The 53,537-nt window shown below is 30.9% G+C and overlaps 4 protein-coding genes across 4 annotated transcripts; 1 reads left to right on the top strand and 3 right to left on the bottom strand.

Moving 5' to 3' along the window:
• Positions 1–19,674: 19,674 nt before the first annotated feature.
• On the bottom strand, positions 19,675–21,278 carry schlank (ceramide synthase schlank). Its single transcript, XM_040710233.2, has one exon. The coding sequence runs from the start codon at positions 20,944–20,946 to the stop codon at positions 19,888–19,890; it is 1,059 nt and encodes a 352-aa protein (XP_040566167.1). The 5' UTR covers positions 20,947–21,278; the 3' UTR covers positions 19,675–19,887.
• Positions 21,279–25,602: 4,324 nt separating this feature from the next.
• On the bottom strand, positions 25,603–27,169 carry LOC121116036 (zinc transporter ZIP1). Its single transcript, XM_040710235.2, has one exon. It carries the CDS (start codon positions 26,835–26,837, stop codon positions 25,962–25,964), a length of 876 nt encoding a protein of 291 aa, XP_040566169.1. The 5' UTR covers positions 26,838–27,169; the 3' UTR covers positions 25,603–25,961.
• A 4,049-nt stretch (positions 27,170–31,218) lies between these two features.
• LOC121116037 (uncharacterized) lies at positions 31,219–34,737 on the top strand. The gene is given in 7 exon segments (XM_071888061.1): positions 31,219–31,670; positions 33,190–33,444; positions 33,518–33,671; positions 33,756–34,124; positions 34,126–34,149; positions 34,221–34,350; positions 34,412–34,737. Coding segments are annotated over 7 exon segments (1,515 nt in total). The 5' UTR covers positions 31,219–31,380; the 3' UTR covers positions 34,705–34,737.
• A 282-nt stretch (positions 34,738–35,019) lies between these two features.
• On the bottom strand, positions 35,020–47,078 carry LOC121116617 (uncharacterized). The gene is made up of 9 exons (XM_040710880.2): positions 46,500–47,078; positions 46,007–46,405; positions 45,246–45,929; positions 42,190–42,238; positions 38,689–39,007; positions 37,487–37,734; positions 36,298–36,695; positions 35,803–36,201; positions 35,020–35,725 (listed from the first exon to the last, which is right to left on the bottom strand). Exons 1-9 carry the CDS (start codon positions 46,565–46,567, stop codon positions 35,041–35,043), a joined length of 3,249 nt encoding a protein of 1,082 aa, XP_040566814.1. The 5' UTR covers positions 46,568–47,078; the 3' UTR covers positions 35,020–35,040.
• Positions 47,079–53,537: the final 6,459 nt, after the last annotated feature.

The raw sequence follows: 53,537 nt of genomic DNA on the forward strand, positions 1-53,537 counted from the left end.
GGAAATTACATTAAAAATGGTCAAATTAATCGAGAGAATTAAAAAATTATTCAGAAAACACTTCTATATAGTCATAATTATAATATGAATGTTTCCTTGTTGTCTAAAAAGATCCTGATAACTCTAATTCTTTTGGATTCTTCACCTTATATCAAACCGGTTAAGTAAGGGAATCTACAAAGTCTCATTATCGCAACTCCGCCAAAAATAAAAAAGATACTCTTATTGTCTTTTGTAACCTTAGTATGGTTCTAGGATACATTAACGAAAAGCTTATTGCCGAAAGCCACTTTGCCGGACGGACACTTTCCGAATTTTATAATAGATTTTCTTGATGATGATTCATGCTCCAATACTAAAGAATTATGATTCCCATTCATGTTACTCCAAAATTAAAAGATATTATGTTTGTCACAAATTGCAATAATTAATTATTCATTAATTAATAATTTATTGATTCATTTAATTATGAGGATTACTCAAAAGTTAATATTGATTATTGATCATTATATATAAACACAGCACAGTAACATGGAGTTCGATTCTTTTACCGTTGTATTACTTTAAATAAATTGAATAATAAACAAACACGACAGTTATTCGTTCATATTTAGAGCCTTACTGGTTCATATAGACTTGATATCTCTTTGTAGGTATGTTAACAACGTACAAGGGGCAACCAAAAAATCGTTCACATGAAGGTTAAGTAGTTCTACCATATCATGGATTTTAAAACTAGTTATTCGCCGATTTTTTTTATTATTATTAATCAGTTGTTATAATACATTGGGATTGATTCAAAATATTATTGATTGAATACTTTATTATTCATATAATTTTCTCCAAAATTCGATACATGTAAAGTGTACTTAAAGATTCAATCAACATCCCTGTCGAATAATTTAATCAATTTCGTGAGTTGTAACTTATATTATTTTGTCATTTATATTATACCTTAAAATTCTGATGCCGGATAGGTCTGATATTTTTCGAATACAGAGTCTCTCTGGTTGTTTGGATACCATTTTAATATATGTGGATAGATATTATACATTTTAATTTATTGATTAATTAAATTTTTATCTTGATTGAATTGACCTTGATTGCAAGGGCCAATAGCAAGTCTAAGGTGAATTACAAGTGGGGGATGTTACTGTATTATGTAGTAACTTTATATTGATTGTCATAATTCTTTAAGTTAATTTTATTTGATTTCACTTATTACAGAAGTATTCATATAATCGAGACATGTCTCAATCTAGGAAGAAGTGTAAATGAAAAGAAGATCCTAGGTCTGGAGTCGCTAGGAATTTTATTTGCAAGCATCCAGAATCAAGTGATGATCTCAGAAATGGAGGCTATAACGAACGGAAATCTTCAAGAGATTTAAAAGAAATATGCGTACCAAGAATATCGGAAGATTATTCTTTTTACAGTGATATTAAATGGATTCTCTATAGTACATTTAAAAGATTCAGGAAACTTACAGATACAAATATTTTTTTTTTTAAATATAAAGACAAATGTAATAAACTGTTCCTTTGGCCGTCTAACGCTTTTGTTATGAAAAATCCTTCTCCTTGTACCTCCAAGATTTTGTTTTCCTAAGTTTTCTCAAAATTCATCCAAGGTAAGTTAACCTTAAGCTTCTAATTCCCAAATTGCCCTCAAAACTACTCAAAGATCCTCCAAGTTCAATTAACCTCAACGTTCTCCTTCCGAATGTGCCTCCCAAACTTCCCAAATGTATTCGAAATATATCTTTCTTCACTAAATAAGAAGAACTCAGACTTAGAAATTTTAATACCAAAGTATAAATCTAAGTCAGAAACAATAAAACTTGATTTAACTTCAAAATACCAAGCAATTGACTACTGCATAGGAGAAATGAAACAATTGAAGGACCCAGTTAAAGCATTGACGCCCCAAACGAAGGAACAGACGAAAAAAAAATTATTTTAGTGAATAAAAATAAAAATTTACGAAGAAATTAATTGAAATCAAAAATCAAAAAAGAACTTGAAAATACCAAATCCAAGATGAAAAAAATAAGAAATAAACATTATAAATTAATGTCCTATAATTGCATTAAGCACAGGAAAAAGTTATTTTACACAGTACCTAGAGCTTTTTTCAAGCAAACAAATCTAATACCTGACAAAAAACAATCTATGATTGATAGACTAAAATCAGAAAATGTATACTTACAGGACAAATTCAACTATGAAGAAGGAGTAATTGATTTGTTGAACAAAAAGCCTAATAACTACCTCCACATTAAAACGTACCCGACTGAAATTAGAATGTTGGTGTATCAGTGTATCGTAAATAAAGCTCTAACCATGAACATTCCAAATTTGTTTAAATATTTTTTGCCTCATGCAGATAATATCAATATACCTAAGCGGAGTATTACAGAATTAATGTTTAGAGAACTTGGCATATTATCTAGTCCACAAACTGCAGAATTCATTTTAAATAATCCCAATGTCATGCTAGGATTTGATACAACCACACAAGAGGACGTTCACAACAAGGTTAATAGCTTATACTTTTTTACGCTTTTAATAGTGACGCCATAGTGTATAAGTAGTCGCGTGTTTTGTTTAGATTTTCCATCGTATTCTTAATTCTACAATTTGACAAGGTCTTCATTTTATTAAAAGACATTCAAAGCCATCGAGGATCTTCCATGTCGTAGTGAAGCATTTGAAGCTAAGTCTCAGTTTCTACAGGGGATCACTTTTCCATAGTGGACTACAGTGAGGAACTAAGAAGATTGTCAAATTTCACTCAAATCCATTAGGAAAATTAAATTGAAGGTTTATTAGTTATCTTTGTGCAGCCTTATCATCATCAATTCTATCATTCAATCCAAGAACAATATATTCAATCCATATATACTGTAATTACTTATAAGTTATTTTGGTTGACATCATTTGTTAGGATGACTATAAATTATCATAAGCATTCCTCATTAAACAGAAGGTACTAGATGAATACTCCTTGGAGAATGTGTGGAGTTCAATCTAACAAAAAATCATTTTACTTAGTCATTCCCGGCATTAAAGAATAGTCCATTGTGATAAAATGCAACATAATTACATATACTAGGGATCATGAGTTTAAAAAAAAATCCTAATATACATTGTTATGTTATGATTTAATTAAACTGAAGTATCTTAAAACGAATACTTTATTGAAATAGAACTGATTAATCCACAGTTAAACAGTTCCCATATTGATTCTTTGAGAGTTTAACACAAGAAGAAAACTTCGCTCCCAATTGCATTACAGTTTGCTAAAGAAGAACACTTTTACTTCGGGAAAAAAAATTTGCCCATCCAATTTCCAAGAAATTGCTCGAAAAGGTTTAAAGACTTAGCTAGAACACAGGCACTCACATTTCGAAAGTTTATTGTTTAAAATTAAATAATGAGCTTCAAAAAAAAAATATAATTTATATTAACCTTGGTTCACATAAACTCAATTATTTAACCACAAAAGAAAAGTGTGTTTCTGCAGTAGTAGACGAATTACCGGGAAGCAGGGCTGAAGATTATTTTAAGTATGTATGTTCAACAGTAAATGAATTCTGCGAAATTTACTGTCTCTTCATTGAAACTTCTTTTTTTGAAGACATTAAAATAACAATAATTAATAATATTAAAAATACTTTGACCGATCGATGTCCTTCAAATACTCCAGTTAGAGAAAATATAATATCAAATAGTATAAAATTTGATTAATTTATTCTTACAATATTCATGTCTTTAAAATTTTCAAAAAGTTTATATATATTTAATAAATAGTAATTATTATACAATATATTGATGTATGTATACTTATTCTTAAATAAAGCTTATTATTCATTCAATTATTATTATTACTTATTAAATATTTTTACAAATCTTTCAAATATTAGAAATAAATTGATTTAATTAAATAAATAAAATATTTATATATTAGGTTTTATAAAAAATATTTTATTATTCGTTATGTGCCATTATTATGGGAGTTATTCTAAATATTCAACTATAGAATAGTCATAAAAATAACCAAATTTGTAAGATTTATTTGGTTCTTTATTAGTTTATTTAGTACTAATAGTAGACATCAACTAAGCCTATTGTTTTAATGTCATATATTATTAAAAGCCTAGCTATACAATGCGTTGTTATGTTCGTTACGACGATGTTTTCAAATTCGACGCGGCATCTATTGTTCTAATAGACTAAACCAACAAATACTCATGAAAAGTGTGACGAGCCAAGCATAATTGCAAATACTCCGTCTATATCCAACCAGTTAAGGTAATTTTTGCATCATTGCATTTTTAAGCTATAATTAAATAATAGTTATTATATAAAAAATACATCATTATAATTTCTTGATTGTTTTTTTATCATACTTACTTAGTAGTAGTATTATGAATATATAAAAAAAGAATGTGTTATAAATTTGAATTAATAAAGCAACATATATGCATCTACAAAAATGGCTACATGAGAAGTACATTTTTTTCTTACTTCAAAAAATTTCAAAATTCGCGGAGAAAATTGCAAAAAACTTTTTAGCACTATTCTTGCACAAAAATAGTTTATAGTATTTATTGGAATTGTATAAGAAACACAAACCTACTAATATTTTTTTCGTACATGCAAAAAACAAAAAAGTTATGAAGAATAATGTTGTCGAAAAATAACGCTCGATAACAAGTTCATTTTTGCAAATATTGCAAAACTTATGTAATAAAAGGTTCTGGAAATTGAAAATACTCAGTTATCATTCTAATGTGTCGGCATTTTTTTGTGCAAAAAGCATCGTCTTGTGTCATCTTTTCTTATTAAACTGAATATTGACGTTTGATGAAAAAAGGGAAAAGAAGAGAGAAAAAAATCAAAAAATTATTCAGAAAATGACAGATATTTTAGTTAAACATAGATTTTTATTCGGCAAATTTATATGCAAACGATTCTATAGACAAATTTCTATAATCTTTATTTGATTTACTAATCCTATATTCCATTGTAAGTTCATTTTTTTGCACCTGAAATAAACGAAATTGCAATTTTCACTGATTCCTTTTTTACCCCATAACTTTTATGATTTTGAGTAAATTTAGAAAACGTAGTATATAATTCGTATAGTTACTTTTCAAACACCAATCACTTATTGATAAATAACTCAAACCCCTATCTAGTCTCCTTGAGCTGCAAAAACGGTCTTAGCCTATCCCAGCTCAAAAAAAAAAAGACCGATGCAAAATTTCGGCCTAATAGGCTCAATGATGTGGGAACGTATAATGGACATCTACATACAAATACAAACAATCTTTCTTATATATATATATTTTTTTTTTTTTTTGGGGTGGGGGGGGGGGATTGATTTTAAAAAAATTTGAAAAATTATTTTTTTATAAAATTCAAAAAGGATTAGCTATTCTCAAAAATCCAAATTTGTTATAAAAAAAGTGGAAAAAATTTCAAAATCCAAATTTCTTCAAAAAAAAGTAAACTTTTTGGAAAAAAATTTCAAAAATCATAGCTATTCAACGAAAATAAATTATTTTGGAGAAAATTTAAAAAAACCAATAGCCATTCACAGAAAATCAAAATAAATGAAAAAAAAAATTCAAAAATTTAATATGTTGGAAAAAACAAAATTAAATATTAAACTTCTTGAAAAAAAAAATTACATTAAATTTTCTAATAGTAACCAACAATTCCTTATTTAGGGGGGCTACAAACCCCTCTGGCCCACCCCCTGCATACACCCCCGAGATGTATAATAAAAAATTGATAAATTTGTGATAAACTGCCCCATTTTGACATTCAATATTTCACTATTTTCCTTAACATTAAAGAAAAATAATGTCTATTGTTCTTAAACTTAGTTGTTTAGAGACTTAATAATACTACGATCATGTAACAACGCTCTATAGATTCAAATAACTTCTTTTTATGCAACAACGGGCCTTGTTCCTAAACAGTAGGGATAAGTCAATCCCAAAATTTTGACATTCTATCCTTAATTTTGACCGATTGCATATTGTAAACACAAGCACAAAATACAAAGGATTATATTTTAGAGGGCGCTAAGTTTTTGGAATTATCTTGAAAAAAATCAACAAATTGATGAATTTAATTTTTTGAGAAAAACAAACATTGAAAAATTACTTTTGAAATATTTATTTTCAAAGAAAAAATTTAAAAAATTCACAGCTATGTACAAAAAATTAATTTATTGTAAAAAAAATTCAAAAATCCACAGCTATTCAACAAAAAATTTCAAAAATTAAGTTACAAATATTATTATTTTTTTAATTTAAAAAAACCAAAGGTTCTCAAGAAATTAATTTTTTTGGAAATTTTTTTCAAAAACTAAGATATAAATATTAAATTTTTCGGAATTTTTTATTCAAAATTCCAAAGCTATTCTCAAAAAATTAATTTTTAGAAAAAAATTCAAAAACTTACAGCTGTTCAGGATTTTAAAAAATCCAAAAACTAATGTTTCAAATATTAAATTTTTTTGCAAAAATTCGAAAAATCTAAAGCTTTTCAAGAAAAATATTTTTTTTTTAATCTCAAAAACTATATTTTGATTTTATACTTTTTGAAGAAAAATTTCAAAAATCCAAAGCTATTCTCGAAAAAATTAAATTTTTTGAACAAAAATTCAAATATTACATTTTTAGGAGAAAATTTTCAAAAATATATAGCTTTTTACAGAAAATTTAATTTCTCAGAAAAAGATTGAAAATTGATTTAAAATTCAAACAATATTAAATTTTCTATTAAAAAGCCAAAAGTTCTTAATTTCGGGAGAGCTCCAGTCTAGCAGCCCTCCCCTTTAGAGACATTCCACTATCAAAAATATCAACATATAACATATTATTTCAAAAGATACTAAGAGCTGATAAGACCTGTAATTGAAACTTACATATATGTGTCATAATATTTTTAAACATGACCAAATATTATGGGTATATAAATGTGCCTATAAGTATGCGAAACGGATGTGTTTTTGTGTATTTTTTTACAGAAAAATAACCACGCATTTTTAAAGGAATACTCATACTTGAAAAGCCTGATTAATATTTGGGAATATTAATCAGTTGTATAATATTAAATAGTTAGGTCAATGTGAATCATTTTGGAAGTTGCTTTGTATAAATGTTTGGTTTACGGGGTCAAAAGGTGTAGTGACCTGAAAACGTATGATAGAATATTGGTAAGTAATATCTATTTAGTGTCCAAAGTAAATATATTCGTCTCAAAATGACCATCGTTCACAAAAATGAGTTACTCAGGGGTGTCAGAAGGATTTTATTTTGGGGAAGACTTGATTTTTTGAATAATTTTTCAAAAAAAAAATCCAAAAATCCATACCTAACACCCTAGATAGTAAAACAACATTTTTTTGCCAAAGTTTATTTTTATTCATCAATATAATCTCCTTTTAGAACGATACAATCATTCCAACGTTTCTCTAGCCTTTCGATACCGGGTGTAGAATAATTTAACGCTACCTTCAAAATATACTTCCGTTTCGAAAATCACTTCCTCATCTGAGGCAAATCTCTTTGTACGGAGCATATTTTTGAGTTCTGTGAAGAGCCAGTAATCGTTGGGGGGGGCAAATCTGAAACACAATTCATACCAATTTTGCGGCTGTTTTTATTGACTTGTGACACGGTGCATTGTCTTGGTGAAAGAGCACCTTTTTCTTCTTCAAATGAGGTCTTTTCTGGTTAATTTCAGCCTTCAAACGATCCAAGAAACCAATATAATTGTGGCTGTTGATTGTCTTTCCATGTTCCAAGTAGTCAATGAATAAAATTTCATCCGAATGCCAAAATACAGAGGTCCTTCCCAGATGATGTTTGAGTATTCGGAAGGGTTTCTCTGTCTACACACCAATCAGTAGACTTTCGTTTTGATTATGGAGTGAAGTGGTGAATCCATGTTTCATCCATTGTGATGTACCGATGCAAATACTCTTTCTTATTTCTCGTGAACATCTCCAAACAGCTCTTTGAAATCATCTTCTCGTTGTTGCTTTTGCTCTGGTGTGAACAAACGCGGTACCCATTTGTAAAACTGTTTTTTCATACCCAAATGTTCGTTTAGGATAGTGTAAACACTACCTTTTGATAACTTCAGAGAGTCAACTGTCTCTTGCATCTTCACTTTGCTATTATCCATGATGATTATCAGGGTTTTTTCCGGAATAACCCTCTCATTTGGCCGATCAGAGCGTTCAGCATCATCGGTGTCCGTACGACAAAGTTAGAAATCGGCAAACCATCGTTAGATGATTTTCTTCGTATAATTTTGATATTTGAAATTTTTTACAGAAAGTTTCAGCAAAAAATTAATTTTAGAATTTTTTTGCCAAGTAATTTTAATTTTTTGATTTAATTTTTTTTTGGGCTACACATGATAATTGTCATGATGATAGGGCAATGTACAAACTATGTATGTAGTTAGGAGGTAGAGGGTTGAATTTGCTTAAAGATAGGATGGATCCACATTTCCTTGGATCTACGTCAATTCAGATCTTTAGAGTTTAGACGTAGATATTGGATTAAATTTTGGGCATCCAAACTTTGGGATCCAGATCCGAAACTAAAATTAGACGAATGCTTATCATTTATGTAATAAGCATTTTATCAGAAGTTTGAGCCTAAATAAAATAAGGTTACATGGTTACTGATTACTAATTCCGAAAGAATGAATAACCCAATGTTATTACTATTAGAAAAAAAGGAATCAGTCATTATTATTGTTATAATAGCATTGAACATGTCATTAATCATTACCTATGCAGTATCTCGCAACCTCTCATATAAAAAGAAATAGGAAAAAAACCAAACGAGTGGTCCAATTCTTCCAACTATAAAATTGCTATTGAATAATAGTTGATAATTGTTCATAGCTTAATAAGAACTAATTAAAATCCAATTTATTAATATTAAGAACACTCATAAGAAGAAAAGAAGAAGAAGCATCGACAGTTGACAACCAACAAATTTTTGTGTTAGTTAAGAATAACCAAGGGTTACCTTGCAAATACAAAATATACATTTTGTTTTGTTGCCAGCAGTTGATTTCTATGCTTCTTTTCTCTTATCAATGTTCTGAACGTTGATTTGTTGAATTAAACTTAGGTATTTACAAGCTGTTAACAATTCACAACAACTAATGGATAATAATTCCATGGTTGCGAAGAATTGGCTACCTACCAACTAATTTTGGGTCTGCTTTTTTAAATTTATTTTGGGAGAGAGTTTCGTGATACAATAAAGTAACATCTATTAATCTATAGTAAGCAACTATTTAAGTAGATGTCACTCCAAGTACTAATCAAGATCCATGGAGATGCTATGTTCCATAAAGATAATTTTTTATAACTAGGATTTAGTATTAAACAATACTATCAGCCTTTTCAGATCCTTTTGATCTTTTTTATGATATGTAAATTTTCGAGTGCAATACCTGTCCTATCTCTAATTATGTGTACCAAATGCAAACATGGAGCAGGAAGGATGCAAAAAACTTGCTTACATGCTTTGTAGATTGCCCATATAGTGTTATTTTTATTAAACATTTAATTGAAATATGCTTCTCAGAGTATTTATTGAAATCTTCAAAAATTGCTAATGACTCATGGCCTATGTTTCATTTCTTTCTGCGTGACACTGAAGTAAGGAATAGGAATATTACTTAATGAAGTTATATACTCATATAAATATATTTTTAATAATTATGTTGAAAAATGTCGTATAACCTTGCCCAAAATATTTATTTGCGCATAGTTTGCAGTGAGTGAGTCATGGCTTCATTGTGTGACTATGTAGGTCATTAATTATGATGTCTCTATTGATTTAATAATACAGGATCCATCATTTGATAAAGATAGTTTGATTTAGTCTTTATAAAAACATACCTTAGAACATACCACGATACGTATTTATGTACATAAAGACAGAAAGAGAGAGGTTGTGTTGAGAACTATTAAATTACTTGAAAATAAAAAGTTCCGAAATATTTATTTACTCAAACTCGTCATAAATATCTTTGAAAAACTAGACATAGCTTGAAATTGAAACATTTATATGAGTTTCAGTATTCAAGTATTTTGTAATTTATTTTTGAAATCAAGGAATATTTAATTTTTACTACAAAATAAAAATTTATAGATAACTATAGAAAATAAAGGATACTAATGATGCCAAATTAACAAATATTTTTTATGTAATTATTCATAACAAGGTATAGAAATGGTACCATAACCTACAAATTATAACAAATATACAAGTTATTTCTAGTTCTAAGAACCGTGACACTCTACAAGTTTAAAACTGATAGTTTTTGAATGCCCAGGCTAATGGCCACGGAATATTTTATGTTAAAAACGATTTATTTAGTAAGCAATATTTAAAATTCCCCTGTATTGATTGATCAAATGACCCACTAAAGTGATGGAACACTGAAGGAAAATTAGCACTTCCTAACCTATTTAAGTTAGCCATTAGATATTTATCAATAACCCTAACTTCAGTTTATAGTGAGAAAGTATTTTCATCGGTTAGGGAAATAGTTTCTAAAAAGAAAACGATATGCTCATTACTAGCTATGAAAATCTAGTGTAGAATGCGAATGTTAAAAAAAAAAAAAAAAAAAAAAATCAATATGGTAACCCTGACAATTTTATAATATGTTTTCGAAGAGATAATGCTCTGACTTTTATTAGTATACAAGAATGTTCAATGAGGTTTTGAATATAGTTGAATCTATTTAGGAAAGCATGTTCCCTACTCAGGAATAATGGCAACTGCTATGGAAAAGAAAATTCATTTTTCCGACTACCAATTCCAAAAAAATGGGGCAGCTAGAAAAACACCAGATTTTCATCGCTGCGCATTACCTTTCATGGTAACCTCGATTATTATAGTATTAATACTTATCAGAAGGGATGCATCAACTTTTTGCAATAACTTCCTTTGTATTTGACTAAACGTGATCCTGTGGAATTAAATTAAATATACCAGAGGTCCCAGTATAACGCGGTTTCAAACGCTTGGGGCTTGAACTACTCTGACTCCTCGTATATAGTGTAAAAAAACTATATGCAGGCTTGATCTTATCTAGTGGTAAACATTATTTTTTACAAGAGTAAAATTGACACGAGAGGGTGTGTGGCGACATTTTTTTTTTTTTTTTTGAAATTATCTGAAAATATGGCTAGGCACAACTTTCATTCATTATGTGAGCCCTCAGCTCTAATAATTACTTCAATACGAGTGCTAAATCCCTTGCAGACCCTTACTATGTAGTCAGACTCGAGCTTGGTACACTTCTTCTTGATGGAAGTCTCTAGAAACTAGACATACACGTGATGAGTAGCACATACCCTCTTCCCAAGATGGGCCCAATAGAGTAGTCCAAGGGGTTCGTGTCTATAGAGGAGGGTGGCCACATGTAGAGGTCCCAAATGTCCGAAAAGTTGTCTCTCAGGAAGGCCTAGGTCGATGACACAGATCACTGTCTTGAAGGGAAAAAAAAGTTGTCACCGAACTTTTCTCTAGCCCAAGGTAGGACTTTCTTATCCAGAAGTTCGAAATAGGCATCAGAATTGAGCCGCTCCTTCCTCTCCACAAAAATAGGAAGACAGACTCCACAACGCCCAAGACCATGTTTCCGGATGGATTTTTTGTTCTGAAGAAATATCTAAGTGAAGCTGATACATTTTCTGGATGTTCGGTTGTGATGTAACAGCTGTTCTGCTTATTCACAGTGGCAACAATGGTGAACATTTTTGATCAGAATGGAGCAAAACTTTTTCCAATTTTTTGTTGGTCTTGACACACTTTAGAATCTTACTTGCTCTTTCCTACTGTCTCAGATTGCTGTGTACAGAGATAAGATGTCTTGTTGTACTCCTCTGTGATTTGTTACCAATGTCATTTGGATTGAAAATAATAAAATGTGTACACTTGGTAATTTGAAATATATAAAAATCTTTCCACAATAACAACATTTACTTTCTTTGGGGGATGACTCTTGGGTCTTTTTAGGCTTCCTATGTTTCGCTTTTATTGTTTTTTTAGGCTTCTGAGTACCTTTAGGTCCCATATACTCTGAAACGAATGCAGAGTCGTCCTTTATCATATCTTTAGAGTGGTTCTCTGCGGATTCAACTGCTCTCCCCACCTGAATCACATCGTCTATTTTAATCATTCTCTTCTCGAATACCAGTTGGCGTAGTTTAGTTGACCATCTATTTTTAAGGATAGAGGCCACAATAATTTCGTCTTCATACGAACGACGACACCCCTAACAATTAAATTTGCTAAACCTTGCTTGTAACTTAAGACACGTCACGAAATCATCCGTGGGCTCTCTGCGATTTGAATGAGTTTTCATTTCACTGAAAAAATACCGTAAAAGTGCAATATATGGGTCTGCTTCTCCCTCTAGAACGATATATATATAGTCTTCCTCCACTGTTGTACTCCAGGTCCTGCACAATGAACCAATAGTGCAGCCATGTAATCGGGGTCCATGGTGCCAAATAAAGATAAATAAATTATGGACTCGTCACTCCAGTCCGCCCAACGATGGCCCCTACGAGGTCCAGACAAATGAAATGGCGAAGTTTATTCACTAATAGATGACCAACACCGAAAATGCGCCCAGAACATTGGTGTGTCCTCTATAAAAGTCATTTCTTGCCATCAAAATCAAATGTGCTCGGGTCACAACCACATGAGATAACGTGGTCCTTTAAAATAGAACATATCTTTATTCATCCCCTGGAGTTCTTTGTCCCGGACAAGCTCCATTTTTGAGCACTCTCCTTGAAGCTCCTTGAGGTTCAGCCGTGGGAGTAATTTCACCATCCAAGTCAGCCATATGTTGTGTTCTTGCTTAAAGATACAATCAATATATTAATTTCCATTCTTGTCGTCAGATGTTGTGTTCTTAACTAAAGATACAATCAATATATTAATATCCAATCTCGTCGCCAACCCAACGGCAAAAGGAATATAAAAGAGGTGATTCTGGACGAGGTATAGATTAAAAAGAGTATATTATACGGATGCACTTAAATACACGACTAAAATATATTAAAGCTAAAATGTAAGGAAGTGACCCAACCCATGGGTAAAAATTGAGTAACAATATAAAAATGTATAAACTTGAATACATAAAATATTAAAAGGTACACAATGATAACTAATAAATAAAAAGGATTGACAAGACACTACTTGAACGCGTTGTTACCTTTATTGTACTAAGCTAACTTTCCTCCAAACATAAACGTGTGGAAATGCAAAAATTTAACAAACAATCAATCATAAGGGAATGGGGAAAAGAAACCAAATAATTGATATCTGACAACAAAATACTCTGTAAATTTTAACTTTTGAATTTATTTATTTTTAAATTCCGAATTCTTATAAAATGTGAGTTCTAAAGGTTAGAATACTTACGATGTAAAAAAACTTGTTGCTTTGCCAAGTCGACAGACTCAATTACTATTTTTAGAGATTTTAAATGTGAGCCTTGTTTTATCAAGGATTGTATTAAATTATCTCTGAAAAAACGAGTTTTTCAGAACCAAACCATGAAGGAATGATAGTTCTTTGTGTTGATGAAATGGAAGCTATTTTTTTTTCTTTTTTTTAAACTTCTGATAAAGTTAATCGAATATTTGGACCTTTAAGGAAGAAAGTAGTAGAGAAGGTCTGAGGACTTTCTCGTGTATGGAAAAATCAAATATTTGCACAATTTGATATTCCTATGACAAAGGAACTGCTGTTTACCATCATTGAAATATTTGAACTAGCTAATATCATGAGTCTTTTGAACTCTTTTGCACTCCTACAGCCCTGATGCCAACTCCTTTAAATACACCTTTTTGGTGAATGTCGGCGGGAAGGCCTGCAGTATCTTTTATCCAAACACCGAGGCCCTCAAATCCACTGTCAGCCAGTACTGGGACCCCATTAAATAGTACTTCATCGGCAGCAGATCCCAGGCCTTCTGCCACCTGGAAGCCATCATTGTTGCTAAGTGTGGCTACATTAATGATTAAGAGAGCTCAGATACACATCTATTTATTGTATTAATTTTGGTGAAATATTATTGTTAATTAATAAATCATAAATTTCAAAGTGTTCAGATTTTGAAGGACCACTCGGTATTCTGTTGTATAATATCGGGCCGTGCAAAAGTTTTGAGACTAAAATGAACGAACTAAACAATGATGTATTTCTAATTGTCTATCCATTTAATATTCCACACAGAATTCTAGTAATATATTTTACAATAATTATATTAATAATTAAATTATATTCTTGAATATAACCACAGCTATAAAGACTTCCACAAAATGGGGGAGAACTCGCTACAGGTGCTTTTCATGTAGGCCATAGTAGCCCTCTTCATTGACTGGGTTCTTTCAGGCTTCAACCCGATAGTAAGACTTTCAAACTCTACCTAAGTTTAGTTATCTTTTTCGTAGTTTTATCTATCTATAAGGGTATAAATAACTTAGATAATAATTAACACTGAAGAGGGAATTTTCTTTTCCTAAGCTGTTGTCAATATTATTTAATTTCTTAAGAGTGAACTTCCTTTTCTAGTACATACAGTTATATTCAAAACCAAATTTATTTTTTTTTTGTGGTTTTAAAGGCAAAGAGTAATACTGAAGATTTAAAACACATATGTTAAAGTAAATAATAACCAGGGGTAGGTATTTCAGAGAGCACGAGGAGAAGGCGGAAGCGATACATATGTTACTACGGAATTAAGAACATGTTAACATTAGCTGCATGTTCTATGAATTTGGGGGGAGGGGGGGAGAAAATCTATCATTCCTATAGAGAGGAGAAACTTCAACATTTATGGTAACATTAGTGAAGGATTATATTGTTAAGTTATATTTCAATAAAATAGTTTGAGGAAAAAATAATTTCGCTTCATTTCAATATTTTATAAGAAGTATTACAATCATCCAATTTAAGCCAAGAATGCCCCATTCTGTTCGATAACTTGCTGCCAACGACAATCCAACTTCTTAATGCCCTTTTCGTAGATGCCCTTGTCCCTATTGGCCAAAAACTCGGACAAACCAATTTGCACAGGCATTTATTGAAGGCAAATTTGTACCCTCAAACATGTTGGCCATAGACAAAACGGTATGGTAGATAGAAACAACTTCCCATCTAATCTCGCGGAGCTTCTGGCTCGTCATAAAACCTGGTGTTGTCTTGATATCTTGTTGTCTCCTACTCACCGATGCTGATCGCTTCTGTTCGATCGCCAGCTTCAAACGCTCGAGTTGTTCACAGTAGAGGGCAGAATTGAGTGGAAAAAAATTGCTGAAACCACTGTTGTTGTGCAACACGAACCAACAGAGTATAAGCCCCGTATACATTGCAAAAAAATATCGTAGCTTTTGGCGTTTTTTCCTTTTCAAGTATTAAAAACGGAAAATAGGGCGAATATCTTCTAATGATACCTCCAAACTCGACACTAGGTAATTCATGACTGAACCGTGTAAGTGCTATACTGTTACGAAAGATTTGTAATATACACCCACACCTTTACAACGCCTTATCGTATGATCTTAGGTGACCAATATACTTAGTTTGAAAAAAAGGAGGCGGGAAATACGAAATAACTTTTTCCCTATATTACCTATAATATAAAGTAATAGTTATATCATGCATTTTTTTTCAATTACACCAAAAGTAGGTGGGAATTCATCATTCAGAGTGAGATGTTAATACGGTTGTTAGGAAAAAATGGTAAGGGAAAAAAATGAAAACTGAGTAAAAGAAATGGCACAATTCTTGCAGATGATATACTACCTAGCAGTAGTACCCGGCATTCGCTGGAGATTTTAGGTGTCGAACAACGGACATACATTGCATTAATAATATAAGTGATAACTCCCTAACAAATCCTCATTGTAAATTTCCATTTTTAATGAGTACAGTAACACGTAGTTACGCATTACTCATATGTTCTCTCCTCAAAAATAAAAGAAAAATAATAACAGCTTGATAATTTTTTTTACTTATGATTTGATGTGCTAGAGAGTACTTCAGTTCGTTCCTAAGCCTGATCTAAAGTATCATTCATTTTTTTTAATATTTTTAATATGAGTTGGCCAAAAAGCCTGTGAGATTTCATTCGTTTTTACCAGTGGTGTTCGCTGGGGGTGGGCTGAAGGGGCTTTAGTCCCCACACAATTAAATATTTTTTTTTTACTAAAAAATGTAATATTAGAAATTCAATTTAGTTTTTCAACTTTTTTTTCATAAAATTTTATTTTCTGTCAATAGCTATTGGTTTTTTTAATTTTTCTCCAAAAAATTGAAATATTTAAAATTTAATTTTCTAATTTTATTCCTAAAATTTTATTTTTCTGTGAACAACTGTCTTTTTAGAATTTTTTTTCAAAAAGTTAAATCTTTTGAGAATTTTTTTTCCAAAAAACTTAATATTTGAAGTTTAATTTTTGAAATTTTTTTGGAAAAAAAATTAATAATTGAAGTTTAAGTTTTGAAATTTTTTTACTAAAAATTTAATTTTTTAGTACAGCTGTGCATTTTATAATATTTTTTCAAAAAATTATAAAAACCAAGCCCCCTTCACCCCCCTCCCCACAAAAAAAAAATATATATATATATAATCCTGCAGACGCTCTATTACATACCATTTTTATACAGTTCTATAAAAAAAATTCTTTTTCTCTAATTATTTTAGCATGGTACACAAGCTCAATTTTATTGTAATTTCTTAGATTCAGTATCTACACTCAACTTAACAACACTATACTTTTAGCATAGATCAATAAATACGTACTTTGCGTTACTAATATGAGTAATATGATAAAAGAAAATTAACAAACACAACAGGGATTCGAATATAAGAAGCTATAATCACTTCTTCGTTATCAATTGTCAATTTTAAATCATAAATTCGGCAATATATCCCTGTACTTAATTAAACATACTATATGCTTACTGTCTATAAAAATGGTATTCCTTTATTGTCCATTCCGACCCTTGAATGTAATAAAAATATGTAATGAACAATGATGTAAATCCGGTGTGTTTTTTAGCAGGCCCGTTAATTTGTAATTGGCTGTATATATTAAGGAATTTTCTTTTCCTAAGCAGTTGTCATTATTACTTAATTCCTGAGTAGTGAACATCCTTTCCTAAATATATTCAAAACCTGTTTGAACGTTCGTGTGTGCTCATAAAAGACAGAGAGTAACCTCGAGGATTTGTTGCAGAGTTATAATTGTAAGTCCTTGTTGAACTCAGAGTAGAGTTGGGTATCGACATAGGAGTAATTCTAGCAAATGTCCGTTTTTATATCCTTTTCTCCTTCCTCCCTTGTCACAGCTAATTGAAGCCGATCTAATGAAATGTCGTGAACATTATTTTTTCTCTCTTCCAAAACATTATTCAGATTGTCAGAGTTAACATGTTGATATCCGGTTTCCTTTTTAACATACCCATTTTACAATGATTTTCATCATTGGTTATAGATGAAAACTAAATATTAAAATGGAAAGATCACTATATTTTTATCTAAATGTCCTACTTTTCTTAACTCTAATCTATTTTTAAAAAATGCTACAAATCTAGACAATTAAAGGAATTTTCAGTACATATTACTTTGATTATATTTAAACTATTTATCATAGGCATCAAGTTGTACTGAATGTATGTAGTTTTTTATTTTTATTATTCGTAATTCCATTTGACGGAGTTTTGTCAAAGTTAATAGGAAATGGCTCTATTTTCTGTAGTAAAGATATCGAATTTGATCCCCCAAGATTGCCTCTCCTTCAATTTTGATGAACTTTAAGATGTTAGTGAAAATTTTCAATATGAAGGAAACCGGTAATATTGCGCATAAAACCATTTTAATAATGACCTTAAATTAAAGGATCATTATTCATCAATTCACCAAATAAAATAACCTTAGAAGGTTTGAATCAAAATAAATTAGGTAATAACAAATTCAATTTTCAACTGTATAGAAAGAAAACAAACAAATATAAGATGCAGAAGAGTTATAAAAGGATAAAAGTTACATCTATGAATTTGTGACAAAATAAATGGATAAAATCTTGATTTGATCATCATTCATAAACTACAATTCTACTTGAATAAAATAAGATACTGAATGTCGCATATGTAAACATAATAAAGTAAAATATGTTTACTTAGGATTATCAGAACATGAATATGATAAATAAACTTATTATCTTAGACTTATCAAACATAAAACACAAACACATTAGGGAGACAAATTTTAAATTTGGATGTAATTTTCATATGTTTAATTGATTTTCATTAATTAGAGAGGGAAATACTTCCATGGTATCTAAGAATTAAGCCAAAAAAGGGATTTGCGATACTATACACAAGGTTAATCATTTGTCACTACGTGTTAGGGAGTAGCTCATGAATTGAATATTTTCATTCTCTTGAAAGTTAATGATCCAAAACGATGTGAGCTCTTCCATATCATTATAAGTTAGTCCCTTATCACTAAAGAGACAGATTCCGAGAATGAAACGTCTTTGCCATTACCATCTTAATGAGGATGAGAGCCAGTTGAAACTCAAACGAACGTTTTTCATGAATATATGAGATAGATTCTCAAATAAAAATTATTTGGACGAATAACTAATTACATCACACACCATAATCTGATCAAATCAAAGAATCTTCTTAGGTGCATAGAAATACTATTAAAAAAGACTGCTTATGTTAACCCATGTATTTCCTAAAAATGTGTTAGTGATTTTAATGAAATATTAAACACTATAATTATAATTCATTTCGATTTATTTGAATTAAGATTGAAAAGCAAAAATTCATAAATCGAATGCAATGAAACAACATAACTCTTCACTCAATTTATATCAGTTTCATCATTTTGTGCTATTTTTTATATCAATTTACGGAAGAACCTTCCATTACATAACAGGAAAAGTTTGAAACCGAAAGAAATATTTGGAACTAAGATAAAACACAGCAGGAGGCTATGGCTCGAATGAATATTGGGATAAGAAATAACATCTAATTTGTCGAACGATTAATTATTTTTTTTCATTTTACTAGGTGACTCGAGATGTATTCGAAAAACCCAAACCTATACTAAATGTGACCATAACAAAAGAAGAAGAAACGAGGAGTAATTCACACTAAAAAAATATTTCTAAATGGGAGTCAGGCTCTGCATTTCCGTTTCAATTTTGTCAGCTATAACTGGACGAAATGTATTCGTCAATGACTGTTTTTTGTGCATAACGATAAGAAATCATATATAATATACATACATATTTTAATTTTTCGTCTTACCAAAACAAATCCTTTCTTTTATTTACATACGAGATAAAGATAAGACTAAATGTAACGCTGACGGAACAAAATTATTACTGCTCCATTTTACCAAGCCATAGTCTTACAAACATATCACCCTCCTGATGTTGATTGGATTTTTGATATCCCACACATCCTGACTTGAACCTTAGGCTTCTTTTGAAAAAGTATATATTATTTAAAAGAACTCTCTGAAATGAGGTTCCCATTTATAGTATTAGACATGAACATAATCAAAATTTTTTTTTTTACAGATACTTTTAATTATAAAAATAATTATTATCATGTAACTATAAAATTTACATTGTAAGGGAAAAAATATTAGACATTAAAAAAACTAACAAATATATAATTTTGAAAGTAGAGACATTTTAAAAATATACAGATTTAAAATTATAGCTTATTATAATTAACTGATGATTTTGTGCACGTATATTATTAATATAATAGCTTTATGAGGATAAGGATTCGTTGCTATCACTTGATTCACTCCTACTATCCTTCTCAAATTTTTTTTTAAAAACAGATTGATGAATGATCTTCAATATGAAGTATGTCCAAGTAACGTTGAGAACTAATAGTACTGAAAGTAATATATTAAATATATAATAAGCAGGAAACATTTCTAAAATCTGAGGAGCCTCGATTGTTGTACTATATAAAATCCAACAGGGATAGATTCCAATTCTTGTGACTATCCATACAATTGCAAAACAAACAAACAAGATATCACAAACAACATGATACTTTGCATATTTACAAAGTTTAGCTAAACCAAGAAAAATATCAGCAATATCATGTATAATCAAAACCAACGTTCCAACACGAGTTAAATTGCAAGTCCAAGAAAAGCCCATTAGAGCAATGGTAGTCAAATGATGAATGAACATTTCCCAAAAATCCTTTCGCTTGACATCATAGAATTGAGAGAATAAAAGGGACCAATAAAAAGATAATTCCACCATGTAATACCACCAAATATCCGTATCTATAAGGTGGTGAGGATAGTGATACCAACAATTTCGAATATCCCAAATCCAACTCTTCTTCAACATTATACTTAGTCCAAAAATGTACACACAAGTATAATATAAACACACCCATCCCGTCTCTGAGAATTTATCCAACAATTTGGATTTGTCTGCACCTCTTCTCATTCTGAACCATCGTTGGATCTTTCTTTCAGACATATTTAAGTTAACCGCCAAATTCAACGCCTCACGCTTGAAAAACGTTAAAGGCTTATCTTTATGCTTCAAATAATAGTCCTCCAGCTCAAGATTCGAAAGCATTGGAAGGTTCTTCTTGGTGGATCCGAGGCCAAGAAATAATCCTAAAGGACGAAACACGAGACGTTCGACCCAAAACCGTATAACTAGTACGAGGAGTGCCATTGGTATGGGTTTGTAGAGATCATTAAAGTTATTATACGTAAATTCTCCAGTGGGTTCCAAATTTCTCCACGTTATATTCGGAGGGAGCCACACTCCTTCATTCCAGAAGGAATTCATTGTCCTGTTCGTAGTCGTAGCCCTAAATCCTTCACAATAAAAAATTTAAAATAATAGATTTAGTCTCCGTAATTAGTAATAAGATGCTGTCGGTCGCTATCAGTCGCTGTCGGTCGCTATCCACCTGATTACGTCAGCTAAGAGTGTCAGTTCATACACACTAACCAAGGAATACTAGAAACTACAATCTCTAGTATTCCTTGCACTAACACAGATATTAAGTAATATTATATAAATATCTTCGATATTACAAAAACGAAGATGAGGGCAGCATGGGTTGATAGTAAGCCACAAGCCTATGCTTTTCGGGTACAGTTTATACACACGTCATATTTTCTCTTTTTATCTCAAAATTGGAGACCACGTAAACGGAAAGTTAAAAATCAACCCTCGCAACCTTCTACTATTAAGAAAATAACTTCGCTCAGTGAAGCTGCGCGAAGCGAAGAATATATTAATTATTGGAGAAGGAGGAAAGAGGGATTATTGAGCTTTTTGACAGTATTGTTCATGACGCCCATTTTGAAGACCTAAACTAACCAAGTTTAACAACAATGAAAACGTTTTTTTCATTGTTATTAAGGAAAATAGTGAACTATTGGGTATCAAAATGGGGTCAGCAAATAAAAGGACTTAAACCTTACTGTCTATCAAAAATGTATCCTTCTATAATGCATAGTTTTATTATTTATCATACCCTAATATATATTAAAGATATGTTATTACATCGTATCTTATTTCCATAAAGTTAATTGTGAATATTACAAATCTAGCCATTATAGGGATTTTCAGCACATATTACTTTGATTATGTTAAAATATCACTGTTTATCATATGCATCAAGTAGTATTCAATGTACGTGTTGAGTTTTTTTCTACTTTAAGCCCCTAAAATGGCGTCTCCTTCAATTATGATGCGATTCATTCCCTCTATAAAAGGTATCAACGCATGCTCAATATAGCTAAGACAAGTTGGCCTTAACCGATAGATATATTTCTCTCCTACAAGTAAATTAGTGCTGGGAATTGTGATTCCTTTTAGTGAATTGAATCACTTGAATCAGTTCATTAAAAATATTTTTTCCAGTGAATCAGTTATACCCCCACCCCTAATAAAAATAAGTTTCTACCATTTTTCGGAATGATTCGAAATGATATATTTTTAAATGTTTCCAACTTGATTAATCTCAATTTACAATGACGTCATGCTCTCACTTTAAAAAGAAGTGCGCGATATCTGTTTAATCCCAATGCTTATAGATTTAAACGAATCGGAATCCCACCAGAACTGCAGAGCTCGAGTCCGGAATGAGTCATTTTTTTATTGACTCGACTTGAACGCGGAACCAAGAGGACTCATATTTGACTTGCACTTTAAAAAACTTGGATTTAAATATATATAACATTGAGTCCAACTTCATGCTTTATCTATTTCCATAGCAAGATCTTGTCTACGACGTGTTATTAACTTATTATATGTTATGTTGTGTAAAAGTTGCAACTCGTATAAGAAAATTTTAAAAATTTCAATTTCTTCGTTTTAAAATGCTCTATTGAATTACGACATTGTTCAACTTACTATAATTAGAATGAGTCATTAGAACTACTGACTATATATTGATACTATCATTTCATTTTGATCTATTAAAATTACATGGTTATTATCTATTTATGAGTATTATAACTCTGGGTAATTGAACTTTACTATGTACCACAGATTACTTATATTTTAGTGCAAAATTACTCAATTAATAAATCGATCATCCATGGAATATTCAATTATTGCAATATCCTCATTCATTTAATATTAATTATCTAACTTTTTGGTTGCAATATGTGCAGTTCTCTCAGATACCTTTTTTTACTAAATGAAATATTTTGCAAAGAAGAAACATGAACTATAACATCTACATTAACTCAACTTTTTCTTCCCTTCTTCTGTATCAATTTCATATGAGTGATAGAAATAATGAGAATGAAGAATTACTATGATTAATTGAACAAATATCGGACCCTTATAATTCAAATGAGCGCATGACGTAATTATAAATTGAGAATAATCAAGGTGGAAACGTGCCATCATAAAGTATCAAAATTTAATTTGAAAGTACTTGAATCATTTAACATAATATAAATATTCACACTCAAGAGTACAGTATCTATCGATTAAGGCCAACTTGTCTGAGCATGTACCCCACATGCTCAGACAAGTTTACCCTTTAATAATCCCTTTCCTTCTACTCCAATAATAGTATATTCTTCGCGTTGTTTCACTTAGCGAAGTTGATTTCTTAGTTATTATTAAAAGGTTGCAATAATTGATTTTCAACTTTCCGCTTACGCGGTCTCCCCTTTTGAGATAGAAAGAGAAAATATGACGTCAGGGCAAAACTATGGACTGTACCCTTATTTTCTTTTATTTTTCATATGCATGAGAGGTGATAAAAATAATCATGAGTTTAAATACTATCTGGAGGAGCAAAACTCAAATCACGCAACCTGTTGTGGGAGTGAGGCATCATTCTTGATGAGAAATTCATGGTGGTAAAGTAATTTGAACTTTGTACATTTATATAAAAGTAATATTGAATTATGGCGTAGTTTAATTTTATACTTACACCACGTGGTAGTTTAATTTACTCCTTCATTTTGGAGTAACATTTGACATCCTCAATAAATTGTCATTATTTTGATTATTTTAAGCTCATGAATGGGGATATGGAAAATCTATACAGTATGGATACAGTTTCTAATTGATTCCACATCCAATAAAAGAAAACTTGCTTATCATAATAAATTAATTACATTATTATTCAAAGATCAATGGAGGATCGAATATTTCATATTAATTATTTGAATGAAACTCACTATATAATCATATACAGACACGAACTGAAGTTGATTCTTTATTTTTAAACTTCAAATTCATCAGTTAAACTGAATCATTTTTATAACTTTTTCAACACTTATTTTAGAAACCCCTTAAATAAATATGTACATTGATTTTGAATTGTAAATATTTAGTGAGTCCATCATTTTTGGGGGATTTCAAATATTCCCTCAAAATGAAAGACAAATTTCATGTACCAAGTGATGTTGGGATAGAGCTACAACTAGGGCAAATTAATACTTTTGAATAATTGTTCAAAGTTCATATTAGCTTACCAACGGGAATTTCTCATCTAAAAGGATGTTTTTCCACAATAATAGGTTCCGTGAATTGAGCTGTGCCCTTCCAGACAGTATGAAAGCTATATAGACGTAATACTAATAGTAATGAGTAATGAGCTATTACATCTAGTTTTTTGAAATTAACTTCTATTTCAAAAACTAGTCGACACTCTCTTGAGAAATATTTAACCTTATTTAAAAGATCGCTATTCAGGACACATAAATAAAAAACATACCGTGGAATTAATATATATATTAAAGAATGTATTTGTTTGGTTTAGACGGCCTAAGGTGTATAAATTTCTTTTTTTCTTGAAATACAATTAAAAATATCCTAATGTATTTACAGTTTATCTGCTATCTTATAGAAATGTGTTTCCCTTCTGAAAAAGTTATTGAGTAGCTTGCTCAAAGGTAATAAATACTAATACAATCAAATATTCGACTGTAAATAAAGTAGCATATTATGAGCTATTTGATTCTCATCGTGTCTTGACTCTGACGTGTTTATCAATGTAGTACTGTAGTTTTTTCTACTTTTATCCTAATGATTTCAATAATAGTGTTTAATTTACAATTAACTTGGAACTTGTATACCCAGAAAATAATTCCTATAAAATACCTTTTGTTTTAGACTCATTGATAATTTAGAACGGGGATAAATATTTACAAAATGAAGACACTTGATCTATTCATTAAGAAACTTTGTCGAATATCTTTGTCAGAAAACACAAGCCTTTGGAGGCATTGTTACCTGATATAATTATTTTTTAAGGTACCTTAATAATAATTATATTATGTTAAATTTATTTTTTCAAAGATTTGAAATAAATAAAAACTAGTCTACATTTTTTCAAAGGAACAGAAATGAATGATTAAAACAAATTATTATTTATGACCATATCAATGTAATAGCCGTTGGTTTGATATACTTTAGCTGTATATTTTTAAAATATGAAGTAAAACGAGTGCCATACTTTTATGTAGTTGCAAAAATTAATAGAGATGACTCCAGAGCGTCCGAAGGATTAAATATATATTAAGGGGGGCATGGTTTTTTTATCTTGAAAACTTTCAAAAAAAAAAAAAAATTCTAAAATTCCATGCTACCATTTTTTTAAATAATATTTTATGTTAAAAATTCATAATTTTTTTTTAAGTTCAATCTTTTTGTTATTTTGATGGCCTTTTTTAATCAATAGTGTCCATGGTTAATTGGAGGACGGTATTTTATAGAAAACAATTTATAATTACTTTTTTTTAGAAAAGGTCAATAAAATATGGTGTTAATTAAAAAAATATTATCGGCATAAATTAAAAATTTATAGTGTAGGCCCCTTAGTCAAGAACGGGACTTAGAGCAATTGTCCCCTATATCCTCTCAAAACCGGCCCTGTCATGAGCACATCAGATTTTGGTTCGACATCACATCAACAAATATCAAATCTCAGTGCAGGGATTGAGTGAAATAATATTAAATACGTAATTGGATCCTATTAAGGTAGTTATTTTTTCGATAAAAAAAGAACATGTAATAACAAGATTGATGTAATTTTTTTGGACATATTTGTCACAGATTTAGGTAAGTACATAATACATACCAAACTAATTATTTAATTATATAATTATCACAAATTTACAACATCATTTCACGATATTCTGATATCACAATGAACACAAATATATATAAAATCACAAAAAACACAAATATATATAAAATCACAAAAGTTTACATCCGTTTAATATTCAAGTAATTGGATGAGGGATAAAAAATGCGTAAAATACATCTATAATAATTACATTTTATTTATTAATGTGTGGTTTTGATTTTTAGAATTAAAGCCACTATAAGGGGAAAATTAAGAGGACTATTGCAATAGTTGCAAAGCCTAAAATAATACATAAAATTCGCAACATTCGATCCGGACCTTCATGCATATTATAATTTAACTCATGGAAGAGCACTTCTATAAATGTGATGTATAAAAACGTTCCTCCAGCAATGGCTTGCAGAATTAAAGCCACAATGTCTCTGCTTAGTGACGGAGGAAGATTCATGAGGCCTATTCCCATTGCTATTCCAATTGGAGAGGCTATTGAAAAGATGAGGATACAACCCATAAACACTTTCAGCACAACTTTTGCTCTAGTTAAATTAATTCCTAATGAGAATGCCATAATTCCTTTATGAAACATAACTGCAAAGACAAGGGCGAGAAGATTCTTTTGCTTTGTTTGAAGTCCAATGGCCAGTCCTTCAAAAAAAGAATGAAAGGCGAGAGCAATCAGGAGCATGAAAGATCGTATGATAGAAAAATTCCTAACTTGATCTTCATTTTCTCCTTCTATAGACTTATTTTCATCGTGTTCAAATGGTATTATTTGATGCAGATGGCGATCCTTGTAGGAGTGAATGATTTGCTCAATGATGAGTACAAGGAAAAATCCAATTAAAACGAAGAAACTGGGGAGTGGATATCCATCTAAATGTAAAAAGTCCAATTTTGATATCACACCGTTAAAATCTTCAAATAAATCAGGATATAAGTCTAAAAAGAATGCAGCCAAAAAGACACCTCCAGAGTAACATGATGATAAAGTTAAGTATTCTGAGAAAGAAGGGCCATAGGAGGCCAATTTAAAGGGTATAGTTCCAAAAATCACTGTAGATATGAAAACTCCAACAATAACAAGGATTTTTTGTACCAAAAGTAACGACATTGTGATTATTTAGGATTATTCTGAACTGTTAGTTATTTAGAGTCTTGTGACGATGATATATTTATGAATTATAGAGGAAACATGGAATTTGGAAAACGCAGGGTTATATTGCAAATGTAAAGATAACACTAACTATATTATTATTTCCTCTCTAGTTACTTGATCAACACTGTGAAACAACTAAAGAGCAGAGGACGACGGGAAAAGGAGTGCATCCAGTATCCGTGCATGGATATATCTTTTTTCTATCATATATATTTATAATTATATGTAATATATACATATCAATAGTGACTACTGACGAGTAATAATCGCGAATTGCATCACTATTAAATACACTATCTTTAATAGAGCATTTTTGCGTGACGTCAGTAGTTTTAAAGGACTAAACAACCAAGTTTTAAAACAATTAAACCCCTTTTTGTCATTAAATATTAAGGAAAATAGTGAACTATTGGACGTCAAAACAGGACCAAAAAATAAAAACACTTTAACCTCACTGTCTATAAAAATTGCATTTCTTTATTGCCTAATTTTATTATATATCTGACCCTAATATGTATTCAAAATATGTTATTAATTTTAAATATTGCAATTCAAATAACACTATATTTTTCTTAAATTATCCTAATTAAATAATCGATCAAAAAATAAGAAAAAATTGTACAAATATAGACATTTTTTGGGATTTTTAGCAGCTTTTTTACATATTACTTTGATTTAATTCAAATATCAGTGTTTATTATTTGCATAAAGTAGTATTCAATATAGATTGATTAAGTCTTTTTTTTTTTATTCTTAAGGACATTTGAAGAAGGTTTAAGTAAGCTTTATTAGAAATTTGTCCTTTTTATATAGTAAAAATATCAACTTTTGGCCCTCCTCTTCTTCAATTATGATGTAATTTATGACGCCAGTAATAGTCCATACGGATAAAATGTGATAGGCAGCCTATCGGCTATCACTTATCAGTTATCCTGTATCCGCATGGCTAAAGATAAAAAACCACTCGATGGTTATACATAATCGTTAACAGAAAGGAGTACACGATCCGTGGTTTAGCAGAAATACATTATTAAAGTATTTTATCAATTTAAGAATTGGCGTATTATGACGTTATATTTATTCTGATTAAATAATAAATATTATATTAGTTCTTGGACTACTATAAAAAAATTATACGTCCAAGATTAGCTATACTAGTAATCGTATATAATAATAAAGTAAAGTATGTCTGTCTGTATATATGAAAACGAGTCACCGGGTGCTCTCGCCATAGTGATCCATGATGTATATCAAAAACATATTTTGATCTAAAAAATAACAATTTAGCCTTATTAATGAAATATTGCAGGCGTGTGCATATAGCATCGAACGTGCACTGTATATACGAGTATGTTAAGATTTAAATAAAATATAAACATTGATATGTTAAAAGGAATTTGTTTTTTTATTTATTAGTGATCGCTCTTATGACTAAAGTACTCATCAGTCATCTCAACATTTCAATTTTTTCCCTCAAACTTTTATTCTTGAGCACACTACACGTCATTAAATGTTATAATAACTTTTAAGTATTGTGTAGTTATATATATATATATGAGCGTGCTCATGAAAAGGGATACTAACAGCAATCTTCCATATTATTAAATCAAAAATTTCTTTTTAACCGACTCCTAATTACTCCAGGGAATGCAGAGTACTACCAATAGTATATTATATTATAATTATGTGGTTAAGCCATAGAGATAAAATACACCAATAAATATATCTAAATCTTTTTTATCTCCATGGGTTAAGTATGAATATGTTTAGCAATTAACAGGTATAGATATGAATTCTAATAATATCTGGAGTGAAAAAAGGCTAAATTACGTAAACTCACGTTTGCAAAGCCTTTTTCTTTTTTGATTAAAATCCAAATTTCGAAAGCTAAGTTAGTTCGTACAACTATCACTGATTCAGTGGGCTTGTCAATTGATCGGCATCAAAGAATCTAGATGAAGTCACTTGCTTCTATGATGCCTTTTCCAACTGAACAACATGTTAAAATGAAGTTTTTAAACCAAATTAAAAAGTTCTTTGAGTAAGTGTTTAGACAGGGGGCACTACATATATACATGGAGAGTGTACTTCTGTTCAGAAAATACATAGGCTGACATAAAAATCATCTTTAGTATATCTACGTGACGTTTGATTGAATAAAAAATTATACGTAGATATACTTAAGATGATTTTTTATGTCAATCTATGTATTTTCTGAACAGAAGTGTACTCTCCATGTATATAGTGCTCCCTGGTTTAGACATTGGGGTTCCACATCCATTCCCTCTAACTTTTTTCACCCTACAAATCCATTACAAAAGAGTTAGCATAAATGGAATTTATAGCGTGAATTGTTTACCTTAAAGTTAAGGATAATTGAAAGACTCTGGGCAAAGAGTGGACACTCAAGGCAAGGAAGGTAGGGTTTAGTGGTTCTCAATTATGATTGGCTTAAAATTAGAAGCTGCGACATGTTCCTCCAGCTAGGCACCCAGCGAGGGGGGGGAAGGAGTGAGTCTCCCTTTAGTCAAAAGAGAAGAATAAGGACAACTTCGTGAGCAACATATTCTTCCTTGTGTTTTAGATTGAATTGTTTATTTTTTCCTTGATCGCTCTTTCCCTAGAGTCCTTGGATAATCTTTTTGGTACATGAGGTACAATATGACGTAGTTACCTCTGTTTGTTTGTTAGTCACCAGGATTACGTAAAAAGTTACAGTTCGATTTGAATCCAACTTGGTACGTAGATTATAAATGGTCAGAGTAAGAGGCCATTAAATTTCAAGCACAAGGTAAAGTAAAACGTACAAAAATTCATAATTGACCATAAATTTGGAACAAATTGAAATACATCACTCAATTTGATTTTAAGCGGAGGTTTTACACTCTACCAAGTGCTCTTTCTAGTTTTACTTCGTTTTTGCTAAAGAAAAAACGACATACCTTATTGAATATGTTGTGTACAAGTTGCAACCAAAAAATGAGAAAAATATTTTTAAACGAAGGATTTTCAATAATTGAGATGAGGATAATGCAATAATTGAATATTCCATGGATGATCGTTTTTATTAATTGGGTAATTTTGCACTAAAATATAAATATTCTGTAGTACATGGTAAAGTTCAATTACCCTGAGTTATAATACACATAAATAAACAATAACCATGTAACTTTAATAGATCGAAATCAAATGGTAGTATCAATATATAGTTGGTAGTTAGAATGAGTCATTCTAACTATAATAAGTTGAACAATGTTGTAATTAAATAAAACATTTTAAAACGAGGAAATTGAAAAATGTACAATTTGCTTATACGAGTTCTAAGTTGTACAGACATTGCAACTTGATCACAACTAATTTATCAATGGAAAAAAGTGATCACCTTAAATACTGAGTAATAAAATTGTCTATTTGCGCTATAAACATCTAATGACTTGCGTTATTGTTAAGTATGAGATTTCTGTAGATAAATATTACAGTTTTATTTTCCTTGTATTCTACAATTATTTCCCATCCCTAGTTATTTTTTGGTCGAGAGTGTGTGAATGAGTGAACATATTTGAGCAGCATGTTTTTTATTCATTATTATTTTCCAGTATAATCGCATAATAGTCGATGGAGACCCATCTTAAAAGCTCAAACTTAAAAATTTACAACATAAACTGTACAAATTTCAAACAAATTTATGATGAAACTTCATCGAAATGGTTTTAAGAATAAAAAAGACTTAATATCTCCATGGAATACTACTTGATGCTAATGATGAACACTACATTTGAATTAAATAAAGCTAATATGTACTGAAAGTTCCAAAAAAAAGATTTGTACTATTTTCTTTTTCTTTTTTTTTCAGATCAATTAGGGCGAAAAAATAGGATAATTAGAGAAAAATATCTTATTTTTTCCATTATAATAGTTAATTTATCGTTTACAATATCGACATAAAATTGCAGAACGATGTATTAATATATTTTGAAAACATTTTAGGGTCAGCCATAAATAAAACTAGACAATAAAGGAATAAAATTTTTATAGACAGTAATGTTTAAGTCCTTTTATTTTTTGATCCCATTTTGACAAAAAGGGGTAAAAATTGTTTTAAAGCTTGATTGTTTAGGCCCCCAAAATGGCCGAAATGAATAATACTGATGACACCTGAAAACACTCAATAGTTTTTAGCCGGATTTGGATTTTATGTGAAAAAATGCATTTCCTTCTTCTAGAAGTTGAGTGACTTAGCCTTGTATCACTCCAGCCATTTTAGTGGAAGTCATAACTCAGCTTCTTTTCTTCTCCCTGTGACCTCAGTCGCATCCCCCGACTGACGTCATAAAAGGGGGACAAAACAATAACAAAAGAGTGAAAGAAGCACCGCATATTCTGTATTAAATCACAATCATAATATATTAATTAATAATGAAGCATGTTGGTTAGTGAATCAAAGCTGCAGGCATAGATCCATCTAATCCAAAGACCAAAGAATTTTATCATCATCATCATGGATGAGCACTATAAAGTTCTTCATGAGCGATTTGTAGGGAATAATAAAGGGTCCAAGGATCCTTGGGAGATCTTTGGCCTTTCCCTCATCCTTCCAGCCTCATATTTGCTCTCTCAACTCCTTGCTCCTTTTCTGTCTCGTTCCTCCTTTCTCCTGGAAACAAGTCTCTTCACGCTTCCAATTCTTCTTTCACTCACATGCTGCTCAGAAAAATCTCTCTGGATTCTCTTTGCACTTCTTGGCATCTCTTTCTGCATATTCTACTACGTTTACAGAAAGTCATACTTGTAGGACTCCTTTTTCACATCATCTCATTCCATTGTTTCGCATTTAGTCGTGTCCGATAATCTTGCCACTAATATTTCTGGCGAAAGACATATCGCCTATTATTTTAGTTTGGGGGTTTTCATGTGACGTCAGCATTGTTGATGTCGAACTTTTTGGGGACATAACAACCAAGTTTTTATAGCAATTAATACTCTTTTTTTCATGAATACTAAGGAAACCAGTAATCTATTGGATTTCAAAGTGGGTCCAACAAATAAAAGGACTTACACATAACTTTCTTATCAAAAATATGTTATTATTTCTTTATAGAATCTTATTTCCATATTGTAGAAAAAAATTAAATATTACAATGGAAATAATAAGATATTATTCTCTAATTGCCCAACTTTTCTCGTTCTTAATCGATGAACACAAAAAAAATTCTACAAATTTAGACATTACATAGGGATTTTCAGTACATATTGCTTTGATTTAATTTAAACATCACTCTTTATGATTGGCATCAAGTAGTATTCGATGCAGTAGTTAAGTCTTTTTTATTAATATAGTCATTTGATGAATTTACATCTAGATTCATTATAAATTTATCCATTTATGTTGTCAAAATATAAAATTTGTGCCCCCAAGATTGTGTCACCTTCAATTATGATGTCAGTACAAACGCACTATGAATAGGACTTATGTTGGGTTTTTACTTAATAAGCATTTGAAATTATTTATAAATACAGGGATGTCCAGGGTTCAATTAAAATGAAATTACTAACAGATTATGATTTGTATTAGAATATGTATTAACACTTTTTACAGGTATTAATATTGTCGCACGATTGAATATGATAGAAATTCCATTATATGGAATTCATATAATAATGGAATTATTAATTAATAAATATTATTCTGTTGCCTATTAAGTCAACCCAATGATCCATAGTTCTATCTCGCAGATGCATAATTGGGAAATAAGTCATTTTAATTAAATAATAGCATCTATGTATAGTTAATGATTTTTAAAATGAGTCGTTTTAAAATTAAATGAACCTCTATTTAACAAACAAATTGTAACTTGTATAAGGCAATCGTACAAGTTACAATTTATACGTCTCGTATCTAATTATTCAATAGAAACAACATCAATCATTTTGGAATATAAATCATTAATTTTTGCTATGATTTCCTTTCGATCCATTATAATCACGCATTTATGATACATTTACGAGTAATTATGTCCCTTATTCGACTTATCAATTAGTAGTTTTAATTAAAATAATCAAAATTACACTATTAATATATCGATCATCGAAAGAATATTCAATTATTACGTTATTTTCTTGAAGTCCTCTAAATTTTTCATCTTACTTATTGATATCAACTTGTAGAATTTAAAATTTGAAATGACCTGTACTCTTAAATTGTATAGAGGTGAGATGTCTTTGCCCAAAAATACTTGTTGCAATATTATCTAGTAACATATTTATTTATAATGATAGTTATAATTAAGTACTCCTCTTTTTTTTTTAGTGCAAAAAGTTGGAACTCTTTTACGTCTAATAGTACCTCTTCTAAAACGGTTATATACGACTTTATAAATGCCTACAGAGGAAACCTACTCATGAGTACATGTATAACAATACTGGCAGTGGATTTCCCTGTTTTTCCCCGACGATTTATAAAAACAGAAAGTTACGGCTATGGGTTCATGGATTTGGGTGTGGGGTCATTCGTTTTTGCAAATGGATTACTTTCTTATGAAGCTAGACATGTTTTTAACTCAAAGTAAATATTATATTCAATGCTACATAAATATTAGATTTATTATAGATATATGTATACGTCTTGTCATTTTCAGATCTAAAAGCTTCCGCATAATTAACTCTCTCCAAAATAGTTCATGTCTGCTCGTTTTGGGTATAACAAGAGTAATCTCAGTTAAACTTTTAAATTATCAAGAACATGTTACGGAATATGGAGTTCATTGGAACTTTTTTTTTTCACATTGGCCTTTGTAAAGGTATTTACACGCAAATCATCCCGAATTCAATGACATTCATTTTGACTTGTTTTAATTTTTACCCATATATTTATAGATTCTGTCTACTCTGTTGCTATGTCTGATTTCTCAAAAACATAGTTGGCTTATATCACTGTTCTTAGGACTTGCTCATGAAGGAATCCTTGCTTCCTCTTTAGGAGCTTCTTATATTCTGGACTCAAATACTCATAGAGGTGATTTTTTCTCTTCCAATAGAGAAGGAATCATGTCTTTATTAGGCTATGTTGCCATTTATCTTGGTGGAGTGTATTGGGGTGTACAAATACAAGGCAGTATCGCGGAAGATTCATCCATTAAAAGCTGTATTAAACTTTTCAAATCACTATCTTTTTTGGAGCATAGTTATGTGGTGTTCATTAATGTACTCACAGGACCTATTTCTTCTCCCTTCTAGACGAATGGCTAATTGGTCATATTTCAACTGGATGGTAAACTCCTTACATATATATATATATACATATTGAATAATTTCAATGAGTATCATATTTTGTCTTTATAGCTTGCCTTTAATCTTTCACAATGTGCGTTTTTTTTACTTTTTAAAATTATTGGCTTATGGTATCGGGAGTTGTTTGTTGTTTATCTAGAAAATTCAAAATCAGGTCGAAATGGAAAGAGTAATAAAGGAGGTAACAATTTAAAATAAGTAATTTTATACATTTGTTAATATTTTTTTTTAATCATTTACAGGGAAAGTCTCTTCGAAACGAAAATCGAGCTTTATAAATCCTATTAAACCAAAGAGTAATGAAAATCCAGCTATCCAACTCCCCAACCCTGCATCGTATCTTTTAGATGCAGTTTGTTACAATGGATTACCTTATTTTTTGTTTTCTAATATATTCACTGGAATAGTAAACTTCTTTGTTCAAACTATTTATGCCACAAATTGCTATGCAATTTTGATTCTGTTTGGCTATTCCTCTATATTAAACTACTTAGCTTTTAAATTGTTTGTCAAAAAAATAAGGTGGAAAATTTAAATTAAAAAAATAATATCCATACTATACGTTAAACTTGACATTATACATGTTTTTTTTTTAAATTTACATATCTATTTCCTTACATAAACCTATCCTAAACCACTTTCAAAAATCAAATTTTGGTTTATAGGAAATTTGAAAGTGAATAATTATTGTTGCTAGAATTTAATTTTGACTTTTTGTAGACAAATAAAATATTAATACACTAATTAAAGTCATTCATACATTTTTTACTAATTATACAATCAATGATCAAATATTTATTTTCATCATTATTTAATACTTTAAACAAGTAATTCAGTCAAAGATTTAACATAATAATGTTTTCTTGGTCAACTATTTAATCCACATTTTAATATGTTCAAATGTTGTATTGCGAACATGAGTAAGTTGATCGGAATCTGAAAAAGGATCTGCTGGATCCAAATCAAAGCAATGTGAAGTTCCATTGATAACAAAAGCCTTAACGCTATCATTCATGTCATTCAGGATACCCATAGGATGCCAGGGATCAAAAGATCCATGGGTTATGATTGTGTTTGACAAGGAAGGGTTCTTGGCTCCATAGAAGTCGTTGCTGTATTTGGCACTAGAATAAACCTTTTCACTTGTAAATTCAGGGCCATATATATCCTTACATTGCTCTAAAGAAAACTCTACTGGTAGAAATGAACCCCATAGATTACCCGTTTGATACCATCCAAATTCATTGCAAGTTTGAAAAACCCATTGACGGTAGCCTTCATCATCATCATACCATTCTTCATCCCTCATATAGTCTATCAAGTCTTTGTATTTTGCGTTAATACAGGAGCTACCATCCAATGCGATTAATATACTCGCAAGTTTCTCCATATTTGTATCACCATAATTACTATTCTTCATGAAGGAACATAAATGAGATACATCATTAGTAGTCAAGGAGCTGTCATACTGAGATGCAGAATAAAAGGTTCCAACTATAGAGTCGAATAAACTTTTTACGTCCTTCTCATTATCACCGGACCAACCAGGGCAGAGCCTATACGAAAGATAATTTTGAAATTGAATTAGTACATATATTTAACACATAGTATGTAAAATATTATTATATATTACTTGTAGAGTTTTGCTACTTTTTGCCATCCTTCCTTTCCACTATTGATTAGAGCTTCTGTTTCTTTGATACCTTCAATCACAGCGGCTGGGCAATCTGGATCACGAATACGCATGTCATTGTTTACAACACCTAAGTACTCTTCAAAATCAACTTTTGCTTCAACTGGAGCAGAGGAGGAAAGGGCTCCTGCAATAAGCTCTGGATATAGTGATCTCATCCATAGAGAAAGAGATCCAGGATAAGAACCACCAAATGTTACCCACTTATTATTGGGGATATCATATTTTTCTTTAATATGAGCGATAAATTCGATAATATCTTCAATTGCTTGTTGAGATGTTAAATATTTCAAATTCTCAGTGGACAAATTTTCAGTGGGACGACTTTCACCATAAAATCTATTTTAAAAAATATAATAAAAGTAATTTTATTCGTCATATAAATTGAATGCCTTATTAAAATTATGCTAGAAACAACAAATAAGTTTATCATACCTATGTTCCAATTGGATCATCAATGCTCCAACTTTTTGTGCATATTCATACCACGATCCATACTTCATCCAACCAATTGAAGCTGTACCTTCCCCACCAATAGATAGAAAGACAGGTCCATTCTCCTTATCCTTAAAGTTCTCTTCATTAACAAAGTACCTTTGTTTCCATGCTTTTTTATTTTTAGTATTGAAATGATCTAAAGTTTGATCGTAAAAACTTGTAGAAATCCGTGATTTATCCTTGAGTTCTGGAGGAGAAAGTACTTTTTTTATATCCATAACTTTAATAAGAAAAGAATCTCTTCCATTTTTAGCATATGCAATGCTCATGAGGCAAAAAAATAGTAACGCAGTAATGGATCTCATGATGGGTAACTTTGAAGCAGGGATTGCTAACTATAACAAGCCCAATATGCTTATTTATATGATATTATACATACTTCTAAGATAACAAAATATAATACTTTAGATAAGTTTAACTAATTTGATTAGTAATGTAATTTTTTAACTACGCCATTAAGGAAATTGTTCATTACTACGAATAAAATAATGTATAAAATTTATCATCCTTAGATTCAGTTCTCAGGATATAGATTACAGAACATCCTTTTGTGGGATTTCTGTTACCATTTGTAAGCAGAATAATTTTATTATTTAGCATGGGAATAATAAAAGAGGGGACTGATGACTTATTTTAGATCAAAAATCTCTCTAAAATTGGATCCGAGAATATGAAATAGCAGTGATAGGTATATTAGATCTACATAAGTTCCTCTTGCAGGAACATTACTTGCATGACTTATGTCTTTTTCAATGTTCCTGTTTCTATAATTATCATGTTGCATTCCAGTAGAACAAATAAACACAATAATTCCAGAAACAATATGTTATATTTTTTAAATATAGTTAGTAATGAAATAAAATACTGGTTAGCATTTAACAAAAACCTTATTTATTAAAAGGGGAGCAAAACTAAAATTCAAGATTATGAATTCAATATAGTAATTTTTCTACTTGTAGGACAATTGGCAGAGAACGTTCCTTAAATTTTTTACTAAAAAAATTACAAAATTTAAATGCAACTTGTGCGGTATAATCCATAAAATGATGTCATTTATCACACTTTAATTCAGTTAGAATTGTACATTCTACACATTTTAAATGCTGACAAATGTTTCCACAAATACCCTTCTAGGATTTGAAGAATTCACAGACATCTTTGCTTCTTCTGATGAAAATATAATGTCATGCAATTGATTTGCGTGAAGTGCAGTTAAATAGAGTAAACCCGATGTTCTTTTAAAGCCACCTCTATCAATTTGATCTTGAAAGCTTTCGATCAGCTCATGATCCCCCTCATCGTAATCTACGCATTCATTGATTGGCCTATTAGATATCAAGGACTTTAAGCAATCACAATCTTTTGATTTAAACGCTTTAATTATGTAAGATACCATATACATGGATATGAAAAATAACATGTCGAGTTAGAGTAACATTTTCAAATGACTGATCATCTTCTTTTAAGACGTGAAATACCCCAGCAAGATTGAGATTATTTGACTTAACTAATTTTTCTATCCTCATTTTCTTTTCAGCCTACAAAAATTGCCGATAGCTCATAAAATAGTCGGCACCAGAGAGCTGTTTATATTATCCAAAATGTCACTCTATGGGATCGAGCGTTATGTTTCCAAGAAAAATGTACTTCATTTCTTTAATATTTAATAAACATTCAGAAATTTTTATGAGGGCAGAAGTAGTTTGAATTCCTATTGAAAAAGTTTCAGAAGTCAAGCCCTTCTTGAAACATATAGGTGACACTTTCCAAGATAACAAGTAACTTAAAAAATTACGCAAGAAGTCCAAATTGATTTAGCAATTTTCCAAAATTTCTTTTCGTTCGTCTCGTCGTTCAAAGAATCCCAATTTGGGATGTTTAATTGATGTCACGCACTAAAAATTATTTATTATTTCAAGAAATATCGCAGTTTGGTTCCAATATATATTGCCGAATCCCAGATATAGTAGATGAACTGAAGAAGCGTTCTTTTAAATTTACTTTAACTTTTTCTATAGATTTAGGAGCCAAAATTTTATTGTTGAGTTGATGTGCAAACTTTAAGGATAAATCTTGTTCCTTTTCAGAAAGTTAAAATAAGTACTTGAGATTTGCCCAAAAAATTCTTCTTCTTGAGACACATTTTCTCTAAATGACAGGAAAATATAAATAATTTTTTCTTTATGAAATTATTGTAGAAATTTTAAGAAAGATTCACCGTGTCAAATAACACATCGGTCAATAAGTCCCGGGCCTAGATAGGAAAACAATTTTTTTTTGCCAAAATTCATTTTTATTCATCAATATAATCTCCTTTTAGAACGATACAATCATTCCAACGTCTTTGTAGCTTTTCGATACCACGGATGTAGAACGATTTAACGAGACCTCCAAAATATACCTCAGCTTCGACAATCACTTCCTCATCTGAGCCAAATCTCTTTCCACGGAGCATCTCTTTGAGTTCTACGGAGAGCCAGTAGTCGCTGGGAGACAGATCTGGTGAATACAGTGGGTCCGGTAGCAATTCGAAACCCAATTCGACCAATTTTGCGGCTGTTTTTATTAACTTGTGACACGGTGTATTGTCTTGGTGAAAGAACACCTTTTTCTTCTTCAAATGAGGTCTTTTCTGGTTAATTTCTACCTTCAAACGATCCAAGAAACCAATATAATAGTCACTGTTGATTGTTTTTCTATGTTCCAAGTAGTCATTGAATAAAATTCCATCCGAATCCCAAAATAAAATACAGAGGTCATGACCTTCCCAGCCGATGTTCGAGTCTTTAGACGGCTTTCTCCGTCTACACACCACTCAGCAGACTGCCGTTTTGATTCTGGAGTGAAGTGGTGAATCCATGTTTCATCCATTGGGATGTTTTTCGACGCAAAAGCTCCTTCTTATTTCGCGTACACATCTCCTAAATGCTTTTTGAATCATCTCCTCGTTGTTGCTTTTGCTCTTGTGTGAGCAAACGCGTCACCCATTTGAAAAACAGCTTTTTCATACCCAAATGTTCGTGTATGATGGTGTAAACACTACTTTTTGATAACTTCAGAGTATCAGCTATCTCTTGCAACTTCACTTTGCGATGGCCCATGATGATTTTCAGGGGGTTTTCAATGTTTTCTGGAATAACCGCCTCATTTGGCCGACCAGAGCGTTCAGCATCATTGGTGTCCATAAGATCACGTTTAAAATCGACAAACTATCGTTCGATGGTTGTTTTCAATGGGGCAGAGTCCCGATAACATTTTTCAATCCAAGCTTGGTCTTGAATGGTGTTTTTTCTTATCAAAAAGCAATGATAACTCAACGCACTAAATTGCTTTGAATCCATCGTTTTTAAGAATCACGAAAGTAGCGTCACTTAAACCACTGTAACTCGATAAATAATAAACCAAACGTCATGAAATTTTGACAGTTACCTTTTGAAATTTTTGTAGTTCCGAAAAATATTTTGTTAGTGGGGCCGTTTGGTAGTTAGAACCGGGACTTATTGACCGATGTGTTATAAAAAAATATTCGATTTCCAATTGAATACGGGTATTCTATTGATGTCTTAACATAATTCTTGATGATCTAATTTTCGATTCGAAGCATGGGCATCACAAACTAATGCGACTATATCGAATCCAATTTCTCTTAATAATTTAATTACAGACATAGCCCATTCTTTAATAATTTTCGAATTTCTAGTGACAATTGGAACCATTGTAACAATGTATAACTACATGTTTCCCACAGCTTGAACATAGTAAGCAACTTAAATTCTTCCTTTCATTGGACTTTTTAATAATAATAGTTGCTCAAAAATAAAATTCACTTTCTTTTGATCATTCTCTACTCGAGCACTAGATCACTCTTTACAAATCCCACAATTTTTAGTTACGATTGCGTGATGACGTCATTCTATCATGCATTTTTCCAATGTTACTAGAACATTGTTGCCTAACCTTGTTCTAGTAACGTTGCATTTTCCAAATTAAGAAATACTTTTTGTTGTTTTAGAAACATCCCAATAATAAGAGTTGCGACAATAGAGCGCTCCCTTACGCCAACCTTATGTAACTACAATTGATACTTTAATTAAACTACTTACATCCATTACATTGAAAGTAGATGAAACCTAATAAAATTATTATTAAATGATAACATTATTTTTTTAAAACATAATTCGTTCATTTTAGTTTAAACAACTAATTCAAATTAGAAAACATTAGGCTTACAACATAAAATTAGACAACTATTTATATTATACATATACTCAATGAATATGAAAACTAACATTTACAGAAAATGTTTACTTGCAATTATAAATTACAAAAATATAAATTAAATAATGATTTCATGGGAATAAGGAATTAACTTTTTGATTAAATATTTATTCTTATGGTCTTCCAATTTTCAATTAGATTCGACAATTATTTTATACAATATTTTTGAATTTCTGGTGCTTTATAAACTTTTGTTCTAAATTTCATTTTAATAATTGATTTCTTCTGTCAGAGGAGCATTGGAATTATAATTATATTCTAGTCTTAAATTTTCAGTGGAAGTTATAGAAAATGAAGTAATTACTTGTAATTATAAAAATGACAAACATACCAATATTTTAAATCTTTAATTAACTGAATAATGCTTTAATTTTAAGATTCTCCCCCTTAAAAAAACACTTGATTTTATAAACTTATAATGTCAAAAAATCGATTTTAAAAGGGAAAAGATTATACTAAAATAAAAAAATTTAGAAAAATATTTATTTTGATGTTTCTGTCATTGACATACTATGTACTATAACTGAAACTATATGTAACTTTTTTATCCTCTTTTATAATTTTGGTTTGTTCTGTAAATCTATGTGCAGCCGAATACGAATATAGCTACTAATAAGAAAATTAACTATGCCATGGCATTTAAGAATGTCTGTAGACGACTATATCATTCCAAAAACCATTTCGGTAATAGATTTTTCAATTTTTGTCATCTTTTTTAAATCTTTGATCGTTGATCTAAAAATGATTTCCACATTCGAAAATTCCACTAAAAAAATTTAGAGCCGTAAACTAATCCATTTGAAGATGGATAATTTCGTAAGGATATCAGGCTGGTTCATTCGTACTATACATTTCTTTGATATACTCTTATAGTTTGGAAAGGAAAAAAGCGTGGCATCTTTGTCTCAAGATTTGCTTGATCATTTAACAGAGCTACACAAAGGCATTTCTATCCTAATTTTGGGATTTTAGGTCGATTTATTGGAAAAATTACTTTGTTTTCAGAGTTAGTAAGATTTGAATAAGGTCACAAATTTATTATAGCTGATTGTCAGCTGACGTCAGGCAGTTTGCTTTGTGTCGTAACTCTTCTTATAGAACGTCGTTATCTTTATTGTATTAAAGATGGGCTGTTTGGTCAAATAAATTACTGTTATGAGATTAGAAAAGGAAAACAGTTTGTAGATTGTCCTTTTTTTTAACTCTCTTCTTTTTTCCATCATTATTTATTAATATTTTTTGTGTACAACATCTTCCTCTAATAAAGACTTTAGTTTGCCTCTTACCTTAGTAATATTCAATATAATTAATTTTATCTGTCAGATGCCTTAAAAAAGTTCCCCTCCGCCTGAATTGCATTTAATTGGATCTCCATCCATCTTGGAGTTCATATTTTTTCATTTGGATATTCAAACAACACCCTTTCTGATCCTCTCTTCATGTTTTGTTCAAAGGATCTCGTCTCTGTGTGCCTCACTCGGTCGATCTCATTTTCTTTCATGGAAGGATCGTTCATTGTGCAGATGCCCTTCCCTTTGAAGGTAATAATACATAAATTCCTCCAAATCTTCTACGGAATAATCGTATGCTGCTATAAGAACTGATGAGTTTCATAAAAAGACAGAATAATCCAATGAAAGCCCACGTGAGGAATAGAAAGAGTTCTTATCGTCCATCCACTGCTCCTTCATTGAAATTCGGAAGTTTTTGTTCTTAAGTCAACTCTGCTTCGTCTCTTACTGTAAGAAAAATATTTCATTTATAATAGTCCTTCAGTTTCCTTGATGTATATAACGGAGAAAAAACTTTTCTCAATCATAATTCCATTTATAAGGTGGATTTTGTGATGTATAATCTATATGGATAATGACCTATATAACCTGGACCATGGATTTCTTTATTACATGTGTGCCTATTTCGTCATTCAAAAACGAGTAGAAGGTAATTTTAGACTCCTTAAGATAATGTGTTGCTCTTTTCTCGATAGTTTTGTCTGCATTGCCAATCCATATTTTATTCTACTAATAAGTATATTCATTTTTGTTTAAAAATGTCTCATTTCATTTTGTATATTTATAGTGTCACTAATAATTTGTTGAATCTATTTGTTTTATTTTATATTAATAGGTTCTATATTGTATCATTTAAATTTTTGTCTGATTCTCTGCTTATGACTTCTAGTTATAATTAATATAATTGTTTTTTTGGTTATATTTTTTTAAAATTTACCCATACTTATTTAACTTACTATTATAAGCATACGTTATAATACTTTAATAAATTATGTTAATAATATTCACTATTTTAATGTAACGATAACGACGTCATACTCCGTAATAATTACTATTTCTATATAATATTGTGCTTTGTGCAAATTAAATTTCAAAAATAATAATTATTTTTGAAATATTGAAATTCCCTACTCATCGTGAATGGATCTCTTTAATGTTGCAATCTTTTAATCTCCTTTGCAAGGAAGGAGTAGAATCTTCTCCCTTGAGATGGATGATAAAGTTACAAGTATTTTTCTTCGATTTCCTCTATCTGGCTTTGGACCTATCTCTTGGAGAACATATTTGAAAAGTTTTCGTATTTTTGTCTCCTCAAAAATACAACCCCTGATTTTCGTAGTTGTAAGTTAAGTTGTATCTGGATTTACGAACAATGAAGAACAACTGCCTGAAGTGAATGGTCTCAAAGGGAGTTTTAGCTTCAAATGGTGTGCACCCTATTAGTCTAACATCCGTTTCTTCAGGTAAACACTTGGGTATGCTCCATGGATTCGAACATTTAGATGTGGAATTTATTTAAGATAGTTTTAAGTCGTTTTAGTGTATTTGAAGTATGATAGGGTGAAGACGAATTTTATTTCTAGGTGTTAGCCATTATTTTTTGAATACTAATTGTACAACATATCATATTAGCGACTTTAAGGGAAGAAATTTAGGAGATCTCAATGTTAATAGATCATTAATATAGAAATATGAAAGTTACGAAGTAAATCAAGTAATCCTGGATTTGAAAATTCCGACTACTTTTTATATTAACAGTTCTAGTGTAATTTGAAATATAGCTAAATAGGATTCTCATTTCTATAGTAGAATCACGTGATATTCTATCCTCGAAAACCATAACTTTAATCTAAAGTACCATATGTCTAGCTCCCGCTTTTTACACGCACTCGGTCGATGTCCATCCCAATGTATCATACCAAGGACTCCTTACAGGAGCCCTTGATCATTCATACTGCATCATACAACCTTTCCTCCAAAAAGACACAGAAAAAAGGCCCGAAATCATTTGGTAGTTAGCCAAATAAGTCAATCATACCAACTGCTATTTATAGCTTAAATACTCCCAGACCATCACAGTCATACTATTTCTTCTCCATTTTTAAAATAAATTACATATTATTAAAATCATCATAGTATTTTATTTCATACTGTATTTTAATATTGCTTATTAATATTTTATTAAAAGAGTAGTTCTTCATATTATTTCTATGAAGAAATAGCCAAAATTTCTTCATGGAAATAATAAAATGACCAATTTATTATATTAACGATGAGGATTCAACAAGAAATTGTATTCCTGTTCTTTTGGAAACAGAACATATGTATAGAATAACTTATTACTTTGTTTATTTATCAAAAAGAATAAATTACGAAATAGCCATAACGTATATAGAAGTCCTTGTTTTAAACACCTCTGTTTATACGTTTTGTTCATTTTTATATCCAAAGGCTTTCTCTAAAATCTTTCCTACCTGCTCGAACACGTTATGTAATATATGTATGTAGAGTTGATTTAAACATTTTTTCTATTGGCCTTCGTAACTGACATTCATTTTTGCAAGTTTTAATTTTGATTTTATACATATCTACTCTGATGCCTTGTCTGATTTCTCAAAAAAAATAGTTGGCTTATATCAATGATCTTGGGACTTGGTCATGAAGGAATCCTTGCCTCCTCTTTAGGAGCTTCTAATGTCCTGGACTGAAATACTTAGTTTATTTCTTATACTCCAATAGATTTTAAATATTTTTTTAATTATTATATTCACTGGAATAGTTAACTTCTTTATTCAAACTATTAATGCCACAAATTGCTTTGTTATTATTATTCTGCTTGGCGATTCCTTAAAAAAAAACCAACTTATCTTTAAAATTGTTTGTCAAAAGGTGGAAATTTAATATAGCTCATAATATTATTATTATACGCAGAGCTTCCATTAAAGAAATATATTATATATATATACAATAAGTATCTGTATATGTTCTCTTATATAAAATTTATCCTAAATCACTTAAAAAATAAAATTTTGGATTTACTGGAAATTTGAATGTGAATAATTTGATCGTATTGAAAATAATTACTGTTGCTTGTATTTAATTTTGACTTTTTGAAGACAAATAAAATTATTAATACTCTAATCCAATCTCCAGGATACTGATTTCTCTTCATTCGTTTGCCCAGATGCACTCATTGAAATGATTAAGCGCCTAATTATACTTTTATTATATGATCAAATATTTATTTCCCAAATTTTGCATACTTTAAACATAAGTAATTCGTAGATTTAACATCATTATGTTTTCTTGGTGGACTATTTAATCCACATTTTAATATGTTCAAATGTTGTATTGCGAACATGAGTAAGTTGATCGGAATCGGAAAAAGGATTTGCTGGATACAAGTCAAAGCAATGTGAAGTTCCATTGATAACAAAAGCCTTAACGCTATCATTCATGTCATTCAGGATACCCATAGGATGCCAGGGATCAAAAGATCCATGGGTTATGATTGTGTTTGACAAGGAAGGGTTCTTGGCTCCATAGAAGTCGTTGCTGTATTTGGCACTAGAATAAACCTTTTCACTTGTAAATTCAGGACCATATATATCCTTACATTGCTCTACAGAAAACTCAACTGGTAGAAATGAACCCCATAGATTACCCGTTTGATACCATCCAAATTCATTACAAGTTTGGAAAACCCATTGACGGTAGCCAACATCCTCTACAGACCATTCTTCATTCCTAATAAAGTCCATCATATCTTCGTAATTTACGTTGATACAAGAGCCACCATACACAGCGGCTAATGTACTTGCAAGTTTCTCCATATTTGTATCACCAAAGTAAATATTCTTCATGAAGGAACATAATTTAGATACATCATTAGTAGTCAAGGAGCTGTCATACTGAGATGCAGAGTAAAAGGCTCCAACTATAGAGCGGAATAAATTTTTTACGTCCTTCTCATTATCACCGGACCAACCAGGGCAGAGCCTATACGAAAGATAATTTTGAAATTGAATTAGTACATATATTTAACACATAGTATGTAAAATATTATTATATATTACTTGTAGAGTTTTGCTACTTTTTGCCATCCTTCCTTTCCACTATTGATTAGAGCTTCTGTTTCTTTGATACCTTCAATCACAGCGGCTGGGCAATCTGGATCACGAATACGCATGTCATTGTTTACAACACCTAAGTACTCTTCAAAATCAACTTTTGCTTCAACTGGAGCAGAGGAGGAAAGGGCTCCTGCAATAAGCTCTGGATATAGTGATCTCATCCATAGAGAAAGAGATCCAGGATAAGAACCACCAAATGTTACCCACTTATTATTGGGGATATCATATTTTTCTTTAATATGAGCGATAAATTCGACAATATCTTCAATTGCTTGTTGAGATGTTAAATATTTCAAATTCTCGGTAGACAAATTTTCAGTGGGATGACTTTCACCATAAAATCTGTTTAAAAAATATTATAAGAGTGATTTTATTGGATAGATAAATGAAATGGTTCATTGATTCATGCAGAAATCACCAAAACTATATACTATACCTATGTTCCAATTGTATCATTAATGCTCCAACTTTTTGTGCATATTCATACCACGATCCATACTTCATCCAACTAATTGAAGCTGTAGCTTCCCCGCCAATATATAAAAAGACTGGTCCATTTTCCTTATCCTTAAAGTTCTCTTCATTAACAAAGTACCTTTGTTTCCATGCTTTTTTATTTTTAGTATTGAAATGATCTAAAGTTTGATCGTAAAAACTTGTAGAAATCCGTGATTTATCCTTGAGTTCTGGAGGAGAAAGTACTTTTTTTCATATCCATGAGTTTAATAAGAAAAGAATCCCTTCCATTTTGACCATAAGCAATGCTCATGAGACAAACAAACAGTAATGCAGTAATTGATCTCATGATGTGATTTTTGGAGCAGCGATTACTAACTACAACAAAGTTAATATGCTTATTTATATGATATTATACATACTTCAAAGATAACAAAATATAATACTATAGATAATTTAAACTGATTTGATTAGCAATGTAAAATATTATTTATTATAATTAGATTCTGATATCAGGATATAGATAACAGAATCTCCTTTTTTAATCCATACTAAAACAGCATTTAAAATAATTAATCAATTGAAATATTTTTTTTCAAATGACCGTAATGACGAAAAAATAATGAAATTGAAAGAAAATAACTATGTTTTAGTAACTATACTCATTCCAACCAGGATTGTAGTTTGTTTAAAATGTCTGTTCGTACTTCCTTTAGTTGATTGGGATCTTGGGATGATTCGGGATACATATTAGCACAATGTGATGTTCCAAAAATGGAAATAATTTGTTCTTTCTCTGGAAAATAGCTATAGCATGCCAAGGACCAAAAGTTTCAATTTTCAAGTAATTTTTTATTAAAATATGTTCTAAATATATTCATATTTAGATACATTGAATATAAAAAAAGAAGAAGGAAAATAAATACTGTAAGGATGCCCTGTCTGGTTGGACTATTCTCATTCTGTCTTGATGTTGGAGAAGTCTTTAAATTTGAAACTTAACCTCCTATTTGTAAGTAATTTCTTATTGAAATATGTTCCAAATATTATATGCATTCATCCTCAAAAAACTTTACCGTAATATAGGTAATGTAATAATTACATGTCTGGTTGGATGATTGATAGCATCCAAACTCTGTGCACCTTTTATATATCAATTGCCAACTTGACACTCTCCATAAAAGTTAACACGTCTTAACTTTGTTTCGATTCAAATTATTACTGCTACTAAAAAGATAGTTAGTAAATTTTTTCGAAAGTACTCGCATTCTGACTTGATGTTGGGGATGTCTTTTAATTTGAAACATACCCACTCATAACAGTTATACCACATATAGGATTTGTCACACCAAATACTTGATCCACAACTTTAAACTCATAAAAGTAAGATTTTGTTAATACAGGACCAGAGTAAGAAACTACTCCGTGTATCAAATTTGGATACTTGTATCTTAACTATGATGCTAACGTTCTAGGATAAGATCTACCAATAGCAATCCATATTATATTGAGTGTTCATGTAGGATACAAAGTTACCAATGTCGGCAAGAGGTTGTTCAGAATGAAGAAAATCCAAATTCTTGACGCTGCGATCTGGAGTTGGATGACTTTCTCCATAGTATCTGTTTTATTTGAATAATGAAAAATTTTAATCATTAATTTGAAAGAAATGTGTTCTATGTTTTCTTGTTTCAAATAAATGTTTGTTTTTCGATAATTATTTTATGAAAACATAGTTTTCTTTTCATCAAAGATATCTTAATATGGAAATTATCTATGTTCAAAATATTCAAATGACTCTAACACTTTTAGCATACATACATGATCTAACATATGATCAAACCATTGAGCAGTAGGAGTGTCTCCAAGTGTCGGATCAAATTTGGAATCCTTGAGATATCCTCTTGAACGAAATAACTTTGTATCTATTTTACAATGAGGTGTATGAAAAGAGTCAAAACTTGTATTCCTGCAAAAAAATAAATAGAATTTAGTAAAAATATGTATGATATGACTTATAAGCAATTAAAGACACAATACATTAGAAAATCAAGCTTATCAATATATTTAAATTGTCTCATTTCAAATGAAAATTAATTTTGATCGAAAATTTTGTAATATCTTATATATTTCACTTATACAATCAGTTTTTACAGAATAAACAAAACTATATCAATCTCATAGGCTATTAAAATTAATCATAATATAAATGTTATCATTCGAATTTTATATTTTCTAATTTTATTCATAACGAGGAGCTAATGGTTAAAACTTGTTAACGATATACTTGTGTGAAAAAAATCTCTCCCAGAAGAAAGTATTCTCGCATATCTTTGCTGTAAATGGTTTTTAAAATGATATGAATTTGAATATAATCATAATATTTTCCCTATATAAAATGTAGAAGGTTGCCCTCTTTATAGCAGTAATTCATTTTATCCACCTAAATCATAAAACAGGCAGCTTATAATAACAAACTGTAATGCTTTTTGGCATAGATGAAAATATTATTAAAAATTATACCGGGTGTCCCGAAAGTCTTGGCCGGTACTTTCGATGGTTTTTTTCGAGGTTTCAGAGACTTTTTACGTAAATGTTGCGTAATAAAAGTTAAATCCGTTTTTAGATTAACAAGTTTTGTTTCAATAACATTTCGAAATTCATAATTATTTTTGACATGGAGGCTAAAAGACATGAAGTAGCTGCTCTGCTTCGTGCAGGAATCAGCCACAAGGAGATCTTTGAGGCCACCATCATGTCCGCCAGCACCATTGGCAGGATCAAGAGGAGGTTGGACAAGGGGGAAGGCCTTGAAGACAAGCCTCGAAGTAGGAGACCTGTCTTAAAGACCACCAAGGCCACTAAGAAAAGATCAGGGCCCAGATCAAGAGAAACCCTCTTTTGAGCATCAGAACAATTGCCAAGAAGAACAACATGAGTAAGACTACTGCTGTCAAGTACATTGGGGGCAAGTCCTTGGTCCGCACCACCCGTCCCATGTTGTCCATGGCCAATATGGAGGCCAGATACATCCGATGCAAGAAGATTTTGAACAACATGAAAAGCAATGGGGACAGAATTCTCATTTTTTCCGATGAGAAAACTTTTACAGTGGATCCAGACTTCAACCGCAAAAATGATCGCTACATTAGCCTTAATGGTTATGTGGGATCTGAGAAATATGTGTCCATGACCAAGCACCCAGCCAGCATCATGATGCTTGGAGTTGTTGGCTCAAAAGGTAGAGCTATGCCTCCAGTCTTCTTCCGAGAGGGCTACAGGCTCACCTCGGAGGACTACATCAAGGTGCTCAAGACCAAGGTGGTCCCATGGATCAGGAAGGAGTATCCTGGCAAGAGGGTATGTTTCCAGCAGGATGGGGCACCCGCACACACAGCCAAGGACACCCAGAAATGGTTGGAAGAGAATGTGGAATTCTGACCTAAGGACTTCTGGCCCCCTCCTCCCCCGACCTGAACCCCTTGGATTTCAGCATCTGGGCGCACATTGAGAGGCAGGCTTGCAAAAAACGCCACAGTAGTACCAAAGCTCTCAAGGCCAGTATCACCAAGGCCTGGGCCAAGATGGACCCCACCTACATCAAGAACACCTGCTCCTCCTTCCGTCCCCGTGTTGTGGCTGTTATGGAAGCTAAAGGCCAAATTGTTAAAAACATATTATAGATTATAACCAAGCAAAGTTTTTTATTAAAAACATTTCTATGTATCTTTACTTTTAGTCCTTGTAGATCTTAATGAAGTTGGAAGTTAGAAATCAGTCAGGACTTTCCGGACACCCTGTAATAGAAGATGGTCCGGCTTTTTGTAGTTGCTACCTGAATATACGTTCTTATTTTCAAAATCTATTGTCATTATTGGTCTATTCTTGAAGAGAGAATTGAAGTAGGTATAAAGTCATGAATCGTGCGTTGTGGACTTATTAGTGTAAGTCCTTGTTAAACTTAGAGTAGAGTTGAGGATTGACATTGAAGTAATTCCTGCCTATACCATTGTTTGGTAAGGAGTGGGACTTTTGTTTATTCCTTCCATCTCATATCTGCTCGAAGCTAATCTAATGGAACGTCATGACAGCTATGCTCAGATATTCAGATACTATAAAATACAAATCCTCAAAGTTGTCTATCGTCTTTCACGCACTTGTGGTTATTTAATACTTATTGTTTTCACTTGAAGAATAAAAGAATAATGATGACATCTTTGGTAAATAAAAAACACCTTTTCAGGTTATAACTACAAAAAGAGAGCGATCTTCAAAATTTTCCTAACCTTTTCCTTGCTCATGAGTAGAATTGTCATTTTTGTAAGGAAAAAAAGAGCTTGAAGAGAAGGCGGGAGCAAAAAAATATAATACTACTCAAGGTTAATAGAAATACAACGTTAGGCCAAAATGTAATTGAGCTTGCAAAAACTTTCAATGTGATGTATTATAGACTGCTGGGCAAGAAAGCCAGATTTTTACAAAACACGCAACCACTCATACTCTATGCCGTATATCTTAAAAAGCGTGGTGGAAGTCAAACATCAGTCGTACACGCGTTATGGTATAATGTTGTATTTCTAATAACCTAGGTACTACTGAATTAAGACCCATGTAAATATCAGCTGCCTGTAATATGATTTTGGGCGGATAAAATGAACTAGTTCTTTGAAAGAGGAGAATATCATAATTATATTTAAACTTGTATGTATTCATTTTATAGATGCAGTTTTAAAACAATTTACTCAAAAGATTAAGGAGAATACATCCATTAGAGGAAGAAGTTAACACCTCGACGACCTTTTATATAATGAACAAAAACAGAAAAAGATCACATGCAAGAATCTTTTTTCTTACAAAAATGCCAAAAAAATACTTACGAGTAATTAATACTTTTCGATTAGATAAGTTTGGACTATAATGGTCAGTGGATTTGCCGGTTTTCCCCTATAATTTATAAAAACGAAAAGTTACGGCTAAAGTTTCACCGATTTGGGCGTGGGCTCATTCGTTTATGGAAATGGTCTACTTTCTTGTGAATGTAGGGGCATTCCTACTCAAATCAGCGAAGGCACGTCACCCGACCCTTTCCAGATTTGTTTGATTTTTGGGACTCAATCTAAAATTCATGCGTAAGTTAAGTGTGCCAAATTTCAGCACATAATTATGAGTCTTTCCTGAGATATAGATACTCGTCTCAGACCTAAATTTTCAATGTCACTTTAATGTCTTTTTACCGGACGCTACTTTTTCTTTTATATTTTTTGATCCAAAAGAGCTAAACTCTTGAAATTTGGTACTTAACTATTTTGAAATTTGAATTTGCTAACTCTTATGAATATGAAAATTTGGCAACATGTTTTACATAAATAGGAAGATCACTTTGCCAAAAAATGTTAAGCTTTTTTATCATAACTCCCTGGGTGGGATCTTAAAGTTAGGTTACTTTTCTCCGGAAATTTGGTCAACTTTACTGACATTTTTATTTCTTAAACTTATTTTATTATTTATATAGACTGAAAAAGAAAACTGAACTACAGTAATTCATATTATTGATTAGAAGTTAACAAATTTAAAAAAAAATATGAATAGTTTATAGTATATAACTTGTTTATAAAGTTGGTCATAACGATAAAATAGTTTTTTCAATCTTTTTTAAAACTTTGAACTGTCATCCTTTCGCTCTTGCTGCTGCTGTTATCACCGATAACCGCTTTTTTAGGGGTTTGTTTATTTTATTCAGATCATATGTACATTATATAAACACACTGAGTCTATCTGGTAGGATGGACTTGCTACAAATATAACACCATCCCTCCAACCTCAGCACCGGCAAAATGGATTTTTAGCCAAGGAAAATAAATCCTAAGATATGAGGATAACTGATCAGCACTTTGAGGAGCAACTTCTTACGTCCACTAAAAAGGGATTTCAATAATAATATTAAACTCATCTGAATCTTACTCTGTTTAGAAATATAAGTAAGTATATTCTATGAGATGAAACTCGTGCAATACAAAATAATTTCAACAATCCATAAATTCCAAAGTGCCAGTTTATATAGTAAGAGGGCAAAAGGAGTTGGGAGCCCCATCGAAAGGCCATGTGGTGCCGGATGTGGCCCGTGAGTCGTAGTTTGGCGACCCCTGTATTAAAAGATGTTGGACTTTTTATTTTTATTTTATATAGGGTAACTTACGCATCATCGGACACATCGAAGAGGGGTTTATGTTCGTGTATTTTATATAGACATAGTGCGTTATATTTGAGATTTTTTTAATATAAAATATTTTCATTAAAAGATCGAATAAAGAGGTTAGTAAAGATTAAAAACTCTATAAAAAAATGCCGAAAATTCATAAATTCAGACAAGTTCCAAATCAAATTTTTTAATTTTGGACACCATAAAATAGCTAAAATATAGGACAAAATATACATTGGAGTGCAAATGCTGTTTGAATATCTTGGGGGATGAAATTCAAATACAACGTACCTACTCTCGTACGCAGGGGAATCCCTGATTATTTGGTAATGCTTGAGATGAAGGATCTGATATTATTTTATGAGAACGAATAGAGGGAGGAACAGAAACACGGTACATATGTAAACTAGAAGAAGAAATTAGAAGGAGGAAAAATCCTCCGTCCTCCTTTGTCGTATTAATATAATCTATAAAGGATCATGTATGTGTTTCCAACTCCGTCTCGCGAAGAAATATGATGGACCCAGTTCTGCGATATGATACCATGTATTCCATGAATACCTACAATATCTGATTCAACGTTAAATATCTACTTGGATTATAACTTTAGCCAAGTATGTATGGAGTCTTTGAGAGTCTGGGTCGCTTCACTTCAACTCATGGATCTTCAGGAAGTAATCAACTTTGCAAAGATGTGCTATAATTCTCGTGTCTTGTTCGCTTCTATCGTCAACTCCAGAAAGTTAAATCCTCATTTCCAATGCGATCCTACCTTTCATCGAGACTTTTCCATGTCAAAATTAATATGATACTGATAAT

Source organism: Lepeophtheirus salmonis, chromosome 4 (genome assembly GCF_016086655.4).
Source record: "Lepeophtheirus salmonis chromosome 4, UVic_Lsal_1.4, whole genome shotgun sequence".
NCBI lineage: Eukaryota > Metazoa > Arthropoda > Copepoda > Siphonostomatoida > Caligidae > Lepeophtheirus > Lepeophtheirus salmonis.

Bases quoted from the DNA above. Each gene is read 5' to 3' on its own strand.
- schlank (XM_040710233.2), bottom strand. From the start codon at position 20,946: ATGAATTCCTTCTGGAATGAAGGAGTGTGGCTCCCTCCGAATATAACG.
- LOC121116036 (XM_040710235.2), bottom strand. From the start codon at position 26,837: ATGTCGTTACTTTTGGTACAAAAAATCCTTGTTATTGTTGGAGTTTTC.
- LOC121116617 (XM_040710880.2), bottom strand. From the start codon at position 46,567: ATGAAGTATGGATCGTGGTATGAATATGCACAAAAAGTTGGAGCATTA. The intron at 45,930-46,006 runs GTAATATATAAT...TCTTTCGTATAG, and splicing joins AAAGTAGCAAAACTCTACAA to GCTCTGCCCTGGTTGGTCCG. The intron at 36,202-36,297 runs GTATGATAAACT...TTTTTAAAATAG, and splicing joins ATGATCCAATTGGAACATAG to ATTTTATGGTGAAAGTCGTC.